Below are 72089 nucleotides of genomic sequence, written 5' to 3'. Positions count from 1 at the left end.
TTCTCCTAATACTACTGGTGAGGGGGGTGGGATCCAGGAATGTGATCGACCTTTATTGTGAGTCATCACAGCTGAATGTAATTGTGTGCTGAGATAGGGGAGCAGGGGGCTCTCCATCGTTCCCACCACCTGGAAAACATTGGTCTCAAGGGGCCCCTTCCAGTTTCAAAGAAGCAGCAAATGTCTTCATATGCACAGGAAAGTCCATTTCAACGGTCTCTAATCTACCCTATAAAGAGCCTTGCCAGGACATTTTTACAAGATGAAACCTTTTGTGAATATTACTCTTTAGTGCACATGTAAATTAACAAAATATGTATACAAGTAGTATAGAAATGATAAAGAAGACAAAGTGCTTGCTCGCACACGGCTGGCCCAGATTCCAAGCCCCCATATGGATATGTTTAACTCCTGGTTATAGATCCCTGAGCTACGAGCCAATAGTAAGGCCTGAGTGTGCGGTGTGGCTCCCAAAACCTAACACAGAAAGGCCTTAAGAATAAAGGAATGACTGCTTTTCCACTTTCAAGGATTCACTGCAGCATTGTGGTTCATCTCTGCCACACTGATTCCCTCAAACCAGGGCCTCTGGGCCAAGCCAGAGTGAGAGTGAACAATGACACAGTGATGAGCCGAGATAGTCTCACAGAGGCCCTGTTTTTGTACCTGTTTTTATTTAGTCACCTTCCTCCTGGCCTCCATCACCAACATCCATTATTTACAAGATAACCTACATGTGGTAGACAAATGTCAGGACACGGCCATGGCTGCGGTCCTGGGGATAATCAGCAAGAAACTTTCCTTATAGAAATGACATCATAGGGAGGCAGTCTAGTGAGAAACACGGTCGGAGAAATGCTCCGGACCCGAATCCGGGCCAACAACACCAGGGATCCAGACGGAGGAGGTACAGCTGGCACACCTTCTCCGGATGGGGCCCTGGCGACACTGAACAGCAACTAACACGGCTCCGGGTTGCGGGACTGGAACACATCCGACCTTTTCTAAAAACTGAAAACATACAATCTTTTAATGACAAACCAATTATCGAATGCTTCCTTCGTAGGGTTGTCTTCCTTGGGGGGAAACTCCAACAATAGTGAGTTTTGTTTTGCAATATGGAATGTAATCAAGGTAGAGAGAAAATGAAGTGAAATTCATCAATTATACAGTTTGGGGGGGGCTGTGGTGGGGGGTATACTGGGGATTTTGGTGGTGGAATATGGGCACTGGTGAAAGGGATGGTGTTTGAATATTGTATAACTGAGACATAAACCTGAAAACTTTGTAACTTTCCACATGGTGATATAATAAAAATTAAAAAGAAGAAGAAGTGACATCATAGGAAGCTCATCATATGCTACCAGGATTATTTCCTTCTTGGATGCAATTTTGTACCACCTCTGACCCCCTTGTCCAAAGCAAACTTGCTTTACTGAGGGGGCCTCTTCTGACCTTACAGATGATTATTAGGGGATCAACTCATCCAGAATGAGTTTGACAATGTTTACTAAGGCTTTAGGGGAACATGAAGCCCTGTTCACATTCATTACATACATATTTCCCTCCACTATGCATTCTCATACACCTAGTAACTCCTGAGGATTCAATAAAGACCTTTCCACATTCCTTACCTATGTAAGCCTTCTCTCCATTATGAAATTTCAGATGCCTAGTGAGACGTGAGCAGAGTGAAGGCCTTCCCACATATCTGCTACGTATGAGGTTTCTCTCCACTACGACTTTTCCTGTGCGTAGTAAGGTACCCAGATAGAGAGAAGGCCTTCCCACATTCCTTACTGATATACAGTCTCTCTCCAGTGTGAATTCTCCAATGAATACAAAGACTTGAGGGATTATAATATGCCTTCCCACATTCCTCACATACAAAAGGTTTCACTCCAGTATGTAATCTACTATGGTGACAAGGCTGCAGGTGCTAACAAATGCATTCCTTACATATCTATGGTTTCTCTCCAGTGTGAATTCTCCTAGATACTTAAGACTTGATGATCCACAAAAGGCCTTTCCACATTCCTGACATACATGCAGCTTCTCTCTACTGTTAGTTTTCAAATGCTCAGTAATGTCTGACCAAAGATGAAGGCCTTTCCACAAACCTTATGTTTATGAGACTTCTTTCAAGTGTGACTTCTATGTATAGTAAGTCTTGAGATTTTGCTAAAGGCCTTCCCACACTCCTGACATACATAAGGCTACTCTCCAGTCTGAGTACTACTATGATTCAAAAGGCTTCAGGGATAATCAAAGGCCTTCCCACATTCATTACAGATACACAGTTTCCCTCCTGTAATTTTTCTTGTGCTTAGAAATGCTGGAGGGTAAGCAAAGACCTTCCCACAGTCTTGACATGAATAGTTTCTTTCCATAATGACTTTTCCCATAACAAGAAAGGTCTGAGTAGCAAGTGAAGGCCTTCCCACAGTAATGACACTAGTAAGTTTTCATTCCTGTATGAAGTTACCTGAGGACACTAAATTACGCGGACAGAGTAAAGGCCAGTTCACATTCCTCACACGCATGAGGTTTCTCTGCAGTATGAACTCTCCTGTGTATAGTAAGGGCTGAGGGGAAGTGAAAGCCTTCTCACAGTCCATAGACATATAAGTTTCTCTCTGGTGTGGTTGTTTGGACTGTCACCCTGGGATGACTCCTGAGTCAAAGTTTCTCCTAGCTGCAGAGAATCCTGGGGATTCTGTCCACGGTGGATTTAGAAGGGAACATCACGGTGCTTAGAACACGCGAGGCTCCCCCACAATGGATACATATGGATGAGTTCAGTCCATCATGAGTATACTTTTGGAACCACAGGCATGAGGAATTCATTATAATCAGTGCTCCTCTCCCACAGTTCAGGAAATGCCCCACTGTTGGGGGAGGGGGGCCTGTCCAAAAACTGAGGACAGCAGACTGTGAGGAGCTTTTCTCAGGGGATGGCTTCTTCAGGGTGAGGTCTCTCTTTCCAAAGAATTGGAGGACATATCAGAGCTCTGAGCATCAGAGAGGAGAACCGCCACAGGGCCCTGAGCGGAAGTCCCTGCTCTGGCACAAGAAATGTCCTGACTGGCCTCACTCTTCGGCACATGCTCACAGACCCACCAAGGGGAGACTGTCGTATGCTTCTTCCTCTCCAGGGCATGCAGGTGTGGGTTGACATCCGGGCTACCCATGGTGAAGACCAGGGAAGCAGCGGGCTGATGTCCTATCTCTCAGGCGACTTGGGTCCATTCTAGCTGAAAATACTATATAATCTAAACAGGAATCCCGTGTTAGGATGAAAATTAGGTCTGTGAGCAGGGCCGGAGGCTAGTACACTGAGAGGACATCTGCCTTGTATGCTGCTGTGACTGCAGCCAGCAGCCCCTGGGATCCTCTGAGCATCCCCAGGACAGATCCGTGAGTGCAGAGCCAGGAGTTAGCCCTGAACAAATACGTTTTAAAGGAAAAGAAAAAAAAAAACTCCTCCACTCACCCTTTTGAAAAGGGTGTCTGTGACCCTTAGGTCGGACTCCGGATTCAGTCTCAGGAATGAAATGCGGCCAGCAACAACTGGCCTCGGACACTCCCCACAAGACCCCTGCCCCCACCCTGTGACCATCCTGACAAAGGAGCTAACACACGCCTAAGGCAGCCGCACACGCCACTGCAAACGGAGGCTCCATCTGGCGCTGACACTTTCTCTTTGGTTGTGAGCCTGAGCGACAGGTGAGCGGGGAGGGCGAGGCTTTGTCCGACACCCCACGGGGTCCCCCGACCCCCGGAGGATCCCGAACTGAGCCCGGAGTCACCCCGAACATGCAGGGCACGGCCAGGCTTCCCAGGGACCCGTGCCCCGCAGGCAGCCCTGAGGTAAGTTCCCTCAGAAAACCCCTCATATCCCTAAAGGGCAGGAACGAAGGAGAGGAACCTCGACAGGACACTGGGGCCACCCGGGTGGGGCCGCCGTCCCCGGCCATACCACAGAGCGACCACCCCGGGACCCACTGTCTGCCCTGGGCACACCCTTCCCGCTAGACTTGCTTCTCTCACGATGGTGGCTGAAGGGAAATGCAGCCAACCTCAAAGACCTGGACTCTGTGACGTCACCCACACTTCCGGCCAGAGTTTTAAAGGCCCAGACTCCAAATATTTCTGACCAGGTACTTTCTGGTCAGGAGAGTTAATTTTTTCCCCTTTTCTGATCTTGGATCAGGGCAACAGGACATCTGGCGGGTCCTCAGGTACCGGATAGATGGAGAGTGAACACATGGCATATGGGGCCAAAGGTTTTTGTTGTGTGTGTGTGTCACTAGCACTGTACCACTGTTGTCCCGTTGTTCATTGATTTTCTGGAGTGGGCACCAGTAATGTCACCATTGTGAGACTTGTTATTACTTTTTTTGGCATATCAAATATGCCACGGGTACTGGTGTACGGGCGGGATACTCTGAGTAGCTTGCCGGTCACTCCGAGAGGGATTTTTTCATTAAGGGAATAAAATTCACAAAGATTGCCTTGCAAACAACTACCAATACAGTGCCATAAGCCTCACCCCCCAACCAACACCTCCAAAAAGCAACGCTCAGAAATCACTGGGCATTAATATCTAGATATCATAATGTTTTGTATTGATTCATCAATTTTTGGGAGGCACGTTCTCTAGTGCTGATCACTTATGCCTGACTGCTCAGGGGTTATTCCACACTGGGCTCAGTGAACCCTCTGGTGTTCTAACCATGGATCCTGGGTCATTCTCCCAGATGGACTGTCCTAGCCTGATTTTTATTTACATTGCACTGAACTTCCAACTGCTGGAGTAGCTCCAACTGTTCATGTATTCTGTTACAGGAATGAGCTAGAAACTAAGTGAATCACATGGCCAGAATAGGGTTCTGGGGTGACACAGATGGAAATACATTATATGTGAAATCAGTATCCCTGTGTTTTTTGTGTGTTCAGAGCCATTGGTGTTCTCAAACTACTCCTTAGCTCAGTGCTTGGCAACTCTTCAAACAGTGCTCAATTTTGACAATGTCATGAATTCAACTGGGATCTAAAATGGATCAGCCACATGAACGGAAAGTCCCTTCCCTGCTCTGTAGCTGAGTAGTCATTTAGTAGTTTAGTAGTGGATGAATTATGCCTCAAAAATTAAATTCTTCAAAATTTGAACCAGTGGTCAAGAAGAATTGTACAGTTGGTGTGCAAGAGAAAGTCTCTTTTTCAGACATGTTGACCTACTGTTCAGCTATGATTTTTTGTTTGTTATAGTAAAATATGAAATTTAGTTAGGTTAGAAGTTTACTTTTCAGTTAGCAGAGTTATTTGGAAACTGTACCAATATACTTAATTTCTTGAAACCCCTCCACAAGGGCGCCTGCCAGTCATGAAGAGTAGAATAGGAACAATGGCTTAGGGTCAACAAGAGTGATGTGGTTAATTAACAATAGTTGATTGCTCTGAGTAATCACTTTTTCTCTCTTCTATATCAATGCTTGCTTCACTATGCCTATATAAATTAACTGGGTGCCAGAACATGGCCCAGTGAGTAAAACTAATTTTGTGGGTGCTTATGAAAATGACAAGTGTGTCATGATGAGGTTTTTCCTAATCAAAAGCCTGTAGGGGCTTGAGCGATAGCACAGTGGGTAGGGCCACCCGGGTTCGATTCCCAGCATCTCACATGGTGCCCTGAACACTGCCAGGAGTAATTGCTGAGTGTAGAGCCAGGAGTAACCCTTGAGCATTGCCAGGTGTGACCCCCCCCAAAAAAGTCTGTGCTTCTTCTGGGAGGCTGCTGCTCTTGCCTAGCAGGACAGCCCACCAGCTGGTGTGAATACATCCTCCATATTTTATTTGTCAATGTCTGAATGTCTCCTTTGATCATGACCCTCATGTGTGATTTGATGGTGGACCCCAGCACAACAGGTCCCTGAGGACAGCCTCATAGATTCTTCAAAGGACCACTTTTCCTTTGCTTTCTTTAAACCTTTGCCCAGTTGCCAAGGGTGTCAGCCAAACTGATGCATCCATTCTCTTAGATTTGGCTCTCAGATGTCCTCTGTTCCTCACTGGGGAGTCATTGATGATCTTCTCTCTGGGCACATCAGGAGAAAAACACCTTGCATGCCTAAAATAATAATAATAAATATGATATTTTTTGTTGTTTTGGGGTAGATCCAGCAGTACTCCGGATGACTCCTGGCTCTGTGCTCAGGGATCACTGTTGGTGGTGCTCTCGGGATCCTGTAAGCTGCCAGACTGACACCTCCAGAAACCTTCTAGTATAGCATCCTCACATTTTATAGATCCGACTGCCTTAGAGTGATGTCTAGAGTGATTTCTCCATGTCAGCCAGGAGGGCACATGGAGAGAAATTGAGGCTGGTCACTCCCTAGAGAAAGTCCCTGAGCCCCATTAGCGCTCTGAGGGGTCCCATCCTCACAGCCTGGGAATGGGGAGGAGATGGGCCCTGACTCCCACTCCCCTGTGTGTTGGCTCAGGGCGCAGTTTCCTTCTCCGACGTGGCCGTGAGATTGTCCCTGGAGGAGTGGGCATGTCTGAACGCTGATCAGAGAAAGCTCTACAGGGACTTGATGCTGGAGACTTACCAGGAACTGCTGGTGTCAATGAGAGCAGTGTGGGGCTGACTGTGCCTGGCCAAACCCGCATGGGCACCCAGCGACTGTGCTGGGCTGTGTGTTATACAGACTTGGTGATTCTGACAGGCCAGGATCATTGACAGTGATGCGAATCACAGTTTCTCAAGTTTTTTTTCTGTTTTTGTTGATTGGCCACACTTGGCAATTGTCAGGTCTTACTCCTGAGATGCAGGGGATCTTCAGGTCAGCCATGTGCCTGGTAAAGTGCCCCACATACTGCTCCACTCAGGTTCCTCTAAATAATTCCTTTCATTGCTAAATTAAATTACTTCTTGTACTACCCTTCACTTCAGTATGTTTGTTTTGGTTTTCTTTTGTTTTTTTTTAACAAATTATTTAGCTTTTGGGGTCACACCCTGCAATGTTCAGGGGTTGCTTCTGGCTTTGCTCTCAGAAATTCCTCCTGGCAGTGCATGGGGGAACAATATAGGATGCCAGGGATTGAACCCGTGTTGACCATGTGCAAAGCAAATGCCCTACCCGCTTACTATCAATCTGGCCCATCTTTGGGTTTTGATTCTGGGCCACAGTCCACACTCCTCTTGGATCTGTGCTAAAGGATCTCTCCTGATGGTGCTTAGGAGCCCATGGGGGTTCTGTGGACTAAATCAGGTCAGCATCTACAGTTCTGGTGCCTTACCTACTGTACTCCTTTATCAAGCCTGCAATTTCATTTATTATTAATTTTTGTTCAGTTGATTTGATTAAGGGACTACAACCAGTAAGGCTCAGGAATTTCTCCTTGAAGTGCTATATAGTTTCCTGGGATCAAACCCGGATGTGTGTGTACCAGGTGCCCACCCTGCTGGAGTATCACTCTGAACATGAATTCATTTCTTTTTTAGGGCCTCACCCCCTCACATGCTATTTTAGAACTTAGAATCACTTCCAGTGCTTTTTGTGGGGCTACAGCATGACTCAATTTCAGACTGAAATTAAAACCTAGGACTTATATCACTGACAATTACCAGTTTAGGGCATATCAGAATTGGAGATAATATTCAATCATTTTCAGGAATTTGCCTGATTTTTTAGGGACACATGGGGTGGGCTTGTCATGGTTTCTTTATCACTAATTAGTACCCTGTATCTGTGGCGACAGGGCTTTCCAGGTTGAAGCCTAGAGTGATGTCCTGGCTGGAAGGAGGATCCCTGAGCCCTGGAAGAAGAGGTGTGAGTGAAGGTGAGTGTCTGAGGGCCCTCCCTGGCTTGTGCCCTGGGCAGTGTGTGGGTCCTTGAACACGTGTGTGGGCCCCGCCCTGTCCAGCAGGTAGGACCCTTTGTGTGGCTGAGGAGGGGACGCAGCCGAATGAACAGACGCAGAGACAGAGGAAGGAGAAGAAAAGGAGAGAAGGCTTTATTCACTGGCAGCTACAGCATTTTATACTTGCCTGCTAGGAGGCAGGTAGTGGTATGCGTGCCCGGACCCCGTACAAACAGTAGTCAATCACAGATTGTGACATGTTCATCTATCATGTCAGGCACGGGTATCGGCTAGTGGAATGGTAAGGTCAGTAAGGTCAGTAACGGCGACCTTGTTAGAGAAGTTTTAATTAGGCCCCTGTTTGAGAAGTGCCAGGCTCTGTCTTACTTGAAGTTAAGAGCCAGGATTGAAATATGGCTTCCTACATCTCCCCCTGTTTTGTTTTAAATTAACTGTGGTCAGGGGAGGCATTGTCCGGTATCTCTTGTGACAAAAAAACTCCATTTTTGCAGGGAGAGGAGGGAAGGGATGATCGGGTCTATGCAGGGGGCTCCTCACAGGCCCCATCAGTCCCTAGTCTTGGAGTAACCTCTATGCTATACCGGAATACCTCACAGGGAGCCGGGCCCGGGTATCAGCCCTCCCTTGCAGTGCTTTGCCTGGCAACCTGATCCACTAGAAGAAATCCTTGGGAGCCCGGCATCCTCAAGGCAAAGAACTGGGGGAAGTTGAGGTATGAATCTGAACAGAGGCGTCAGTGTTCTGCAAATCAAAGCCAATGATAATGAACCTGTATAGTCTTGGCTTCTAGTTGCTGAATTTGTTGTCTAATAAAAGCCAAGATTTGATTAAAAACGCAAGGGCCAACAGTAACTAACAATGATACAGCTGACAGTGGACCCAACAAAGGGTAAGTAATCTTAAATCCTACTCTGAGCTTAGTCGTGGACCACTCCTGTGTGAACAGCATTAGAAACAGCATTAAAACAGCATTTCTCCCCTAGGGCAGCACGTAATCCTCCCCTGTTGCAACAATAATAAGTCCAGTCCTCTCCTGTTCTGCAACACCACTTTAGACAGGTTTCGATCCTCTCCAGGTCCTCATCAGTAGCTGCTTGAAGGGATGAGAATCTGCTCCGTTGGGTTGTGAGTGAATTGATACCAGTCCCAGCTCCTGCCAGTCCAGGTCCAAACAGCGTGGCTATGGTTAGAGTGGATATCACCTCCCTCTTCTGAGTGGGATGATGGGTTACCTGTGGGGATAAAGAATCTCCTTCATAGTATAAGATTCAGGGAAGTACAGTGACCATCACATAAAATTTATATAGTTCCATGTTGAAAACATTGATTTTTCCATGATCTAAGAGCACTGTAACAGGAGTCTGGATACTAGAACAATTCTGCAGATATATTTAGAGTTTTTACAACAATATAGATTGATTAGTTTCTTTTGCTCAAAACACAACCTCAAACTTCCTTTACATCCATTACATCCTGTAACTTTTCCATTTCAAAAACAATTACACTTTGCTTTTCTACTTTTCACTGATGATATCTCCATACATTATCTTTCTGACTTAAGACATACATCTATAGTCATCCCACAAGTTTAAACTCACTGAAATTGGTACAACATGATCTCACAAGTTTGGACACAAGTTGACAATCATCTTATTTAACATGGCAAAACTACTCTGCAGTCACAAACATTATATCGGTTCTTACAGATTTTCAAAAAGTTTTAAAGATACTCACAACTAAAGTTCTTACAACATATATTAACCTGGAGACATCTTTAGAATTCTGATTTCTAGGAACACTTTTTAAGATTAAAACACTCATAGATTACCATGAAACAGTAAGGATTCTACACTGGTGTACAAAATTCTCTGAAGTTCAGGATTAGGTTGGTACCGTAAATCCCAGACTAAGTCCTCATGCCAATTCAGCCTGTGCTTCCCCATTTGGGTTCTGTTTTGCTGAGTCTTCTTTAGATTTTCTTGTGACTTCCAGCTGAAATCTGCTCTGGGCTGAAGTTCGGAGTGTTGGAGTCTCAGGTGGTCTGGAGACTGAGCCAGGAGGATGAATTTTACTCCAGATGAGGCCGTAGCAGGATCCAGAATGGATTAGTAGGTCTGTCATCTGTTAAAATATAAGCAGAGACCTTTCCTCCTACAAGGAGGTTTCCCACCATTTCTTTTTTGTGTGTTCGTCAGATTTTAATGCAAATATAAGGATCAGTTTTTTCCCAAGCCCTTTCTCATTTACAAAGTTGCAATAGCCAGATACCTAGAAGAGTTAACAAACTAAATTAGCAAGTCTTATCTGCTGAGCAAAAGTGTGATTAGAATTCACTGTTGAGATTAGGGAGGGTCTGCATATCCAGTCTGACTGAGGCAGAGCTTGCTGAGCTGGGAATGCAGGGGGATGGGTGGATCCAGGGAAAATCTTTAAAAACTCCCAAAGTGACAACTGAGATTAACCCCTTATAATCCTGAGTTAAGTAGCTTTAAAAATTTTAGTTACCAGAAGTCTCAGAGATCAAATAAAACACAGGTACAATAAGTTTTTCAACCAATTTTGCAACTCTAGAAAATAATATTTCAAACTGAAGCATTATTCTTTGAACCTGTTTTCATAGATCACAATTATTTCAACTCACAAGATTCTCTAGGTCAAATAATTCTAACCCAGTGCAGATATAAATATATACATTGGTATAATAGCATAAGACTTTTGGACCATCAATTTTTGTGAAACACGGTAAAAACTTCTTTGACTTAATTTTGATAGTTTTTGTACTTTAGTTCAAATCATGAGCTTTCTAACTTTAACAATTCTACAATACAAACATGCTTTCAAACACAGAAAGAGCCCTTTGGGTATATATATATATATATATATATATTTTTTTTTTTAAACCAAACTTTGATAATAGCATAGAAAAAAAACATTTGGACTGTCAATGTTTATGGAAACATAAGAAAACTTTATTTATTTTGAGGGTTTCTGTACCTCTGTTGCTTGAAAAACAGCTAAATTCCTCATTAAAATTGACTGAGGCTTGTAAGATAAAGCCTTGCACTCTCTGAATTCTTATTTCACTTTTTAGTTTTCTGGCTCTAGTTCTGTAGCTTTTTCTAGATAGTACAGATACTGGAATTCAAAAGAATTTCAACTGTTAATAACTATTAATGTTCTTCCAATAAGAAATTTAGACTAAAAATTTCAATTTCGTTGTAGGCGCCACATTCTAATTAGAAATCTTTGTTTAACCTGATCTAACAAGTTCCAAAGATACCTAGATCTTTTAAATTGCTGGGCTTCATATCACTCTGATCTCCCTTGATTTTATCTGCCCAGGTCTAATAATTACTGGCTTCAAACTAGCTCTAACACTCGAGTGTTCCACAGACAGACAAACAGACAGACAGTAAGTTCACTAAAAACACCACATGTACCTGTGCACACGTCTGCAGTTGATCAATCGATCTGACCCTTCAGAAATGGCAGGGAGAAAACTGACAGACTGAGAAAGGAAGGAGCAGTCCCCAGGGCAAAGTTAAGCCCTGTCGGCCGATTGGGAACATTGCTCCCCGTTTCCCTGCCTGACCAGCCAGTTCCCTGCCTGTTAAAAATGGGTCTAGAAAGTGCTTTTGTTTATATAAGCCGGCAAAACCTTTTCAAAATTGTTGAAACCTAAGGTGGTCAGATGCTAGCATTTTTCTTTCTTGGTCAAGATTAGTTCTGAGGCGGGGAACTAGTATCTTCTTATCAAACTTGGGGATAGGCTACCTTAGTGATATACTTTTTCATTCCTGATATTATTAAACACTTAACCACATAATCTTACATTTTCCTACCTTCTCTGCTGATAATAATAAGCAGAACTAAGAGAAAGATAATGAGACAAATACAAGCATTAAAGGCACACGCACAAAGCACACTCCTGCACTTGCTCGGACCGGTCCTTCTTTCACGCGGGAGCACACCCCACTCACCACATTCACACTGAGATTCCTGAAACTGCCCTACAGATGTCCACATTATCTTTGGTCTTATCCCCTGACAATGGGGTTGCTGGTAATCTAGAGAGCAAAAAAAAATGATTTTCAATCGCCTTTTCTATGAGAACTAGGGATTCTCGGGCTGCTGGTGTCAGACTCCGAGGGGAAGAAGGGTCAGCATCACCGCGCAAGAGGTCATAAAGGGGCATAAGATCTCCTTTTGTAAGTTTGAGATAAGGACTGAGCCATGTTATATGCCCAAGCAGTTGTTGAAAGTCATGTAGTGTCTTTAACGAAGTAAGCTTTAATTGCGTTTTTTGCAAAAGTACACGGGACCCCTGGAGGCGGAATCCAAGAAAGGTATAGGGGTCAGCAGTCTGAATTTTATTGGGGGCAATTTGAAAGCCAGACTAAGTAAACGCACAAATTACTTGATTGCAGCAGAGCATAGTGACCTGTGGGTCAGATCCAGCAAGCAGTATATCATCCATATAATGGATCATATAGATGTCGGGCCATTGTGCCCTGATGGGAGCAAGAATTTGAGCCACAAATTTTTGACACAGTGTGGGACTATTTGCCATTCCCTGGGGTAAAACTTTCCATTGAAAACGTTGCATGGGTTCTTTATAATTAGTAGCTGGCAAACTAAAGGCAAAACGGGGGCAATCATCAGGATGCAAAGGAATTGAGAAAAAGCAGTCTTTTAAGTCAAGTACTATCTTATGCATTTCTGAAGGAATGGCTGCTGGGGACGGCAATCCAGGTTGAAGTGCCCCGAAAATGACCATGGTTTTATTTACTGCTCTTAGATCCTGTAGCAGTCACCAGTTGCCGTTTTTCTTTTTTATAACGAAGATGGGTGTGTTCCAGGGGGAGGAGGTGGGCTCTATGTGCCCTGCCGCGAGTTGTTCCTGCAGTAACAGCTTGGCGGCCTTTAATTTTTCAATAGGGAGGGGCCACTGGTCCACCCATACAGGTTCATTGGATTTCCACATGATCTTATCAGTATGGGGTGCAGGAGGAGCAGTGGCAGTTACTGAAAAAAACCTAAGCCTGCGCGGTCATTTTTCACTGGGGCGAGGGCTAGCGGCGCAGGCATGCCTTGGAGGCTTTTACCTAAACCTTTTCCAGGAGAATAACCAGCTGAGAGGAGCATGTCCAGGCCCTTGGTGTCAATTAGTAAAAGATCCATTTGTGAGAGAATATCCCGGCCCCAGAGATTGACAGGGAGCCCGGGCAGAACATAAGGGCGTACAGTCCCGGATTTGCCCTCCTTGGTGCACCAGTCAAGCGGGGATGAACTTAACATAGGGTTTTGGGATTGGCCTATACCCTGAAGGTGAGTCAGCGAGGGGGTAAGGGGCCACCCTTTTGGCCAGTCTTTTTTGGCAATGATTGTTACATCTGCACCAGTGTCAATCAGACCCGAAAGCTCCTTCCCATTGATTTCTAAAGTCATCATGGCTTTGCAACCAAGAATGCGCTGGGCAAAAAATGCAAAAGTATCTGGCACTGGGGTTGGTTCTTCTTCTGCTGTTATAGGAATGAGTAATAGCTGTGCTAGCCGCGCGCCAGCGTCCAAGACTGAAAATGGGGAGGTTGATTCAACTACTACTCCAATCTGCCCTTGAAAATCAGCATCTACAATCCCGGGGAGTACTTGCACACCCTGAGCAAGCATATTGCCTCGTCCAATAATTAGGCCAAAAGTTCCAGATGGTTCTGCCAACTCGACAGAAATGAGAACACAGGAGAAAGGGATTCAACCTTCCACCAGTCACTGTCTTCACTGGGAGGCTGTTGCTGACAACTAGACAGAAATGAGTACACAGGAGAAAGGGATTAAAGCTTCCACCAGTTACCGTCTTCACTGGAAGGCTGTTTCTGCCAACTAGACAGAAATGAGAACACAGGAGAAAGGGATTCAAGCTTCCATCAGTTACTGTCTTCACTGGGAGGCTGTTTCTGCCAACTAGACAGAAATGAGAACACAGGAGAAAGGGATTCAAGCTTCCACCAGTGACTGTCTTCACTGGGAGGCTGTTTCTGCCAACTAGACAGAAATGAAAGCATAGGACAAAGAGATTCAAGCCTTCCACCAGTGGCTATCTTCACTGGTAGGCTGTTTCTGAGCTAACTCAACGGAAATTAAAGTAGAGAAAGAAATGGTCACTGGCAGGCTGTTTCTCTAACTCGGCGGAAATGAAAGCACAAAAGGCACAAGAAGGGTGGGGGGGACGGGGACACTCATAACAAACCACTCAGATGCATGTCTGGCCAGTGAGGAACTTAGCCGTAGTAGATCAGCCTGAGAGGTGACTTGCGGCCGGTGTCTAAGCCAGCACCACCCTAGACCATATGTTCCTCGTGGAATCGCAGACAGCCCACTCGGACTCCGTAACCTTAAAGGGATCTTAAGGATGCCAAGTCGTGGAGCCACAGACTCAGTACAAGGACGAGGACGTCCAAGACTGCACAATCACTCACACATACACACACACACACACACACATAAGACAAAGGAATTCAAGACTTTCTGCAAGTGACCGTCTCGTCCTTGACACTATACTGTCAAGTCTGGTCTCATGCCAGTGTGTGACGAGACTGTATTCGAGCCCGGTCCCAAACCAGGGTGTGCGCCAAGAGAGAGGCGACCCTCAGAGATACTCACTTCTTCGTGAGTCCGTCGGCCGACGTGAACTTGACCGGGCGTTCGGTGGTCCCCTATTGCCCCGCGCTGGGCGCCAGGTGTGTGGGCCCCGCCCTGTCCAGCAGGTAGGACCCTTTGTGGGGCTGAGGAGGGGACGCAGCCGAATGAACAGACGCAGAGACAGAGGAAGGAGAAGAAAAAGAGAGAAGGCTTTATTCACTGGCAGCTACAGCATTTTATACTTGCCTGCTAGTAGGCAGGTAGTGGTATGCGTACCCGGACCCCGTACAAACAGTAGTCAATCACAGATTGTGACATGTTCATCTATCATGTCAGGCACGGGTATCGGCTAATGGAATGGTAAGGTCAGTAAGGTCAGTAACGGCGACCTTGTTAGAGAAGTTTTAATTAGGCCCCTGTTTGAGAAGTGCCAGGCTCTGTCTTACTTGAAGTTAAGAGCCAGGATTGAAATATGGCTTCCTACAAACACGTGGGAAATGCGCTGCTGACCCTGGGGGCCTTGGGCTCCTGAATGCAGCGTCTGTGCTGAGCTCATGCTGCCCTTCACTGCATGAATTGCCTGTCATGGAATGATCCTGATGTTTTCTCTCTTGGCTTTGTCTTCATTATTCCTTATCTGTTAGCCATGTACAATAGTTGTGGGATTCACAGCCCTTGGCCACTCATCTGTGCTACACCATCCTGTCTATCCAGCCTCCAGTGGTGTTGGTCCCTTTCAGGAGCAGCTAGAGTCCCCTCTGCCCTGTTTTTAATGCTTATTTTGCCCTCAGATAATTAGCATGTTCTCTTAGTATATTGCAATTTTTTATTTTGTTGTTTGGGCCTGGGAATTTTCAATATTTATTTCTGGCAGTTCTCAGAGGTAACTTTTGGTGGTACTCAGGAATCAGTCCATCAGCTTCATGCAAGGGAAATGCCCTATCTGCACTTCTCTCTAACCCAGAAGGAATATGTTTTGTTTTGCATTTAAAAAGTGAATGAGTGAGCCCATAACCAAGGTAATTCAACCTGGAGAGATAGTACAGCAGGGAGGGTACTTCTCTTTCATAAGCCTCACCCAGGTTGAATTCCTTGAATTGCATATTGTTCCCCTGGTATCACCAGGTCTGTTTAAAAAAGAAAACCCAAAAAGCTATTTTGTGGATTCCCAAGCTACTCCCAGCATTCTGCACAATTGACCTCATTCAACTACATTCCATCGCTAATTCTTCCATTGTGTGTTGTGTTTGATTTCAGAACTTCAATCGCAGCTTCAGGGTTTTTCATTGAAGCAGTTTGATTTGGGAACAGGGTCACTGAATATGAGTGAGATGGTAAAAATTGCACATTGAATATAAATACTATGCCGTCAGGAAAGTTCATTGGAACAAGAATGTGACTTGAAAGAAGGAACTTCAGGGAGGAATTTTGCAGTCTAATTCTGGTTTAGAGGGTCTGTAGTTTCATTGGGTGCTAAAATCAGTCATTTAAAATCTAAAGATATTCCTATTGTTATTATGTTTATTATTTCTTTCTTTTTCATTCATACGCAGTGATGCTGATCGGGTACTTCAAGCTCAGCACTCAGGCATTACTCCTGGAAGTGCACAGGGTATCATTTGCGATGCCAAGGGTCAAACTGCATCCACCACATGCAGTGGAAGTGCTCTCCCCTCTGTCCTAGCATTCCAACACCAATTCCTATATCTTTAAGTTAGAAGAAATACTGTTCTTTTTTTATTGGGTCAAAAGTAAGCACAAGATGGGCTGGGGGGATATCACAGTGGGTAGGGCGTTTGCCTTGCACTCAGTCGACCCAGTTCGAATCCCAACATCACATATGGTCCCCCGAGCACTGCCAGGAGTAATTCCTGAGTGCAGAGCAAGGAGTACCATAACCTGTGTATCGCTGGGTGTGTCCCAAAAGGCAAAAAAAAATAAGCACAAGAGGTCATTGTTTAAAGAACTGGTTTGTTGTCACTAGTGATAGTGCTTTGGGAGTAGACTTGCCTTCCACCAGGGTGGAAACGTGGGCTCCATCCCCAGCATTTTGGCTGGTCCCTTGGAACCACCATCCTTGATCCCTGGTACCGCTTGGTGTGGCCCACCTCAAAATAAATACAATCTATAAACCTAAAAAGAACAAAACAACTCATTGATCCTGGAGAGGATTTGTTTGTGGTGAGGTGTTTTCAGTGGCCTTCATGGTCCATCCTCCTTGATAGGGTTGTAACCTTGGCTTAACACATTATGGGCTTACCCCTGTGCTATAGATTATCACATGCATCATGGGCTCCATCCTGTGCTATACCAAACCCAGACTTGGGTGTATTTTTTTTGCTGGAAACTATTTCTTTAACGTCCATTTTATTTATATGTTTCTTGAGTTGGAAAAAATTAAAACAAATTAGTGATTGCGCAGCCTTCAATTTTGTGCATCCACCATGTAGAAACATTGGGTTCTTCCGTGGAACATCCATCCACCCGTCAGGAATTGCATTCCTCATGGTGGAAATGTTAGAAACCAACCTGTAGGCCTCAGTTTCTTTTGACAGAGAGACTCTTAAGGAATGGAGCAATAATTGGAATCTTCCTTTGCATTTGTCTTGTGTAATCAAGAACCTTCCCACTGTGTCAGCTCTGCACTCCTTCTATTCAGATTTTTATCAGTTTTACCTAAGCATTGAGGATAAATATTTCTGAAAAGTTTAGGATAATGGCCCTGTCAATGTTCCTTGATAGGGTGGATTGGAGATAGTTGAAATGGACTTGACTATGCATAGAAAGATTTCTGATTGTATTTGAAAGGGTGGAGTGGGCGTCTTGAGCAAAATGTGTTACAGATGGTGGGAACCTGGAAGAGCGCCCAAACTCCCATCTCCGCAGGCAGTAGCTGCAGCTGTTATGACTGACAGTAAAGGGTGGTCACGGTCCAGGATTCCACTCTCCTCATTTCAGTTATATTAGGAGAAAATATGACAAAAAGTTGCTTTTGGAATTGGCTTAATTAATTGGCTTAATTAATTAAAAATAATAATTTATTATTTTTTAATTGTAGATTTTGGTTCACAGCACTCAGTGCTCAGTGTTTAGTCTAGGATCTGAGCTCAACATTGTTCCTGGCACTGCTCGGGGACCCTATCTGCTTTGCAGAATTGAATGTGGTTTCTCAGCTAGAAAGAAAAACAACCTATCAGCTGTACTGTCTGTGCTAACACTATGTAATTTTTTCTACAGAAAAAAAGATTTGTTGCTTCATCTGTCAAGTGTCTCAGCATAGCCCTCCCCACTGTCCATCTCTCCCAGACCAGGTGTGGTAGGCGATGGTACAGCTAGTAGGGGACCTGGCTTACATGTAGCTTGCCTCATTACTTCATAGTGTCCGATTAACGCTGTCAGGTGTGGCGCAAAACTCCCCCAGAGAAAAGACTCACTCCAGAATTTTCTTTTTTTTTGACAGTGCTCTTTATTTTTATTTTATTTATTTATTATTATTTATTATATTATTATTATTATTATTATTATTATTATTATTATTATTATTATTTATATTTAGTTTTTTTAGACCTAACTGGTATTTTATTTTATTTTTTTTGAGGTTTATTTTTTTAAATTTTTATTTTTTTTTTACAGTTACAGATTTATACATTTTTTTTTTGCTTTTTGGGTCACACCCAGCGATGCTCAGGGGTTACTCCTGGCTTTGCACTCAGGAATTACTCCTGGCGGTGCTTGGGGGACCATATGGGATGCCGGGGATCGAACCCGGGTCGGCCGCGTGCAAGGCAAACGCCCTACCCGCTGTGCTATCGCTCCGGCCCCAGATTTATACATTTTTGTGCTCATGTTTCTCCCTTACAAAGTTTGATAACCCATTCCTTCACCAGTGCCCATTCTCCACCACCAGTAAACCCAACATCCCTCCCCCCCTCCCCAGTCCCGTCTCCCCCCACCCCACACTGCCACTATGGCAGGGTATACCCTTTTGTTCTCTCTCTCTCATTAGGTGTTGTGGTTTGCAATAAAGGAGTTGAGTGGCCATTGTGTTCAGTCTCTAGTCTATATTCGGCCCGCATCATCTTTCCCCCACATGACCTCCAACCACATTTTACTTGGTGTTCCCTTCTCTGACACTCCAGAATGTTCATGACAATGAGCATTCTTTGAACATCTTTGTTGGGCATTGGGAATATCTCTCCTGTTTGTTCTTTTCCTTGATTTTATTTTTTTTGGATCAGACCTGGTGATGCACAGTGGTTACTCCTGGCTCTGCACTCAGGAATTACTCCTACTGGTGCTTGGAGACCATAGGGGGGAATGCTGGTAATTGAACACGGGTTGTCCATATGCAAGGCAAAAACGCTACCTGCTGTACTATCGCTCCAGGTCCCTGCCTGTTCTCCTCTGGTTTTTCTTTTTGCTACTGACTTGGAGATGGACAGGGACTCTGCACCTCTGTCCAGGTGTCTCTGAAGTTCCAGTCCAGCTCCTTTAAGCAAGTGCTCTGCCCTTTGAGCTCCTCTTCCTGGTTCTACCTCACTACTGGGGCAGAACATGAGGTGTGGCTTTGGGCCACACCTGCCAGTCCTTGAGGGCTGCTCGCTGCTCTCTGCTCACAGTACCAGTGGAGAGTGGGTACCAGAGGAGCCCCCTCTCACTCCCCTTGCCAGGCTTCCAGTTGGCCAGCAACAGCTCCCAGCTGGTGTGCTCTCCCCTGCCCTGTGTTGATACATTTGTTTTAAGTTCTTGGATGTGAACATTCTGGAATATTTCAATGGTTAAACCCAGAACTATGGGTTTCCAAACAGCGAGAAGGACAGACACTAACTTGATAATGCAAAAGCAGTAGGAGTTGTATTCCAGTATACTGGGGTCAACTATCTCACCCACAGAGTGCTTTCTTAACAGCGAACCTGACTTCAGGCAGCAAGCAGTTTATATAGGGTTTGATTACATAAGCAGTACATGTCTTACTATTTCAGAAAAAACTTATCTAGTTATTCAACAAAGGTATTTTGACAAGTGTATAGCATAACAGTGGTCAGGCAATAGGTAAACATAAGTTTCCAGTAATAGTTCTGGTTACATAAGCTACTCATTCTTTTAGGGTTAACAAAAGAAATTTCTGGGGCATTTTGACTAGGGGCATAGTGATTGTTTGAGCCCACGTGCTGGGCCTAGGAGCTTTCCCAGGTGGGTTTAGGTTGGCTAGTTTCATTGCTGGGTATGCGAGACTGATTTTGCTGATTTCTGCATTAACAGGGGTCAGTTTTGCCCTTCCACAAAAAAACACTGTTAGGAAGAAAAGAAGGAGTTGGAGGCTCTGAGAAAAATTACAGACTTTCACCATTAAGATTTCTTTTGGGGTAAGTGTAATCTTTCTCCTCCATTTTCTTACGCAAAATTATCTATCAAGGGAGTAAAATCATATAGTCCATTAAAGCCTGGCCTGTTAGCTCTGAGCCCTGTTAGGTGTGGCCCCCAAACAAAGACAAAGTAAAGAACTGATTCTTAAGAATATAAGGCTGGATTCCAAACCTTTGCTGTTGGCAGACGATTTCCTCATTGCTTTTATTTATGTGTGTAGGGAGGGGATGGGATTTGGGATTGCTGCCAGACCCAGCAGTGCTCCGGGATCACTCATTGGGGATTCAGGGTGTGAAGTTAAGTCTGCCACATGCATGGCAAGTGCCATGCCCACTGGTTTTCTTTCTGGAGCCTGAAATCTTTGAAACTGCTTTGAAACTGCAGGCTGTGCTGCATACTGGCATCATGCTGGGAGCCCCAGGTACCAGTAGCCCTGTCATGGCCTCTAACAGCTGGACCTCATCTCTGTGCACCCCCACACCCATTGTGCCAGTCTGTGTTCCTCCCACAAGGCTCATAGGATTTACATAGAATTTGAATTCCTGGGGTCAGAGATAGACCAGGAGTGTAGTCCCTGGCCTTGCAAGCAGCCTGCCATGGGGCAATCTGTGGCACAATGCAGGGTCCCACAAGCACTATCATGAATAATCTCAAAGTTCTGCCACTTGTGGCCCTAAAACTCAAAACTTTGTCCTATAAAACTGGTTGTGGGTGGGGGTGTTGACACAATACAATTTTTTTTCCATTTGCTTTTTCTGTTTGATGCTTATGGTATTCAGTGGGGTTCGGAGAACTGAACCCAGGTCAGCTGTATGTAAGGTCAACACCCTAGCAGTCTGTAGGTCCAGCCCATAAATTCATTCTTTTTTGGATGGAGGGTCTGCTGGGCAATGCTCAGCAATTACTCCTGGCTCTGTGTTCATTGATACCCTCATGTACAGCTTGGGAACCTCTGGGCGATGGGGAATGAACCTGGGTTGGTTGCGTGCCAGCAAGCACCCTGTGCTCTGTGCTATCTTTGTGGCAATCATAAAAATGCTTTTACTCTGGGTAAATTTTAAAAAGTTGTGAAATTAGATCTTTTTTTCCACATTAGAAAGCAACTTACTCTTTAATTTGCGTGGTTTTGTTTGGGGGCCAGTCAGCAGTGCTACGGGCTCACTCCTGAATATGAGCTCAGGAATCACTGTTGCTGAGCTTGGGGAGACCCTATCAGGTGGCGGGAGATCAAACTGGAGTCAGCCACGTGCATGACAAATGCCCTCCCTGATATGTTGTCACTCTGCTCCCAGACCTAATTTTCATCTGTAGTACAAGATTTCTGTTTAGATATTATAGTATTTTCAGTTAGAATGGACCCACAGCACCTGAGGGATGGGACAGCAGCTCAGCTGCTCCTGTCTTCACCATGGGTAGCCCAGAAGCCAACCCATTTCTGCATCCCCTGGATATGAAGGAGCATCTGACAATGTCTCCTATGGGTGGATCTGTGAGCATGTGCTGAAGGGTGAGGCCAGTCAGGACATTCTTGTGCCAGGGCACGGAGTTCTGGTTAGGGCCCTGTGGTGGTTCCCTCTCTGAAGCTCACAGCTCTGACTTGTTGTCCAGTTCTTAGGGCAGAGCTTCGTGCTATTCCTCAGGAATTACATGTTGGAGACAGTGTCACCCTGCTGACCGTCCCAAGGTAGAAGAGTGACAGATGAAGGAATGCAGTGCCATCGGTCTCTGATTTTATTCTAGAAGGAGCCCTGGGATGTGTCTCCTGGTCGGAGTGCCCCATGCTCTGGTGTTTGATGACATCTTTGTCCCTGTTTGTTTTGTTGAATTTGTATTTGGGGTCTGGAGCGATAGCACAGTAGTTGGGCGTTCACCATTCACATGCTGACACAAGATTGATTCTTCCACCCCTCTCAGAGAGCCCGGCAAGCTACTGAGAGTATTGAGCCTGAGTGGAAGAGACTGGTAAGCTACCCGTGCATATCGGATATGCCAAAAACAAACAATAAGTCTCTCAATGAGAGATGTTACTGGTGCCCGCTCGAACAAATCGATGATCAACGGGATGACATTTACAGTGACAGTGACAGTGTTTGGGGGCCATACCCAGGGATGCTCAATGAGGACTTGCAGCTCAGTGCTCAAGCATCCCCCATGCCAGGTCTTGGGAATCTTTTGATGTACCAGAAAAATAGGCTGATTTGTTCAGGTTTGTTTTCTGAGGTAAGGTGAGGTTAGGTGTGGTGAGTTGATGGGAGGGTCACACCCTATGATTCTCAGGGTAAATTCTGGCTTAATATTCAACATTGGACCGGCAGTGCTTGGGGGACAAGATGGGAAAGTGGGGATTGCCCGCTCTACCCACTCTCCCTGGACCTGCTGTCCTGTTTCTCCAGCCTGCTGCTCTGCTTCTTTTCTTATTTTTTGTCCCACAGGGGAGGTGCTCACAAGTTCTTCATGGCTCTGTGCTACCGATTCTCCCTGATCAGTGGTAGGGGCTTCTAGATGTGCTGATTCCATATGCACCCTGGAAACTACAGTGACTCGGGTCCCAGTACCTGTGTTTCCCCTATTTTGTCCTTCCCACTCTGGAGAGCCTCTGCCTGTGCAGTCACACAGTCTCACGTTCCCTTGCTGCTGTGTGCGCAGTTCTGGGCATGTGCTGGTTCCAGGGAGCTGGAGCAAAGGTTCTCTCCGGCCTGCAGAGGGCTTCGGGACCAAGACGCTTCCCTGCTTTGAGAGGGATTGAGGGCGGCCCTGAACCCTTAGTTCAGAATCCTATGGTACACATGTCCTTGTACAGCTTTGAGTCACTCACTGGACATTGAGTGTCCTGTTCTCTTCCTAGTGATCAGGGGCTGTGGCATGCATGGTGTGTGTACTTAGTGTTTTTGGTTTCAACCCAGCATCACATTTGGGGTCCTGCTTGGTCTGTGCTCAGATGTTCCTCTCTACAGTGCTCACTGGAACAGTGGTGCTGGGACTGTGCCTGGGGTTTTAATGTGCAACTCTCGCTTGAAACCTTCTAGTATAGCGCCCTCACATTTCACCCAATCCAGCTACCTTAGCGTGATCTCTGGGCCCATCCACCGGAGTTGCACATGTAATATCGTTTCTCCTGAGACTGTTGGCCCTGAGTCCCTCTATGGCCCTGGGGGTCCCATTCTCACTACCTAGAGCGGGTTGGAACAGGCCCTTACTAATGCCCACTTGTGTACCAGACAGAGAATGTTCCTTGATGTGGCCGTAAGCTTCACCCCCAAAGAAAATTGTGCCTGCATGCTGCCTTCAGAGGAAGCTCTACGGGGACTTGATGCTGTAGACCTGCCAGCACCTGCAGGCTGTCGCTGGGAGCCATGTGTGGCCGACTTTCCTGGAAGATCCACTGGGACTCCTGTGAGTTCAGAAAGGACTGGGATTCTGATGGACAGGATGTTTGACAGCTGTACAGACCACTATTTCTTGTGTTCCTCTCTTTTCTTTCTGTTTTTCTTATTGGGCCAAACCTGTAGGTACTCAGGGGTTACTCCTGGCTCTGTACTCAGGGAACCCTTTTGCTGGACTCTGTGGTCCAAATGGGATTCAGGTGGGGCTAGAGTGATAGCACAGTGGATAGGGCTTTTGCCTTGCAAGCAGCCAACCAGGGTTTAATTCCCAGAATCCTATATGGTCCCAGAAGCACTGCCAGGATTAATTCCTGGTTGTACAGTCAGGAACAACCCCTGAGCATCGCTTAATGTGACCAAAAAAGCAAAAAACATAAATCAAATGGGATTTAGGGGATTGACTCGAGTTGGACACATGCAAAGCAAGCACCCTATGTCCCATACTGTCATTCAAGTTCCTCTAAGTAACTCCCTCCTATTCCTGAATTAGTATAGTTCTTGTGCTACCCTTCACTTGAGTGTGTTCATTTTAGTTTTTCCTTTTGGTTTTGATTCAGCGCTCACATCCACATTTCTCCTAGCTCTGTGCTGAAGGATCACTTCTGGCAGTGCTCAGGGATCCATGGGGGTCCGGTGGATTAACCTGGTCTGCATCTTACGAGGCTGGTGCCTTGCCCACTATACCACTGGACCAGGCTTGCAACTTCATTTATTAGTTTGTCGTTTTTTTTTTCTATTTGGTTTGGGGGCTACACCTGGAAATATGCAGATTACTCTTGAGTACATGTATGGGAATTTCTCTGTGCAGTGCTCCAGAGCCATACTGATGCCAAGGATGAAATCCATGTTTGTATATCAAGTATGTGCCTGCCCCATTGTACTATCATTCCAGTGAAATGTTCATTTTCTTTTCTATTTTTCTTTTTTGGTATTTTGGGTCATACCTGGCTATGCTCAGTATTGTTCCTGGCTCTGTACTTAGGAATTACATCTGGCGTTGCTCAGTGGCCCATATGGAATACCTGGGTTTGAACCTGTGTCAGCTACATGCAAGGCAAACACACTACCTGCTGTACTATTGCTCTGGGTCCAAGAAGTTCTTTGTTTTTGATCTCACCCCATCAGATACCATGCTACTTCACTGCGCGGGTTCACTTCTAATGATTCTTGGGAGTCTTCAGCATGACTCAGTAGATCTCTGGGTATTGTGTCTCTGATAGGCGCCAATCTGGGCATATAGAAAATGGAGATTTTTATATTCCCATTTTTTTGCTTTTTGGGTCACACCTGGCGATGCACACGGGTCACTCCTGGCTCTGAACTCAGGAATTACCTGTGGAGGTGCTCAGGGGACCATGTGCGATGCAGGGAATCGAACCTGGGTAAGCTGTGTGCAAGGCAAAAGCCCTACCTACTGTACTATCTCTCTAGGCCTGTTCATTCCTTTCCTGTATTTTCTAGGGTTTTGTCATGGACACAAGGTGTTTACCTGTAGCCTTTTCCTTATAACTAAACTGAGCATTCATTTCTGTGGGGTCAGGGCATTCTGGGATGAAACCTTTTCCAGTTTATCAGTCCTTTTGAATCATAGGGAAACTTATCCTTTAAAAAAACCTTATATATGTGAGAATACTCTGTCCTCCGCCTTACTGTGCATATGAAAACTCATTCTGGAGGGAAGCCTTATATATGTCAGGAGTATGGGAAGGCCTTCATTTGCACCTCCAGCCTTTGTCAGGATAGGACATTTCATACTGGAGTGAAACTTTTTGTATATTAGGAATGTGAGAAGGTGTTTAGTCTTTCCTCAAGTCTTTCTAGTCATAGTAAAACACATACTGGAGAGAAACCTTATGTTTGTACACAATGTGGAAATGTCTTCTATTAATCTGGGGATCTTACTAAACAGTGGAGAGAAACTTGATCAGTGTCTGCTATGTGGGAAGGCTTTCACTCTACCCTTAGGCCTTTCTGTGCTTAAGAGGATTTGTACTGGAGAGAGCCCTTATCTATGTGAGGAGTGTGGGACAGCCTTCCTTCATTCTTTAGTCTTCTCTAGGCAGAAGAAAATGCATACTGGAGAGAAACCTTTTGTTTTTAAGGAATGTCGGAAGGCCTTTTCTCAGTCTCTAAAGATTGCTAAGCACTGGAAAATTCATTGTGGTGAGAATCCTCTTGCTGTCAGTCAGGTGGGAAATTCATTGTGGGGAGAATCTGCAGGCTATCAGACAGGTGGGAAAACCTTCAGTCTCTCCTCATAATTTACTCGGCATATTCAGTGTGGATAGAAACCTCATCAATGTCAGTCATGTGGGAAGGCCTTCACTCTGTACTCAGACTTTACTCTACATCTGAGAACTTATAATGGAGAGAAGCTTTATATATGTAAGGAACTTGAAAAGACAATTTTTCAGTCTTCATCCCTTACTAGACATGAAAATGCATACCAGTGTGAAATCTTATGAATGTTAAGAATGGGGGAAGTCCTTTTTGTTCCACTCAGGCCTTAGGAGACAATGTTAAATTCATACTGGATGATGGCTGCACTAATCCCAAGTAATAACAGGCCCCTTCAATAATACATGGTTTGTTTGTATAAGGAGGTGGGGTGACGCAATGTGGAGATAAGGAGGAAATAATCTGAGTAATGTGGGACACCCTTCCCATGACGTCAGCACATAAGGGAAAGGTACTTCTTTGTTATCACTCAGGTGCAGCAATGTCAGTGTCCCAGCATTTGGACTTGATGAGTCTGTTAGCTTGTAATTAATGGGCCCTAGTGATAGAAGCCAGGAAAATGGTGATTAAATTAGAATTAAATAAACAGGTACCAAATCCTCCCTCACTTCAGGCTGTCAAGGCTCACCTCTGTCTCATTCTTTGCTCAGACTCTGCCTTGGTTCACAGGCCCTGGTTTCATTTGTGGGGATTAATGACAGAGACTAACCGTGATGCAAACCCTTTGAAATTAGAAAAACGGCAAATCTCCATTCTTCAGGCCCTCTAGTAATATGCTCTTGGGAGATTCACTGAGGTGTGCTCAGGACATCATCCTGCCTCTGAGGTTAGCAGTCCACGTTTGGGGTGGACTCAGGGAAACTTATGAGTCCCTGGGGTTGGTGTCACGTTAGCTGTGTGCAGGGAAGCACCTTACCTGCTGCAGCATCTCTGCACTCTCTATATTCAGGTTTCCTTAGATTTAGAAAACCATTAAGGAAAAAATTTCATAAAGTAAGCAGAATGGCCTTGACAAGTTTCTTTAATAGGGTGGATAAAGACACTTTACATGGACTTTACTGTGCATAGAAAGACATTTGCCGGTTTTTAATATGATCCAGAGGCCCCTGAATCAGATGTTGTCCTGTTACTCTGTCCTGCTGCTGTGTTTTCTTTCGTATTTATTTTTGTGCGGCAGTGGAGGTGCTCAGGCCTTCTTGGCTCTGTGCTCTTGATTCTGACCTGATACTCATCATGGGTCCCCCGGGTGTGCTGGCCCCATTTGCTCCCTGGTAGCTAGAGTGACTCAGGTCCCAGGTTAGGTGCGTCTCCCATTTTGTCCTTCCCCCTGTGGAGAGCCTCACCTGCTCTCTCACACAGTCCCGCATTCACTCGCTGCTGTTTACAGTTCTGAGCCTGCCCCAGTTCCAGAGAGACAGAGCAAAGGCTCTCGGGCTTTTGGGCTCAAGAAACTTTTACCTGCTTTGAGAGGCATGTGCAGTGACCCTAAACTTTGCTCAGAGTCCTAAAGGCTCATATGTGCACACACAGCTTTCAGTCGATGCTGGACATGGAGTGTCCCCTTCTCCCTAGAACATGGGCTGTTGGGTGCAGGGGGTGTATGTTTAGTGTTTTGGCCTAAAAGCAGGGTCACTCCTTTGGGTCCCACTGGTTCTGTGCTCAGTTGTTACTCCCTACAATGCTCATAGGAGCAGTGACTGGGATGTCCCTGGGATGACTGTGAGCAAGGCCGCCACCTTCATGAACCTTCCAGTAGAGCATCCTCACATTTCAGCAGATGCAGCTCTCTTAGAGCAATGATGGGACCTGAAGTGAGCGGAGTCCTGTGAGCACACTGCGTCTCCCCGTCTCTGCACTGTGAGCAGGGGCCTGCGCCAACTTGGGGGGTACTTTAGCAATTGTTATTCACCTGTTTCTGATAACCAGGTTGTTCCTGAGGCGTGGCGGGGGCTTTGAGGGACCCACAGGCTTTGGGGCTGTCGTGGGGGCTGTGCCCGGATGCAGGGGTCTCGTGCATGAGTGGGTGATTGTGGGGGTACCCTTAGCCACGATCGCTTCCAATTCTATAAAGGTTCAGTGGCCTGTGGGTGCATGGCTGAGATTGGTGGCTTTGGGCCTGGGGGCTGCAGGACCTGTAGAGGGCAGGGCTTGGCCACCCCGAACCTCCCAGCATGGGACTGAGCTGGCCCTGTCCCAGAGCCTTTGGTCCTGGTGCCACTAGTGTAGAACCTCCAGATTCACTTTGAAGGGCAGGGCCCCAGCCCCCCTGCAGCAGGAGACCCAATTGTCTTCTGTCCTGTGACTGTCATGATGGGTCTGGGTTACTCAGTCATTGGGTCCCTGCTGGCGGGTGGGGTTTGCAAATGACATGTTTTCAGTGTTGTTTGGGTTTGGCTTGTGTACCACACCCGGAGATACTCAGGGTTTACTCTCGGCTCTGCACTCAGGAATTCCTGCTGCTGTTGCTTTGGGGACCATATGGGATGCCGGTGATTGATCTGGTTTGGCTGTATATGCATGTAGGCAAGTTTCCTACCAGCTTTACTGTCTCTGTTCCAACTTTTGTGCGTTTTTTTTTTTAGGTCAAGAATTGCTGCTTCTTAAGGTCCAGTTGCATAATACCTCTCCTGACCAGATGACCCCTACATGTTAAGGTGAGTAGTGAGGTTAAAGTTTTGTTGTTGTTTTTTTTTAAAAAGAGAAATAGTTGTTTTCTGGGGTGGGTGGTGTTGTTTTGGAAGCTTTGCTCAGGGTCACTACTGATGTGGTGAAAATAATTTGATTATAAATGGCCAGAGCAATAGCAAAGCAAGTAGGGTGCTTTCCTTATAAGCGGCCAACTCAGCTTCGATCCACATCTGGCATTCCATATATTCTCTGAGCCCCACTAGGATGCAGGGGTCGTTTGTGTGAGTGTGTGATCCTTTCGCCACCATCGCCTCCAGCTCCAGGATTGGGCAGCAGCGGGTGGCTGTGGGGCTGAGCACTGCGCCTGCTGTGAGGGTGGGCGAGGCTTGGCCTTCCTGACCCTGACAGCACAGGACTTTGCTGGACCCTGTCCAGAACCTTTTATTTTGTTGTGGGGATTTGTGTTGCTGTAGGTTTTTCCTGGTGGTCCTCAGGCCTTCCTTTGGGCAGTCCTCAGGGAACAGCCCCTGTCACCCTACCTGCTGTTCTCTCTCTGACTTCCTAAGAGATTTCCTTCAGTGTTTGTGTTTAAAAGTGAAGGAGTGAACCCATAACAAAGCTAGTTGGGTGGAGTGACAGTACTGCAGGGAGGGTGTTGGTCTTACCCATGACCGACTGGGTTTTGATCCCCAGTATCCTATATGCTCCCCCAAATGTCACAGGTTCTAGTCAAATACATAAGCCCAAGAATTAGTTTGAGGATTGTCAGGCTCCTCACGGGGATCCTCCGAAAGGACCTTCCCTCTGCTGTTGGCCTGTTTGGACTGTGAGAACGACAGAGATGTCCTCCACATGCCCGGCCTATCCACCCAGGGATTATTCGACTAATTCTTACCTTGATTGCTGTGATTGATTTCAGAACTCAAACCACAGCATGAGGATTTGTTGTTGCTACAATTTCACTTGAGAATGTTTTCACCAAATAGGAGTGAATGGCAAGATTCACATGTGGAATAGACATATTTCTATGCTGGCGGGATAGCTCTGTGGAACGGGCATGTGACTTGAAAAGTGGGGTCCAGGCTCCATCCCTGCACCACATCTGTGGTCCCGCAACAGCTCAGGAGGAAATCCAGAGTCTAATGCTGAGAGTGGAGGGCCTTATTCTCACTGGTACTGACATTAGTCAAAGTAAAACCTAAATACATTGTATTATTCTTCATACTAATGGAATACTGTATTTGCCTCTGTAGAAAGTTCGTGCAAGTGTTAATGTTTCAAAGAAGTGGTTGGTGGGCCCTAGTGATAGCACAGTGGGGAGGATGCTTGGCTTTGTATGAAGTAGAAAGCTGGATCCATCCCTAATACCCAAAAGGCCCCCAGCACCCCACTAGGACCCATCCCTCAGCACTTCTTGATGTGCCCTCTCACAAAATTAATACATTGCTGGAGCAATAGCATAGCAGGCAGTGCATTTGCCTTGCACACAGCCGACCTGGGTTCGATTCCTCCATCCCACACGGTAGAGCCTGGCAAGCTACTCGTGGCGTATTCGATATACCCAAAACAGTAAGAACAAGTCTCACAATAGAGACGTTACTAGGCCAACTCGAACAATTGGATGAACAATCTGATGACAGTGCTACTATAAGAAACATCAAATTATAGCTGAATAATACGTCAGCATATCTCAAAAAAAGAGACTTTCTCTGCACAACCACTGTACAATTCTTCTTGACTACTAGTTCAAATTTTGAAGAATTTCATTTTTGTGTCATAATAGCACAGTGGGTAGAGCGTTTGCCTTACATGCGGCCTTCCTGGGTTCGATTCCTCTGTCTTTCTCAGAGAGCCTGGTAGGCTACCGAGAGTGTCCTGCCAGTACGGCAGAGTCTGGCAAGCTCCACGTGGCATATTTGATATGCCAAAAACAGTAGCAAGAAGTCTCACAATGGAGACATTACTGGTGCCCGCTCAAGCAAATTGATGAGCAACTGAACGACAGTGCTACAGTGCAATTCATCCACTACCAAACTACTAAATGACTACTCATTACAGAGCAGAGAAGGGACCTACTGTTCATGTGGCTGATCCATTTTAGATCCCAGTTAAATTCAGTACATAGTCGAACTTGAGCACTTTTTGAAGAGTTGCTGAGCACAGAGCTAAGAGCAGCTTGAGAACACCAATGGCTATGGGCACACACAGATACATATAAAGGAATATTGATTATACATGTAATACTTTTCCATTCACCCATTCCTAAGCCTGATTCTGGGTCACCCACAAAATTAGTTTAACTAATTCTGGGTATGTGATTCACTTAGTTTCTAGCCCACTCCTGTAAACTGAATACATGAACAGTTGGAGCTACTCCAGCAATTGGAAGTTCAGTGCTATATAAACAACAATCAGGACAGTTCAGTTGGGAGGTGCTGACCCAGGATTCACGTTTAAAACCCCAGAGGGTTCCCCGAGTCCAGTGTGGAGTGATCCCTGAGCAGTCAGGGAAAAGTGCTCGGCACTACAGAACGTGCACCCCTAAAACGGATAATGAACACAAAATATTATGATATCTGGATATTATCTCTCAGTGATTTATGAGCGTTGTTTTTTTGTGGTGTTGGTTGGGGGTCAGGGTTGTGGTGCTTACTGGTGGGTATTTGCAAGGAAATCCTTGTGGATTTTATCCCCTTTGTGAAAACATAAAATCTTTGGCTTTATACTCTGTCTGTCCGGTAATTAGCGACCCCACAGATTTCTTGCTGACTTGATCCAAGATCAGAAACGGGGAAAAAATCAAATTTCCTGACCAGAAAGTACCAGGTCAGGAATAGTTGGAGTCTGGCCCTTTAAAACTCTGACTGGAAGTGTGGGTGACTTCACAGAGTCCCAGTCTGAGGGTGGAGGCATTTCTCTTAGGCCGCCATTGTCAGGGCATGGGGACTGGGGTAGGAGGGGAAGGGGGATCCCGAGGCGGACAGGGGGTCCTGGCTGGGTGGCTTTGTGCCGTGGCGGTGGGGGGGGGGGCAGCCCCACCTGGGTGGCCCCCTCGCCCTGCCGAGGTTTGTCCATTTTCGTTCCTGTTCTTCAGGGAGACGAGGGGGTTTCTGAGGGAACTTACCTCAGGGCTGCTGGGGGGGCGCGAGTCCCAGGGAGGTCTGGCCGCGCCCCGCGGGGCTTGGGGCAACTCCGGGCTCTGCACTCGGGATCCTCCGGGGGTCGGGGGACCCCATGGGGTGTCGGACAATGTTCCGCCCTCCCTGCTGCCCTGTTGCTCGGGCCCGACCACAGAGAGAGACAAGAAGAGCCTCAGCTCCTCAGTTTCCTGGCAGGTTAGCAGGGAGTGCTCAGCCGCCTCCCCATTGGTTCCTGCAGGGACACTAGGAGCCCCCGGGGGTCACGGGCTGGGGTGGGGGGGTCACCCGGGAATGTTCCTGGGCTGGTCCTTTGCGGGTCACTTCCGTCATTGGGGAGATTATGGAGTCTGGGCCAAAGGGTCGGTTCCCCTGGAAAGGGGGATGTGAGTCTCCCGTTTAATTTAAACAAATGTTTTGTTTCATAATACTTGACCGACATCCCACAGGGTTCAGGGTCCCTCCTGGCTCTGCACCAGGCGACTCTCCTTGCGGGACTCAGGGTCCTGTGAATGTCAGGCTTAGTCCTGTCAGCCCCGTGCACGGCAGGTGCTCTCCCAGTGCACTGCCCTCTGCACTGGCCGGGGACTCAGGAGTGTGTGGCTGACCGTTTGATTTTCCCGGGTTCCCTGCACCTGTGGTGGGTTTTTGTGTCCTGAGAGATGCGGAGCTGAAGAGACTCTGGCAGAAGTGGGTCTAGCATCCGGGCTGTGGTGGAGCAGATGGGTCCGTGCAACCAAATGTAGCAGGTGGTAGGCTGGTCACTTCCACGATGTACCCCTAGATGTACCATAATGCAATCTAGGATTTCCATTGGTCACCACACCCTTATTTCTTTGTTTTACATAATTATAATTTTTAGATATTTTTTATGGTGAGGGAACATATGGCAATGTTCAGGGGTTATTCCTATCTCTGCACTCAGGGATAACTCATCTTGGTGCTCAGAGAAACATGGGATAACGGCAGTCAAACCTGGGTAGACACGTGTAAGACAAATAAGACCCACTATATTTCTGTTATTATTAAGTGTAGTTTTTGGTCCATCTGGCAAGTGATCAGGGCTCACTCTTGGATCTTAGCTCAGGCATGGCTCCTGGCAGTGCTAGGGTGTGGAAACCTATGTGCTGTTTCCCCACATAAGCTGTAGACAATGGTTATGTGCCACTGACACTGTTCCAGGTTGGAGGAGAACGATGTGGTGACATGATGCAGTAACAGGAACGTACCGGTTTCTAGGGTCTCTGTCTCTTGAGTTTCAGGAAGGAGTCCTGGGATGTAATTCCTGGTCTGTTTGCTCCGACTCTCTGCTATTTGAGGCTACTTTGTCCTTGTCTGTTGGTTTCCTTTTATTTGGATTTAGCCACAACCAGCAGTGCTCTGTGAGTACTTCTATCTCAGTGTTCAGTTATTCCTAGCAGATCTCATGGACCCTATCGGGTGGCATGGATGGAAGACTGTCTTAAGTTTCATTTTTATCTTTTGAGCAACATTTAGCGATCATTATATTTTAGGACAGGAATTATTGTGTACTTTATATCTGTTTCACTTATAGTAATTGTCTTTGCAAAGTAACTGTACTTTGATCTATGCAACATTTTCCTTTTTAATTTTTTTAAATTTTTTAATTAGTGAATCACCGTGAGGGTACAGTTAACAGATGTACATATTTTTGTACTTGTGTTTCAGTCATACAATGCTCGAGTACCCATCCCTCCACCAGTACCCCTTCTCCACCACCGATGATCCCAATATCCCTCCCACCCCCTCACTCCATAACCCACCACCCATCCCCGCCTCTGTGGCAGGGCATTCCCTTTTGTTTTGTGAGGTGATGCGAGGGTCACAAGGAGTGATTCTCCTGGGTTACTTCTGGGCCTTCACTCAATGTTGTAGCTGGCAGTGCTTGCCGGACCAGATGGGACAGTGGGGATTGACAGTCTTGCCCACTGTCCCCAGACCCACTGTAGTGTAATTCCATCTGCCGTTTTGTTTTTTTATTGTATTTGTTGTTATCCCACAGCGTATGTGCTCAGGGCCACTGGAGACCTGTTACCACCTGTGGGCCTTCGGTGAGAGCAGCCTGGGAGCAGGGCTGGGCTTTGTGTTCCCCAGGGACAGTGGTTCTGATGGCCCAGGATTATTGACAGCAATGTTGATAACTTTCATATGTTCATTTCTCTTTTTCTGTTTTTGTTATTTGGCCACACTTGGCAATTATCAGCCTTGCTGCTGGGATTCAGGGGATATACCCAGGTGAGTCAAGAGCATGGGAAAGCCCCCCACGTGCTGTACCATCCCTCAGCTTCCTGTGAATAGTTCGTTCCATTGCTAAATAAATCTAATTCTTGTACGACCACAGGGGCCCATGGGGGTACTGTGGACTAAACCGGCTCAGCAACTATATGGCAGGTGTTCTACTGTACCTGGCCTGCAACTTCATTTGTTATTTTTTTTCAGTTTTGATTATTTTAGGGGACTATACCCAGCAGTGCTCAGGGATAACTCTGGCTGTATATTCAGGAATTTCTCGTGGCATTGCTCCTGGCCCTTATGGCTGCTAGGGATCAAACCTATCTCTGTGCGTCATCAGGTGCCTGCCCTGCTGGACTATCGCTCGAGCATAAGTTCACTTTCTTTTTAGGGACTCATGCCATTAGTTTCTGTTGTATTTCAGTGCTTGGAGTCACTTCCTGTGCTTTTTGGGGGGCTTCAGCATAACAATTTCAGACTGAATTTAAAACTTAGGACTTCTGTGACTGATAACTACCAATTTGGGGATATCAGAGTTTCTGTTCAAGCTCTTTTAGGAATTAGCTTAATTTTGTTTGAGACATATGATGTTGGCTTGTCACCAATATCATTTCTCTATTGGGACAGGGATTTCTGGGGTGAAGCCTGCGGTGATCTCCTGGCTTGAAGGAGGAGCCCTAAGGTAGGGTAGAAGAGGCATGTGTGCAGGTGAGTGTCTGAGGACCCTTTGTGGCTTGGGCCCTGCAAAGTGTGTGGATGCCTGAGTTCATGTGAGTCATGCTGCTGACCATGGAGGCCCCGGGCTCTTGGATACAGGTGTCTGTTCACGCTCACGATTCCCTTTATTTCATGAACTGCTTGTCATAGAATGATCCTGTGCTTTCCTTTCTTGGATTTGTTGTCATTTTTCCTTATCTGTCAGGTAATGTAAAATATTCATGGGATTCACAGCCATTGACCCCCTGTTTGTGCATCAGTGGTCTCTTGTACAGGCGCACTGATGGTGTACCCTTTCAGGGGAATCTGGTTACCACTCTTCTCTCTGTGTCATGCTTATTTTTGCCCTCAGATCATTAGAATGTTTTGTCAGTATATTAAATTTATTTTTGGCTGTGGGGCTCAGAATCTTCAGTGTTTATTCCTGGCAGTTTTCAGAGGTTACTTTTGGTGGTATTCAGGGATCAGACCCTGTCAGCTTCATGTGAGGGAAGTGCCTTCCCTGCTGTTCTATATATTCCACTAAGATACAACTTTTGTGGGGCTGGAGCAATAATACAGCAGTTAGGACGCTTGCCTTGCATGTGGCCAACCTGGGTCCAATTCCCAACATCCCATATGATCCGCTGTGCAACGCCAGGAGCAGTTCCTAAGTGCAGAGCCTGGAGTAACCCCTGTGAATCGCCAGGTGTGACCCAAAAAGCAAAAAAAATAAAAAGTAAAAAATAAGTGTCTTTTGCTTTTCTGTTTACATAGTGAATGCATGAGGCTACGATAAAATACTGATTTGAGACAGAGAGCTGATACTTCAGGAAGGGTAGTTGCCTTGCACATGGCAGACACAGGTGAAAACCTGACATCTCATATGTTCCCAGGTATCACCAGGTCTGGTTAAAAAGCAAAACCAAAAAGGCTCCTTCGTGGATTTGCAAGCTGCTCCTAGCATTCCCCACAATGGACGATATTCAAATACTTTCCATTACTGATTCTTTTTTTTAATCTTGTTGGATAACACCAAGCAATGCTCAGGGGTTACTACTGGATCATTCACTCAGGAATTACCACTGGCAGTGCTTGGGGAACTATATGGGATTCTGAGAATCGAACCTGGGTTTGTCTTATGCAAGGCAAATGCCCTATCCACAGTGCTATCACTCCTGTCCCAACATTACTAACCCTTCCATTGTGTTTTATGTTTGATTTCAGAAAGGAAATCACAGCTTCAGGGGTTTTCACTCTAACAATTTGATTTGGGAATTGAGTCACCAAAAACGAGTGAGTCGGTAAGATTTGCATGTTGAATATAATATTATGTTGGCAGGATAGTTCCTTGAAGAAGAATATGACTTGAAAGTGGAGGTCTGGCCACTGCAGGGTGGAACTTTGTAGCCTAATGTTTGACTAGAGGGTCCAGAGTCTTACTGGATGCTAAAATCAGTCCTTTTAAAATCGAAGGATATTATTGTGGTAATTATTATTCATATTTTTGCTTTTTCATTCACTCATGGTGATGCTGATTAGTTACTTCAGGCTCAGCACTCAGGAATATCTTTGGGAAGTGCTTAGAGCACCATCTGCGATGCCAGAATTCAAACTGGGTCCACCAAATGCAGTGGGAATGCCCTCCCCACTCTTCTAGCATTTGTAACCTGTCCTAGCATTCTTAATGCTGTTCTAGCATTCTTAACCGAATTCCTACTAGTATTTAGAAAAAATACTGTGATTTTTCACTGGATTGAAAGTAGGCATGAGAGTTAATTGTTTAAAAGAATTGGTTTGTTGCCACGAGTGATAGAGTATTGGGGCAGACTTGCCTTCCACAGGCTGGAAACCTGGGCTCTATTCCCAGCACTGTTCCCTGGGACTCACCATCAGTGATCCTTGTCACTTCTTGGTGTGGTCAATCTCAAAATAAATACAAACTACAAACCAAAAAAGAACAAAAAACCTCGATCCTAGAGAGGATTTGTTTGTTGTGAAATGTTTTCAGTGGCCCCCATGTTCCATCTTGCTGTGTAGGATTGTAGCCATGCCTTAACACATGGATAGGGGCTCCACACTGTGCTACAAACAACCCAGACTCGGGTGTATTTTATTTTGTTGGAAACTTCTTCTTTGGCATTCTGCAGACAGTCTTATGTCCATTTTATCTATATGTTTATCGAGTTGAAATATTTGAACAATTTAATGATTGTGCAGCCTTCAATTAAGTGCATCCACTATGTGGAAACATTGGGTCATCCCATAGAACATCCATCCACCTGTCAGAAATTGCATTCCTAGTGGTGGAAATGTTGGCTGCAGTTTCTTTTCACAGGGAGACTATGAAGGAATGGAGCAGTAATTGGAATCCTCCTGTGCATTGTACAAGGAAGCAGCCAACCCCAGTGGAATGTCTCTGATCCTGCACTCTGTGACAATGTCCCGGAGTCAGCATTCATACCCTCTGCCCCATGGGGATGCTGAGACAGGACTAATGTCTTCTGAGGGTAATCAGAGTGGAGAGAGTGACATCACTGTGAAGGAGCTTTCCCCTGGGAAAAGCTCCTCACAGTCTATTCTCCTCAGTTTCTGGACACAAACCCCCTCAAAGGCAGCAGCTCCAGGACTGTGGAAGAAGAGCACCATATATAGTGAGTCCCACATGCCGACATTGGCATAAGGAAAGTCACCATGTACTGAACCTGTCCAAGAATAACGTTCCCTTAGAAACCTACAGTAGACAGAATCCCTAGGATCGTTACCAGAGAGAACAAACTTTGAGGCAGGTATCATCGCAGTGTGTCAGTGCAAAGATTCCAAACTGGAGAGAAACTATTTATGTTTACGGACAGTGGGAACGCTTTCACTTCCCCCTAAAAACGTATTATACATTAGAGAGTTCACACTGCTGAGAAATTTCATGCATGTGAGCAATGTGGAGAGGCCTTTACCTTGTCCTCACAACTTGATGGCCTCAGGGAAATTCATACAGGAATGAAAACTTACTCGTGTCAGGACTGTGGGAAGGCCTAAACTTGCTCCTCTGATCTCGTTCATCACAGAAAGAGTCATTCTGGAGAGAAACCTTATTCACGTCAGGACTGTGGAAAGGTCTTTGCTTATCACTCAAGCCATTCTCTGCACAAGGATAATCACACAGGAGAGAAACAATGATTCTGTAAGATAGGTAGAAAGGCCTTCACTTGATGGGCAGCCCTTAAAGGGCACATGAATACTCATTCTGGAGAGAAGTCTTATATATGTCAGGAGTGGGGGAAAAACTTTAGCAGATCCTCAGTTCTTAGTATACATAGGAGAATTCATACTGGTGAGAAATCTCATAAACATAAGGCATGTGGAAAGGCCTTCAGTGATTTATGAGCCCTTAATAGACTGGGGATATCCCTCACAAATTTGCAAGGATGTGAATCGGATCAAGTAGAGTCATTGCTGTGAAATTATTTTGTTAAGTTATAAAGTGAGAGCCTGGCAAGCTACCCGTGGCATACTTGATAGTACAGCGGGTAGGGAATTTGCCTTGCGCGCAAATGACCTGGGTTTGATCCCTGGCATCCCATATGGTCCCCTGAGTAGCACCAGAAGTGATTTCTGAGTGTAAAGCCAGGAGTAACTCCTGAGCAACACCAGGTGACCCCCAAAAGAGAAGATAGGCAACAAAGCATAACAACAGTATTAGCATTATCTCTGCCTTGACTTTAAATCATATCACAATATTTTTAATCTGATATGCACTAAATTGGCAATTAACAGTTACTTAAGTCTCTTTAAAGAAACCCCAAAACTTTAGCCCCATTACTCATCACAATAGCTGGAGGTTGTCTGGTGAGGGAGGGAATACATGTGTGGGGTCCTTTGCAACTAAACCTTAGAAAGCAGAAATTATTGACCTAAGGGAAAAAACATAAAAGTTGGGAGGAGAGACAGTAAAGCGGGTAGGGAATTTGCCTCACAGCCTGGGAATGAGGTGGAGAATGGGCCCTGACTCCCACTCCCCTGTGTGTTGGCACAGGGCGCAGTTTCCTTCCCCGAAATGGCTGTGAGATTCTCCCCGGAGGAGTGGACATGCCTGGACACTGATCAGAGAAAGCTCTACAGGGACGTGATGCTGGAGACCTACCAGCACTTGCAGGGTGTGCTGAGAGCAGTGTGGGGCTGACTGTGCCTGGCCAGACCCGCAAGGGCACGCAGCGACCATGCTGGGCTGTGTGTTCTACAGAATTCGTGATTCTGACAGGCCAGGATCATTGACAGCGATGCGAATCAGTTTCTCAGGTTTTTTCTTTTCTCTGTTTTTGTTTATTGGCTACACTTGGAAATTGTCAGGCTTTACTCCTGAGATGCAGGGGATCTTCAGGCCAGCCATGAGCATGGTAAAGTGCCCACATACTGTACTGGTTTCAGGTTCGTCAAAAAAATTCCTTCCATTGTTAAATCAGTTTACTTCTTGTACTACCCTTCACTTCAGTTTGTTTGTTTTGGTTTTCCTTATTTGTTTTTAACATCTTATTTATTTAGCTTTTGGGGTCACACTCAGCAATGTACAGGGGTTGCTTCTGGCTCAGCACTCAGGAATTACTCCTGGCAGTGCCTAGGGAAAAATATAGGATGCCGGGGATCGAATCCGGTTTGGCTATGTGCAAAGAACATTCCCTACTAGCTGACTATCACTCTGACCCTTTTGGATTTGATTTGGGGCCATAGTCCACGTTCCTCTTGGCTATGTGCTGACTGATCACTCCTGCAGTGCTCCAGAGCCCATGGGGGTGCTTTGTACTAAACCAGGTCAGCATTTATAGTTCAGTTGCCTTACCCGATATACTCCTTTACTAGGTCTGCAACTTCATTTTTTACTGTTTTTTTTTCAGTTGATTTGATTAAGGGAGTACACCTAGTAAAGCTCGGGAATTTCTCTTGACAGTGCTATATGGTTGCGAGGGATCAAACCGGGATGTGTGTGTCACCAAGCGCCCACACTGCTGGAGTATCACTATGAACATGAATTCATTTTTTTTAGGGCCTCACTTCATCGCATGCTATTTAGAGCTTAGAGTCACTTCCAGGGCTTTTTTGGGGGGCTACAGTATGATGCAATTTCAGACTGGAATTAAAACCTAGGACTTAAGTAACTGTTAATTGCCAATTTAGTGCATATCAGATGTGGGATTCTATTCAAGCCTTTTGAGGAATGTGCCCGATTTTGTTAGGGACACACGGGGTTGGCTTGTCATGTTTTCCTTGTCACTAATTATTACCCTGTTCCTGTGGTTACAGGGCTTTTTAGGGTGAAAGCTGCGCTGATATCCTGTCTGCAATGAGGACCCATAAGCACAGGAAGAAGAGGTGTGTGTGGGGGTGAGTGTCTGAGGACCCTCCCTGGCTTGTGCCCTGGGCGTGCTTGCCTTTGGAAGTGGTATAGTCTCAACCCTACTAGCCTCCAGAATGATTAAAACCGTTTTTGGTCTGTCCAAAAGACCAAGTCTACAAAATGATCCTGCAAGGTTTGGTGCTCATTAGCTCCTATGCACCGCCGTTCTTTTTTTTTTTAATTTTTTATTGTGGAAAGTTACAAAGTTACAAAGTTTTCAGGTTTAAATCTCAGTTATACAATGCTCGAATACCCATCCCTTCACCAGTGCTCATATTCCACCACCAAGTATCCCAGTATAGCTCCACCCCGCCCCCTCACACCCCAAACCCCCCCTCGCCCCTAGGCCCCCCACCCTAAGCCCCCCCCGCCTGTGTAACTAATAAATTTCACTTTACTTTCACTTTGATTGCATACAATATTTCAACAAAACTCACTATTATTGTTTGGAGAGTCTCTCCCCTAAAGTCAGACCTGCTGAAAAGGAAGCATTAGATAATTTGTTTTCCATTGCTGAGGATGAAGAAGTATGAGGTCGAGTGACCACACTTAGCGGCCTCTCAGTTTGGGGTTTCTGTAATTTAGTATTTTAGTAACTAAGTCCAGAGAGATATCTGCCAGAAGCTGCATCGTTGCCAACTTGTACTTCTCAGTTACATTATATTCCACATATGAGTGCAATCTTTCTATGTCTGTCTCTTTCTTTCTGACTCATTTCACTCAACATGATACTTTCCATGTTGATCCACTTGTATGCAAATTTCATGACTTCATGTTTCCTGACAGCTACATAGTATTCCATTGTGTAAATATACCAGAGTTTCTTTAGCCAATCATCTGTTTTCGGGCACTCTGGTTTTTTCCATATTGTGGCTATTGTGAACAGAGCGGCAATGAACATGGAAATGCAGATGTCATCTCTACTATACCTTTTTGCCTCTCCGGGATATATTCCCAGGAGTGGTATTGCTGGGTCAAATGGGAGCTCAATTTCTAACTTTTTGAGAATCGTCCATATTGTTTTCCAAAAGGGCTGAACCAGTCGGCATTCCCACCAGCAGTGAAGGAGAGTCCCTTTCTCCCCACATCCACGCCAACACCGGTTGCTTTTGTTTTTGGGGATGTTGCACCGCCGTTCTTATGGTTGGTCCACACGTGGGATTTATTTATTGAAGTACGTTTTATGTAATTTATGCCATACTTGGCAGTTCTTAGGAGTTTGTCCTGGTTTTGTTCTGGATGCTGGAATGAACTCAGATAAACCATGTTCAGCACAAGCATTAAGCCAAAGTACTATTCTCCAGCCCCAGACTCTTGGTTGAAAACATGTTTCTAAAGCTGTGTCCTGGGGGTTTCCTTGTAGGTGAGAATTGTCTGCTCGCGTGTTTTCAAGGGGTAGATTGCTCACTGTACAGTGCTCTCTGATGTTTTTGCCAGACTTCGGTCCTGTCTGTTGTCTCTCCAGCTCTCAGGGTTGCTGCTTGGCCAGTATCTCTGCATTTTCAGGGCTGGCTTCAGAATCACTGCTTTTACCTCATCTTGATGGATCACTTCTGGAGAAACTCGTTGACTCATGAGCCATTTGTCTGTTTTGCCTTGAATAGCCTGCTTCTGTTTTTATGATGGAAGCTTATGTGGGAGCACTGGTTCTATGTTTGACCAGTACAAGATAAGGAACTCCGCCTTAACGGACTGCCCTGAAGTCTATGACCGGCCCCTCCAGCACTTGCCTCTCCTCTCCTTTATCCGAGCCCATCCCCCTGGCACCGATTCACCTAGGCTGGCATAATGGTCTGTCTCCACTTGGAACCTGGCACTTTAAGGCTCCTTGCTGAAATTGATGATGTCACAGATGGGAGTCTTCCATGTGCACATTTATATCCTAATGATGTCAGGTGGATCAGGCATCCTTCGGGCATGGGTTTAACGGACAACATGATATATCACCATCGAAGGGGGACACTGAAGGCCAATTAGTGGAAGGACGTGAGTGCCTCTCCCTTCCAGTCCCTGTACCCGCGACCCACGGGGCCGCGCCAGCTTTGGGGGCACTTTGTGGTTTTTTTTCACTCCCCCTCAACCATATCTAATTTGTTCCTGGGGTCTGCTGGGCTCCCGAGGCTTTAGGAGGATGTGGAGCTTTGGTGAATGTAGTGGGGGTAATTTTGCGCAGCACAGGGGTCTCAGGTATGAGCGTGTGATCTTTGGGGGCATCTCCTCCAGATCTGTGATGGGGCAGTGAGTCCTGGTTGCAGAGCAGAGCATGGTGGGCTGCGGGTCTTGGGGTGCCAGACCTGCTATTGGCAGAGGTCTTGAGCATCCCAACCCTCTCAACCAGGGGTTGAGACGGACACTCTTCTGACACTTTTGGTTTAGACATGCGTATGTAAACTGCCAGATCTCTTTGAGGGGCAGCTCCTCAGCTCCCATTGGTGAAGGACCTTGTTGAAGTTCGTTTTTTTCATTGGCATCTGCCATTAGGAATCCTGGGGGCCTGGTCCTAGCATGTGGCTGGGGGTTTTAAATAAAATTTATTTTTCTGACAATTTTAGTTGGTTTTTTTTGAGTGGGTGGCACACCTGTAATTCCCCAGAGGATACTCTAGGCTCTACTCTCAGAAATTTTTTCCATCAGTGATCATGTTTTCACATAGGATGCCTAGGATTGATCATTTTCACTAAGGGAAGCACCATATTCTCTTAACTGTCTCTCCGGCCCCACTTTAGTGTCTTTTTCCTGATAAAGAATTTCTGCTCTCTCAAGTTAAGTTGAAAAGTATTTCAATTTGTCACCAGCTCTCTGACCCTGACCAGGCAACCTCGGCTGTTGGGGTGAATATTGCATGTAAAGGGGTTATTTTTAAAGCAAGGGGTTATTTTTTTATTTTTTATTTGATAAGGTAGTTTACTATATTTGATTACATTTAATATTAAAACAGTAATCCCGGGTAGTTGGGTTTTTTGATGAGGAGGGGATAGTTCTTTAGGGATCACTCGTACTGTGTTGGACAGAAATTTATTTAGACAGAGCCTGAGTGCTAGTACTTTGGGGAGGGCTCTTACCTTGCACGAGGCCAACCCAGGTTCAATCCCTGGTATTCCAAATGGTCCCCCAAGCCACAACAGCAGTGTTCCCTGATTGCCAAGTTCAAATAGCCCTGAACACTTCCTGTTGTGACCCAAACATTGAAACACACTCACACACAGACATACATACTCATGATAATTTTGTGAGCATAACAAGAATAAAGTTTTGTTCATGCTGATTCCCTGTGGCAACACCCACGCAGAGCCACTTAGGGGGATGTGGTTGCTGTGGGCAGCCCTGAAGCTCAGGGATGCTTAATCATAGGGGCTCCTGGCCTAGGAGGTAGCCCCAGGCTGGGCCCATAAAGACCTTCCTTAGGACCCAGGGAGGAGTCCCGGATCTCAGGGCTGCAATATCCTCAACTGTCCACCGAGCCCGTCACTCCTCTCCTGACAGACAGCCCAAATTCCAGCCTACTTTGCATCCCCAAGAGAGGAAGGAGCTTCTGGCAGTGTCTCTCCGAAGTGGGCTTAACCTGGTACCCCAGAGTGCCTGCCATCAGGACATCTCTTGGGCCAAGCAGGAGCATTTCAAGTCAGGGCTAGAGGTCTGTCCTCTCTCTGCTCACCACTCTGATTTCTCCTCCAGGTCTCTGTTTTGGAGCCTAATGCTGATCCTTGGGAATAACAGGCAGGATAAGACCATGCTGAGGCATGGTCCTGGAGGTAGTTTGCATGGAATCTTAGTGATCTTTCTTCTTTTCATAAAACATAAAGGCTTTGCTGCATATGCCATCTGTTCAGTCCCTCACTAGTAAGGAATGTAATTTTCTATTTGTCTTGTACCTGGTGATCCCCAGACATCCGGGTCACCTGACAAAAGGCAATAAACAGAAAAAAATTACATTCCTTACTAGAAACGGCCTGGTCGGGAGTCCTTGGAGCCTGGCCCTTTAAGGCCATGAGCGGCGATGCAGTGACGTCACAGAACCCGGAGCTTCCCTTCCTGGAATTTCCAGTCTGGTCATTGCTGCCTGCTGAGGAGCTGGGAAGGTGCAGGCATTGGGGTGCTAGGGGACAGGAGGCGTCCCCAAGGGCCTTTTGTCTCGCCAGCCAAGTGTCACCAAGTGGGCCACGGGTCGCTCCGTGGTGGGGTGGGGGGGCTGCGGCCCTTCAGCTGGCACCGCTGCACTGTGGGGGAGTTCATCTTGTTTATTCACTGATTTCAAGGAGCAGCAGGGGTTTTCCTGAGGAGACTCTTGAGAGAGGTGGAGGGGGTGTCAGTCTCCGAAGGGCGCTGGCCTGTTCCTCGCGACCACGTAGGGTCCCCCAGCATGGCCGGGTGTGATCACCCCGGAATCTCCAAAGAAACCTGGGTGTGAGACACGGCGCTGAGTTGGGAGGAATAAGAGCTTGGGGAGTGATGCCTCGGAAAGTTCCAGAACAACGAAAATAACTGGACAAACAAGTGAGAGTCAATTCTTTTAAAATTACTGTTATATGTGTTTCGGGCCACAACCATGGTGCTCAGGGTGACTCCCGTCTTTGTGCTTCGGGATTCCTCCTGTGGGACTCGGGAAGCCAGGACTGCGCCCTCCCTGCTGACCTGTCACTCGGCCCCCATCCAAAGAGAAAGTGTCAGAGCCAGAAGAAGTCTCAGTTTCCCCGGGGCATGTGTGGCTGCATTAGGCGTGTGTTAGCTCCCTCACAAGGATGGTCACAGGGGTGGGGGCAGGGGTCATGTGGGGAGTGTCCCAGGCCAGCCTGTTGCTGGCCGCCTTTCATTCCTGAGACTGAATCCAGAGTCATCCTAAGGGTCATAGATACCCTTTTCAAAGGTATCTGAGGAGGCTTTTTTTTCTTTACCTTAAAAAATATTTGTTTAGGGGTAACTCCTGACTCTGCACTCAGGCTTCTGTCTTGGGGGTGCTCAGGGGATCCTAGGGGCTGCTGGCTGCCGTCACAGTAGCATACAAGGCAGATGTCCTCTCAGTGTACTAGCCTCCTGCCCTGTGAAGTTAGGGGGTACATTCCTCACTTTTTGGGACTCAGTAGTATCTGGTGGAGCTTTTTGACTTTCACATGCTCCCCACTTATTGGTATGTTCTGGGGGTCCCGCAGGAAGCTGTAAGAGGGTGCAGAGCCTGGTGGCAGAGGGGGTGATGCATCAGGGCTGTTTTGGATATCAGGGGTATTGCAACCTAGTGTGAAATCTTAGCAGGAGTAACATGCAAACTTCAGTGGGTGCCCTGAGCTCTCCCATAGCACAATATGTGGTCACCATTGGCTCCCTCGCCTTTATTGATTTATTTCAGTTAATTTATTTTTAGTAGTTGTTTTTGGTGTGGCGCACACGTGACAATACGTGGTTACTCCTGATGGTGCTCAGGGAAACATATTAGATGCCAGTAGTCAAATCTGGTTTTTCTGCTGCAAGATAAGCATGTCTCCTGCTGTACTATGTCTCCAGCCCTTTTGCACAGAAAAAAAATTGATTTATCATTATTTTTTGAATTGTAGTTTTTATTTCACAGCACACAGTGCTCAGTGCTTAATCTAGGACCTGAGCTCAACATTGTTCCTGGCACTGCTCGGGGACCCTATCTGCTTTGGAGAATTGAATGTGGTGTCTCAGCCTTAAAGAAAAACAACCTATCAGCTGTACTGTCTCTGCTAATCCTATGTAATTTTTTCTACAAAAAAAAGAATTTTTTGCTTCATCTGTCAAGTGTCTCAGCACAGCCCTCCCCACTGTCCATCTCTCCCAGACCAGGCACACTAGGCAATGGTACAGCTAGTTGGGCACCTGACTTGCATGTAGCTTGCCTCATAATTTCATAGGGTCCGATGAACACTGCCATGTGTGGCGCAAAACTCCCCCAGAGAAAAGTCTCACTCCAGAATTTGTCATGACAATGAGCATTCTTTGAGCATCTGTTTTGGGCTTTGTGAATATCTCTCCTGCTTGTTCTTTTCCTTTTCCCTTGTTCTTTCCTTTTCTGGTGCTTGGGGACCATATGGGTGGGATGCTGGGATTGGAACACGGGTTGGCCATGTGCAAGGCAAACACCCTACCTGCTGTACTATCGCTCCAGCCCCCTGCCTGTTCTCCTCAGGTTTTTCTTTTTGCTACTGACTTGGAGATGGTCAGGGCCTCTGCCCCTCTGTCCAGGTGTGTCTGAGATTCCATGTCCCGCATCTTCAAGCACGTGCTCTGCCCTTTGAGCTCTTCTCCCTTGTTTTGTCTCACGACTAGGGCAGCACATGAAGTGGGATTTGGGGCCACACCTGCCATTGCTTATGGCTGCTTCCTGCTCTGTGCTCACAGTACCAGTGGACAGTGGGTACCAGTAAAGCCCCCTTCCCGGCCCCCTGCCGGGCTTCCATCTGGCCAGCAACAGCTCCAACCTGGTGTGCTCTCACCTGCCCTCTGTTGATATATTTGTTGTAAGTTCTTGGATGTGAACACTCTGGAATCTCTCGATGGTTAAGCCCAGAACTATGGGTTCACAAGCAGCGAGAAGGACAAACACTAACTTGATAATGCGATAGCCTCGCAGCTCATTGCTCACGTATTCCTCATGCCAGGTCTTGGGAACATTTTGATGTGCTGGAATTGTTGGCTGATTTATTCAGGTTTGTTTTCCGAGGTGAGGTGTGGTGACGTGATGGGAGGGTCACACCCTGTGATACTCAGGGGTCACTTTTGGCTTAGTTCTCGGCACTGCACCTGCAATGCATGGGGGACGAGATGGGAAAGTGGGGATCGCCCGCCCTACCCACCATTCTTAAGCCTGCTGTCCTGTTACTCCAGCCTGCTGCTGTGCTTCTGTACTTATTTTTTGTCCCACAGGGGAGGTGCTTACAACGTCGTGGTTCTGTGCTCCCCATTCACCCTGACCAGCTTTAGGGGCATATGGGATGTGCTGACTCCATATGCAATCTGGAAACTACAGTGACTGGGGTCCAAGTACCTGTGTTTCCCCTGCTTTTTCCTTCACACTCTGGAGAGCCCCGCCTGCTCACTCACAGTCTCACGGTTCCCTTGCTGCTGTTTGAATACTTCTGGGCATGTGCTGATTCCAGGGAGCTGGAGCAAAGGGTCTCTTGGACCTGCAGAGGTCTTCAGGACCAAGATGCCTACCTGCTCTGAGAGAGATTGAGGGCGGCCCTGAACCCTTAGTTCAGAGTCCTTTTGCACACATGTCCTTGCACAGCTTTGAGTCACTGTCTGGACATTGAGTGTCCTGTTCTCGTCCCTAATGATCATGGGCTGTGACATGCAGGGTGTGTGTGTTTAGTGTTTTTGGCTTCAACTCAGCATCAAATTTGGGGTCCTGCTTGGTTTGTTCTCAGACGTTCCTCTTTACAGTGCTCACTGGAACAGTGGTGCTGGGACTGAGCCTGGGTTTTTATGTGCAAGACTTACTTGAATCCTCTAGTATAGCGCCCTCACATTTTTTCCAGTTCAGCTGCCATAGCGTGATCTCTGCACCCATACACCGGAGTTGCACATGTAATATGGTTTCTCCTGAGACTGTTGGCCCTGAGTCCCTCTATGGTCCAGGGGATCCCGTTCTCACTACCTAGAGCTGGGTTGAAAAGGCCCTTACTAATGCCCCCCTGTGTATTTGACTCAGAACTTTCTCTGACATGGCCATAAGCTTTACCCCCAAAGAAGGACGTGCCTGCACACCCCCCTCAGAGGAAGCTCTGCAGGGACATGATGCTATAGACCTGCCAACACCTGCAGGTTGTCGCTGGGAGCCATGTGGGGCCGACTTGCCAGGACAGATCCATGGGGCCTCCTGTGAGTTCAGAAAGGACCGGGATTTTGATGGCCAGGATGTTAGACAGCTGTAGGGATCACTATTTCTTGTGGTACTCTCTTTTCTTTCTGTTTTTGTTATTGGGCCACACCTGTAGGTACTCAAGTATTTCTCCTGGCTCTGTCCTCAGGGAACACTTTTGCTGGACTCTGTGGTTCAAATGGTATTCAGGTGGGGGGCTTTTGCCTTGAATGCAGCCAACCCAGGTTTGATTCCCAGCATCCCATGTGGTACCCCAAGCACTGCCAGGATTATTTCCTGGATGTAGAGTCAGGAACAACCCCTGAGCATCGCTGAATGTGACCCAAAAAAGCAAACAACATAAACCAAATGGGATTCAGGCGATTGACTCATGTTGGACACAAGCAAGGCAAGGCACTATGCTCCATACCGTCGCTCAGGCTACTCTAAGTAGTTCACTCCTATTGCTGAATTACTATAGTTCTTGTTCTACCCTTCACTCTAGTGTGTTCATTTTTGTTTTTGCTTTGGGTTATGATTCAGCGCTCACATCCATATTTCTCCTTACTCTGTGCTGAAGGATTACTTCAGGCAGTGCTCAGGTGTCCATGGGTTGCTGTGGATTAACCCGGTCTGAACCTTACTTTGTTGTTTTGTTTCTATTTGGTTTGAGGGCTAACCCTGGCAATACACAGATTACTCTTGAGTACATGTTTGGGAATTTCTTCCTGCAGTGCTCCAGAACCATACGGATGCCAAGGATGAAATCCATATTTGTATATCAGGTATGTGCCTGCCCCATCGTACTGTCATTCCGTTGACAAGTTCGTTTTCTTTTCTATTTTTCTTTTTTGGCATTTTGGATCATACCTGGCAATGCTCAGTGATTGTTCCTGGCTATGTACTTAGGAATTACATCTGGCGTTGCTCAGTGGCCCATATGGAATACCTGGGATTAAACCCGGGTCTGCCACATGCAAGGGAAACACCCTCCTGGCTGTATTATTGCTCTGGGTCCAAGAAGTTCTTCAATTTCGGTCTCACCCCATCAGATACCAAGCTACTGCACTCCGTGGGTTCACTTCTAATGATTCCTGGGAGTCTTCAACATGACTCAGTAGATCTCAGGATATTGTATCTCTAATAGGTGCTAATATGGGCATATAGAAAATGGAGATTTTTATATTCCCATTTTTTTTTGCCTTTTGGGTCATACCTGGCGATGCACAGGGATCACTCCTGGCTCGTTACTCTGAATTAACCAAGGAGGTGCTCAGGGGACCATATGGGATGGTGGGAATCGAAACCAGGTAGGCTGTGTGCAAGGCAAAAGCCCTACCACTGTATTATCACTCTAGCCATGTTCATTCCTTTTCTGTATTTTCTAGGGTTTTATCATGGACACTTGGTGTTCACCTGTAGCCTTTTTCTTGTAACTAAACTGAGCATTCATTTCTGTGGGGTCAGGGCATTCTGGGATGAAACTTTCTCCAGTTTCCCTGACCTTTTGAATCACAGGGAAAATCATCCTGTAATAAACCTTATATATGTGAGAATACTCTACCCTCATCCTTACTGTGCATATGAAAATTCATTCTGGAGAGCAGCCTTATATATGTCAGGAGTGTGGGAAGGCCTTCATCCGCACCTCCAGCCTTCATCAGGATGAGATTTCATACTGGAGTGAAAACTTTTGTATAGTAGGAATGTGGGAAGGTGTTTGGTCTTTCCTCAAGTCTTTCGAGTCATAGTAAAATACATACTGGAGAGAAACCTTATGTTTGTACGGAATGTGGAAATGTCTTCTATCAATCTGGGGATCTTACCAAACAGTGGAGAGAAACTTGATCAGTGGGAAACTTGATATGTGGGAAGGCTTTCACTCTACCTGAGTCCTTTCTGTGTTTAAGAGGATTTGTACTGGAGAGAACCCTTAACTATGTGAGGAGTGTGGGGCAGCCTTCCTTCATTTTTAGCCTTCACTAGGCACAAGAAAATGCATACTGGAGAGAAACCTTTTGTTTTTAAGGAATGTCGGGAGGCCTTTTCTCAGTCTCTAAAGGTTGCTAAGCATTGGGAAATTCATTGTGGGGAGATTCCTCAGGCTGTCAGACAGGTGGGAAATTCATTGTGGGGAGAATCCTCAGGCTGTCAGACAGGTGGGAAGACCTTCAGTCTGTCCTCATAACCTACTCAGCATATGAAAGTTCAGTGTGGAGAGAAACCTCATCAATGTCAATCATGTGGGAAGGAAAGAATCCTAGTAGTGTGGGACACCCTTCCCATGACGTTAGCACATAAGGGAAAGGTACTTCCTTGTTATCACTCATGTTCCAAGATGACAGTGTACCAGCATTTGGACTTGATGAGTCTGTGAACTTGTAAATAATGGGTCTTGTTGATAGAAGCCAGGGAGAAGGTGATTAAATGAGAACTAAATAAGCAGGTACCAAATCTTCCCCTCACGTCAAGCTGTCAAGGCTCACCACTGTCCATTCTTTGTTCACACTGGCTTGGTTCACAGGTCCTGGTTTGGTTTTGGGGGCTTAATGACACAGATTAACCATGATGCTGCAGCAAAACCTTTGAAATTAGAAAAATGGCAAACTTCCATTTTTCAGACCCTCCTGTACTATGCTCTGGAGAGACTCACTGAGCTGTGCTCAGGACATCATCCTGCCCCTGAGGTCAGCAGTCCATGATTTTGGGGGATTCATGGAAACTTATGGGGCCCTGGGGTTGGTGTCACATCAGCTGTGTGCAGGGAAGCACCTTACCTGTTGCAACATCTCTGAACTGTCTATATTCAGGTTTCCATTAGATTTAAAAAACCGTTAAGGAAAAAATTTCAGAAAGTATCAAGTTATCAGAATGTCCTTGGCTAGTTTCTTTAATTGGGTGGATACAGACACCTTACATGGAGTTTTCTGAGTATAGAAAGACATTTGCCGGGTTTTGATATGATCCAGAGGCCCCTGAATCAGATGTTTTACAAAGGGTGGGAACATGAGAGATTCGCCAACATCCACCCCCATCTCAGTAGGAAATTCCACGTAACTGTGATTTCTAGTAATTAAGGATATACCTGGATTCCACTGACCTCAATTCAGCAGTAGTGAGGGGAGAAAAAGAAAGGTCAGACTTTTGCTTGGAAGCAGTAAAGTTCCAGCAATCTAATATTCACCAAAATGGAAAACACCATTGAGATCTGTCCAAAATGCCAGGCAAGGACACAAAATTACAAGTATGTTTTACTGACTGTTAGTTTCACATATGCATACATTCTGGGTTTGGTCAACATGCCACGTTTTATATGCTTAATTACATATTTTTGTTTGGTGGCACACCTGTCATTTCTTAAGGGTCACTCCTGGTGGTGCTCGGACCCCATTCGGGATGCCAGGAATGGAACTCAGGTCAACCAAGTTCACAGCAGAAGGCAGCACACTGAATTCTCTCTCTGTGTTTAAAATTTTTTTCTAGAACTGCCTCCTGGGTTTTCCTTGTAGAAAAGAGTCCACTACTCGTGTGTTATCAAGTGGTAGAGTGTTGACTGGACAGTGCTTTCTGATGTCTTACCAGCCTTTGCTCCTGTTCCAGTGTCTCTCCAACTCTCTGGGCTACTGCGTGGCCAGTTCCTCTCTGCGTCTTCAGCGCTGGCTTGGGGGGTCACTGCTTTCACCCGACCTTGATAGATGACTTCCCCCCAAACTCATTGTCCCGTGCCCCACATGCTCCCTATCTGCCTATTTTCCTTTGAATGAGCCCCCTTTCTGTTTCTCCTAATGGCCTGTGTGAGATCATTTGTTCGTTGTTTGCCCATCACAAGACTAGGGGATTATTACTCCCCACTTGCTCCCACTGTGTGACAGGCCTCTCCAGCAGCTGCCTCTCCACTCCTTTATGCAAGCCCACCCCCTCGAGTCACAGATTCAGCTGGGTGGGGACAATGGTTCTCTGCACATTTGAAGTCTGGCTGCTTTAAGGCTGCTTGTTGAAAGGGAAGTAACATCACAGTGGGGCCTTGCTGGTGATTCTATTCCTGTTAACGGGTAAGAGAGTCATTGTTCACTTGGGTAAAGGACAAAGTGGGCCCCCTGTGAGCACGTGGAGCTCTGAAGCCATATTTTGTTGCAGGATGGGGATTGACTCCCATGAGTGCCCGGTGCCTCCCCATTTCCATACTGAGTTTCGGGTCCGCACCAGCTTGGGGGGCACTTTTGCACTTGTTTTTCATTGTTCCCTGATATCCAGGCGGTTTCTCAGGTGCGGCAGACCTTTCGGGGATGCAGGGGTTGAGGATGTGAGTGCATGATCCTGGGGTGCTCCTGCGGCCACGATCACCTCCAGCTCTGACATGGGGCAGTGGTGGGTGGGTGCAGGGCTGAGGGCAGGGGCTGCGGGACTGAGGGGTGAGGGACCTGCCGAGGGTGGGGCTTAGCCATCAAACCCCACCAGCTTACTGTGTTGGAGCCTTGGCCCCAGTCTTGCTGCTGTAGAATCTCTAGATTCACTCTGAGGGGCAGAGTCACATCCCACCCAATGGCAAGAAATCCTGTTCCTGTCCTACTTTTTTATTGGCTGCCCTGGTGGGATGAGGCATCCTGAGAAGTGGATCTGTAGGTGACTGGGGTTTGCTAATGACAGTTTCCTTTTGGGGCTATTTTTGGTGTGGGGAATGGGGCGCTGTTATGCCCTGTGATATCCCGAGGGCTTACTCTGGCCCCCGACTCATATATTATTCCTGGAGTGCTCTGGGGGCTGTGGGGATGCAGAGGATTGTCTGGTGTCAGCAAGGCAAGTATCATAACAGCTTTACGGTCTGTTGAAACAGGAATTTCTGCTTTTTCACATCAAGTTGCAAGCTCTGCTGAGACCCCTGGCTATGAGGTGAGTACTGCACGTAAAGGGTATGTGTGTATGTGTAGAAACTATAGCACGTAAAGGGTGTGTGTGTGTGTGTGTGTGTGTGTGTGTGTGTGTGAGAGAGAGAGAGAGAGAGAGAGATAGAGAGTACTACATGTATAGGGTGTGTGTGTATGTGTAGAAAGTATAGCGCGTAAAGGGTGTGTGTGTATGTGTGTGTTTGTATGTGTGCGCGTGACAGGCATTAGCATACATTACTCTATCACATTTACCCTCCCAACATACTGTTAACAGCTGCTCTTTACATATAATTTTGGGTATGGTTACTTAAAATTTTGTTGAACAAAACTTTTTCTTTTTCCTTGTCATTATACTTCTATGTGCCATGTCTTTGTGACATTTATTTAATGCTCTATCAGTTTGCAACTGTTTCTATCACATGGAGCTAATTCTACAGCTTTTATAAGTCATACATTTTTGTTGATGTCATATTAACTCTTTTCTGTTCTAAGATGAGTCATTGGGAGAATTTTAAGGAGCTGTCAGTTTTGGCAAAAGATAGCTGCTTCTTATATGTAACAGACATTCTATTGTGTAGGAAGGAATTATAACTTCTGCTTTCCATTGAGCTCTCAAGGACAAAAGATCATAATAGTGAATGTAATTTAAACAACTGGCAAAAACATGTAAATGTTATTTCTATGCTCAAAAACCATCCAAATGATCTGAGAACAAAGGTGACATAGTGACAGAGGGCTGATTCTGGTCAAACACGAACCCCCAGAAGTTAGTCTGTGGACTATCAGGCTCTTTTTCACAGCAAACCTCCCAAAGGACCTTCCCTTTGCTGTGGGCCTGTTTGGACTGTGAGAACCACAGAGATGTCCAAGAGCTGTTGGGTTGTAGGTCCTAGTGATAGGGCACTGGGAAGGGCACTTACTTTGTATGAAGTGGACAGCTGGGCTCCATCCCCAACACCCCACATGGTCTCCAGAACCCCACCAGGAGACAGCTCTTAGAACTGCTTGGTGTGTCCTCTCCCCAAATAAATACAATACAAAGAAAGAATGAAAAGAACAAAAAACCCATTGGTCCTGAGTGTAATGCACTTTTTCTGAGATGTTTTAAATGGCTCCTGTGGTCCATCTTGACGAGTTGTGCCCAGGCCTGCTCGTAGCAGTAGCGCTGCATCCAGCCTTCACACAGTCCCAGACAATGACTTACAGGCCCAGAGAGAAGATCATCAGCAGACTCCCCAGTGAGGAACAGGGGACTCATGAGAGCCAAATCTAAAAGGTTTGCAGTCATCTGTTCTGCCGACACCCTGGGCAACTGGGCAAAGTTTTGACAAAAGCAAAGGCAAAGTGGTCCTTTGAAGAATCCTTTGAAGAAACGCAGGCACGTTTTGGCTGGGGTCCACCATCAAATCCCAAATGTGTCCCAGATTTTGTGGAGTCATGATGAAAAGAGACATGGCTACATCAAGAAATAAAATTTGCAGGTTGAGCCTTGCATGTGGCCAGCCTGGGTTCGATTCCCGGCATCCCATATGGTCCCCCAAGCACCTCCAGGAGTGATTCCTGAGTGCAGAGCCAGGAGTAGACCCTGAGTATCACTGGGTGTGACCCAAAAAGCAAAAAGAAACACAGAAATAAAATTTGGAGGATGTATTCACAACAGCTGGCAGGCTGTCCTGCTAGGCAAGAGCAGCAGCCACAGAAGAAGCGCAGGGTTTGTTTAGGAAAAACCACATAGTGGCCCACCTGTTATTTTAATAAGCACCCATAAAATTAGTTTAACTTAACAGGCCCATATCCTGGGACACAGTAAATTTCTGTAAGCACAGTAAAGCAAGCATTATAGAGATGTGAGAAAAGTGATTACACAAAGCAGTCATCTCTTGATCTCTAACCACCTCTCTTTTGTGGATGCAAAGCCATTGTTCCTATTTTACTCTGTGACTGGCAGGTGCCCTTGTGGAGGGGTTACAAGAAATGCAGTATACTAGGATGCTTATTGAACAAATCCAATAAATCAAAATAAACTTCTTAACAAATTAAATTTTATATTTTAATGTAGCAAAGGGACTGGAGTGACACCACAGTGGGTAGGGTATTTGCCTTTCACAGGGCTGACCTGGGTTCAAATCCTCCATCCCTCTCGGAGAGCCAAGCTAGGTACCGAAAGTATCCCTCCTGCACGGCAGAGCCTGGCAAGCTACCTATGCCATATTTGATATGCCAAAAACAGTAACAAGTCTCAATCAGTAAGCAATTTGATGACAGTGATACAGTGATACAATGTAACAAATATCAAATCATCATAGACAAGCAATAGGCCAACATTTCTGAAAAAGAACTTTCTCCTGCACACCCAGTGTACAATTGTTCCTCACCATTGGTTCAAATTTTGAAGAATTTAAATTTTGCTGCATAATTCATCTACTGCTAAACTACTAAGTGACGACTCAGCTACACAACAGTGAAGGAACTTTTTTGCTTTTTGGGTCACACTTGGTGATGCGCAGGGTTTACTCCTGCTCTGCACTCAGGATTTACTCCTGTCGGTGCTCAGAGGACCATGTAGGATGTTGGGAATGGAATCCAACATGCAAGGCTAATGCCCTACCCGCTGTGCTGTCACTCCAGTTCCTGAAGGCCCTTTTTGTTTGTGCAGCTGATCCACTTTAGATTTCGGTTGAATTCAGTGCATTGCTGAACTTGAGCAAAGTTTGAAGAGTTGCTGAGCACAGAGAGGAATAGCTTGAGAACACCAATGGCTATGAACACACACAAATGCACACAGGATTATTGCTTACACATGTAATACTTTCTCAGTCATCACCAATTCCTGAGTCCTCTTCTGGGTCATCCCAGAACCCCTTTAGGGCCAGATTATTCACTTAGTTTCTAGCTCGCTACTGTAATGGAGATCATGAAGTTACTCCAGCAACTGGAAGTTCAGTTCAGAACAAAAATCAGGGCTCAGACAGTCAAGCAGGGAAGTAGCTGATCCAGTTTCCATCCTTAGCACCCTAGAGGGTCCCTGAGCCCAGTGTGGAGTGATCCCCGAGCAGTCAGGCCTCAGTACTACAAAACGTGCTTCCCAAAATGAATCAGTAAACACAAAGCAGCGTGATAGCTGAATATTAACGCCCTGTGATTTCTGAGCAATATTTTAGGGGGGTGGTATTTGGTAGGTCAGGTCTGGGGTATAGTCCTGGTGGCTGTTTGCAAAGGAATCTTTGTGTATTTGTGGGCTGTGGTTTCCTCCCCTGTAGGCTGAGCTGAGCGTTCCTGTCCCAGTATGCTTCTGAGTCACAACCCACTTCTCTGTCCCCAGGACAGGCAGGAGCATCTGTCTGTGTCTCCCCGAGGATGGGTCTGTGAGCCGGTGTTGAGTCTCTGTCTGGTCACTACATTTCTGGCTCCAGTGCATGGACTTCTCGTCAGGTGGGCGCGGGGCTGGCTGTGCTCGTCTCTAGTGCTCACAGCTCAATTCTTTCCACGGAGCCTCCTCTGATCCACAGGAAAAACAAAGGCAGGAGATGGTGACGTGCCCTCTGCCACTCCATCCACAGGCAGGAGAGTGACAAGAGGATGCTGTGCAGTGACAGGTCACACTGGTCCAAGAGTCTCGGGTAGTTTCAGGAAGGAGAGATGGGATGTGGCTCCTGGCCTCAGTGACCGGCTCTCTGTTTGAGGCCACTTTTTTGTTGTATATTTTGTTGATTTGAATGGGCCACAGTAGTGGTGCTCAAGGATCACTCCTGTCAGGACAGGGGACTATATGGGGTGCAAGGGGCCCAACGATGATTACGCTCATTTGGGTGTTTTTATTTTGGAAGTGGCTGAAGGGGAGGGGCTGTGGAGAGCCTCCATGGAACCGTGCTTCGTGAACACGGTTCCATGGAGGCTGTTTCTTGTTGGATGCACCGTGCTTCGTGAACAACACCTGATGGGGAATCAGGATGTCTTGTCACGCTCACAAGTTATGGCTAGTTTATCAGCTGCAGACACTTGAGGGCAAACAGGCAGGAGAAGTATATAAGGGGGTAAGTCACCTAGCTAGTCGGTTCTCCCTCATGCGTCCCCATTTCCTCCTTCCTCCTCGTCCCCGTTCCCATTTTCTTCTCTAATGCATGAGAAAGTTCCTGAATAAATCACAGCCAAAAGGATCTCCGAGTTGTGTGTTTCTTTGCTGGACGAAGCGGCGCGCAACAAGGGGCCATACCCCATGGTTCTCAGAGGTTACTTCTGGCTCAGTACGCAGATTTCCCGCTGGCAGTGTTAGAGGGGCCATATGGGAGGGCGGTATCACACTGTCCATGGACCCACTGTCATGTTACCCCATCCTGGTGCTCTGCTTTCTGTCATGTTTATTTTTGTGCCACAGTGGAGCTGCTCAGGACTTCCTCTTGGCTCTCTACTCCAGATTCACCCCTTAGAGACATCCGGGGACCCCAGGTGTGTGGGGTATGTATGTGCCCTGATGGCTACAAATGTCTCAGGCCCTGGGACTGGCATTTGCCCTGTTTTGTCCTTCCAGCTCTGAGAGACTCACCTGCTCAGTCACACAGTCTCATGTTCACACTGCTGGGTGTGCAGTTCTGGGCATATGCCTGTCCCAGGGAGTTGGTGCAAAGGGCCTCAGGGTCGAGTCATTTTTACCTACTTTGAGATGAATTAGGGGAGGCCCTTATATTTATAAGGACTGTGGGAACACATTCACTCACTCCTCCTTATTACACATAGCAATATTCATACTGGAAAGAAAACTTACATATGTGAGCAATCCGGAAAGGCCTACATTATGCCCTCAAGCCTTAGAGTCACAGGAAAATTGATCTTGGAGACAGACTCTACATATGTAAGGACTGTGGGAAGGCCTTCACTCAAACTTGGCATCTTATTAAATAGAAAAAAATCATACCGAAATGAAACCACAAAATTGACTTGTGGGAAGGCCTTCACTCTGCCCTCTAGCCGTACTATGCATTTGAAACATCATAGTGGAGAGAAATCTTATATATGTAAGGAATGTGCAAGGCCTTCATTCAACCGGTAACCCTTACTTGCCATATGAAAACATATACTGGAGAGAAATCTTGTGTTTGTAAATGTCGTAAGACCTATGTATACCTCTCAGGCCTTTTAGACATCATAAAATGCACACTGCATGAGTTGATCCCTTCAGAATAGCCCCCCAGGGAAGAGAAGTTTTGTTTGGACCAGGAGTGTTAGGGGGCTGGAAGAGTTCAGCCGAGACGCAAATAATCCAGGTAGCGTGTGACAAGCTTCCAGTAACATCATTATTATATGGGAAAGGTACTTGCTGATTATCACCTGGGCATCGGCCATAGCAGTAACCAGCATTTGGATTTCACGTGTATGTTAACTTGTAAATAATGGGTCTTGGTGATGGAAGTCAGGATTAAGGTGACTAAATAAAACTGCACTGTACTGCACTGTCATCCCATTGTTCATTGATTGGCTCGAGCTGCACAAGGAATGTCTCCATTGAGAGACTTGTGGTTACTGTTTTTGACATATCAAATACGCCACAGGTAGGTTGCCAGACTCTGCCATGCAGATTGGATACTCTCGGTGCTTGCCGGGCTTGCCGAGTGGGAGGGAGGAATCAAACCTCATTAGGTTGCATGCAAGGCAAACGCCTACCCGCGGTCCTATTGCTCCAAGAAATAAACATAAATAGGTAATAACTCTTGAAGCAACAAAAAGATTCAAAAATTCTTAAAGAGTCTTAAAAATCCTGTAACCAGATATAACAATCACTGTATCACTGTCATTCCATTTTTCATGGATTTGCTTGGGCGGGCGCCAGTAACGTCTCCATTAGTCCTAGCCCCAAGAGTTTAGCAGACTCTCTTTACCTGTTATTCCCAACGGTCCTGCATTGGAGGCTCTTTCAGGGTCAAGGGAAAGAGACCCACCAGTGTTACTGTTTTGGCATATTGAATACGCCACGAGGAGTTTGCCAGGCTCTGCCGTGCGGGCAGGATACTCTCAGCACTATCTGTCAGATATAACAATATTCACATAAATTAATTTTCCACACCTATTTGATATTGCAAGTTTATTTTCTCATCAATTTTAATCTTAGACATTTTAACAACAATTTGTGCTTTTTGTCTTTAGAAAATTCAATACATATATGCATAAATGCCCCTCACTCAGGACTGCCAAGGTTCACCATTCTCTTAATCTTTGCCCTGATTCTTTCTTGGCTCAGAGGCCCTGTTTTTTTTTCTTCCTTTCCCCCTCAGAGGCTCTGTTTTGAAGGGATATATGGTGGACATCAACCACAGTGTTGCCGAGAAGAATAAATCCAAAATGAGCCAAACCTTCATTGTTCAGGCCTTCCTGTTTTATGCCTGAGGGATTGTGGTAGGGCCTACAACTGGTTCTCAGCTCAGGGCTCCGTCCCTGGGAGAGTTCACAGACGTCATGGATGCTGGGGTTGGACTACAGATAGCCCATATTTACAAGCACCTTACCTGCTTTTTCATCTCTCTGCATACATAGCGTTCAAGATATTATTTTAGACTTTGAGATGGATTATGACTATATATTTTGAAAATCTATCATCTTAGGAGAATGGCCCTGGAAATGTTCTTTAATACGATAGATGGTTTGGGGGCTGGAGCGACAGCACAGCGGGTATGGCATTTGCCTTTCATGCAGCCAACTTGGGTTCGATTCCCAGCATCCCATATGGTCCCCTGAGCACCGCCCAGATGTGGCTCTCACAGGGGGTTGGGGTTTGCCAAAAAAATTTACGTTTTACCCTATTTTTGGTTTGCTCTTTATATTTTTTTCAAAGGCGTTCCACCCGGAGATGCTTAGGTTTTACTCCTGTCTCTGGGCTCAGGATTTATTCCCTCGGTGCTCATAGGGTCGTATCGGATGCGGAAGATTGGTTGGGGCCAGCAAGGCAAACATCTTACCTGATTATCTGTCTTACCCCAAAATTGATATTTTGTTTAGGTCAGGAATTTCTATTCTCACATGTCAGGAAGCGAAGCCCCCCTTACTTCAAATCTCCCTGATCTGGTGACTCCCGGAGACTACCCACTGGGTGAGTACATGGGTCATTTTGTTTTGCTGGGTTGTGTGTTTGGAGGCAGATAGTGTTTTGTGGAGAGGGGAGCTTTACTCGGGGATCACTTCTAGTGTGCTGGGGAAGATTCTACTCAGCAATGCCAGGAGCCGTAGTACAGAGATTAGGGCACTCGCCTCGCACCTGCCAAGCAAAAGCTGTGCCCTGCACCTCAGGATTCCTCATATCTGCTGAGACTGATCCCTGAGTGCAGAGCTAGGAAACACTCCTGAGCACTGCCGCTTCTGGCCAAAACACACACACATACACACACACACGAAATATGTGAGAACAAAGACAGAGAAAATGAGGATTCAGGAGAAACCATAGACATCTGCAGTATAGAAAAAGCCATTAGACAGGGTTTTAAGGACATGCTCTATGACTGTTTAAATGTTTCATGTGAGAATTTGTCTTTGCTTGTGAACTTTTCTTTTTTTCCCACTTCTTTGTTAATTTCCATTTAGTTGTTGCTATAATTTTGGGCCACACCCTAAAGTGCTCAGGCCTTACTCCTGACTCTGAACTCAGGGATCACTGCTGCCAGTCGCTCATAAGGTTTGCGTGGGTATTGGTCTTGGGTAAGCTGATAATACATGCTGTACTATCACTCTGTCCCCCAGAATAGAAGACTTATAGTTAAATAATTGAAAGAGTTAATATCATGGTCCATTGTAAACAGCCAGATATAGGATACTAATACTCAACAGCCGACCTTGGATTGGTTCCTCTCTCGCTCTCGGAGAGGCCGGCAAGCTACCGAGAGTATCCGCCTGCATGGCAGAGGCTGTCAGGCTGACTGTGGTGTATTTGTTATGCCAAAAACCAGTAACAAGTCTCACATTACTGGTGCCCGATTGAGAAAATAAATAAAAAAGGGAATGACAGTGCTACAATTCACCCACTAAGGGGTTACTCCTGGCTTTGCACTCAGGAATTATTCCTGGTGGTGCTTCTGGGACCATATGGGATGCTGGGGATTGAACCTGGTTTGGCCGCATGCAAGGCCAGCACTCTTCCCTCTGTACTATCCAGCAAATTGATGTACCACTGGACCACAGTGCTACAGTGTGATTCACCCACTGCTAAACTACTATATGACTACTCATTAGAGAGCAGGGAAGGGGCCTTCCGTTCATATGGCTGACCCATTTTAGATCCCAGTTTAATTCAGCGCATAGTCGAACTTGAACACTGTTTGAGGAGTTGCTGAGCACAGAGCTAGGAGCAGCATGAGAACACCAATGTCTATGAGCACACACAGACACATATAAAGGAATATTGATTATAGATATGATACTTAAACATTTACCAATTTCTAAGCCTGATTTTGGGTCACCCACAAAATTAGTTTAACTAATTCTGGGCATGGGATTCACTTAGTTTCTAGCTCACTCCTGTAAACTGAATACATGAACAGTTGAAGCTCCTGCAGCATTTGGAAGTTCAGAGCAATGTAAACAAAAATCAAGGTTAGGAGAGTCCAACTGGGAGGTGCTGACCCAGGATCCATGGTTAGAACTCCAGAGAATTCCTGGAGCCCAGTGTGGAGTGATCCTTGAGCAGTCAGGGAAAAGTGCTCAGGACTACAGAACGTGCCCCCCAAAACGGATCAATGAATGGAAGACATTGTGATTGTGATATTTGGATATTAATGCCCAGTGATTTCTGAGCATTATTTTTTTGTTGTGTTGGTTGGGGGTCAGGGTTGGGGCGCTTACTGGTATTTGCAAGGAAATCCTTGTGAATTTTATTCCCTTTGTGAAAATATAAAATCTTTGTATTCATACTCTGTCTATCCGGTAGTTGGCGACCCCACAGATTTCTTGCTGACATGATCCAAGATGAAAAACAGTTAAAAAATCAACTTTCCTGACCAGAAAGTACCAGGTCAGGAATAGTTGGAGTCTGGCCCTTTAAAACTCCGGCCACAGTGTGGTGACGTCACAGAGTCCCTTTCTGAAGTGGGCGGAATTTCCAGTAGGCCGCCATTGTTGGAGCTTGAGGAGCAGTTTGAAGGGAAGGTGGTGCCCAGAGAGGACAGGGGAACCCTGCGGGGTCGGTCACTGCCATGGCCTGGGGTGGCGGCCCCACCCGGGTGGCCCAGCTTTCTGCCGAGGTTCGTCCCGTTTGTTCGTGCCCTTCAGGGAGACGAGGGGGTTTCTGAGGGAACTTACCTCAGGGCTGCTGGAGGGGCGCGAGTCCCGGGGAGGCCTTTCCGCGCCAGGCGGGATTCAGGCGACTCCAGGCTCTGTACTCAGGATCATCTGGGGTTTGGGGGACCCCGTGGGGTGTCGGAAAAGGCCTCGCCCTCCCCGCTGTCCTTTGCTCATGCCCCAACTAAAGAGAAAGGGAGACAAGAGGGAGCCTCAGTTTCCCCAGTTTCCCGCAGGTCGGCGGGGCATGCGCGGCCGCCTCCCTATTGGTTTCTGCAGGGACACTCAGAGCCACCGGGGGGCACGGGCTGGGTCGGGGGTCACCCGGAAAAGTTCCCGGGCCGGTCTTTGGCGGGCTACTTCCGTCATTGGGGTGATTATGTTGTCAGGGCAGGTAGCATATCACTGTAATTCCATTTTTCATGGATTTGCTTGGGCAGGCGCCAGTAACGTCTCCATTAGTCCTAGCCCTGAGATCTCTCTTTACTTGTCGTTCTCAATGGTGCTGTATTGGAGTCTCTTTCAGAGTCAGGGGAAAGAGACCCATCAATGTTACTTTTTTGGCATATTGAATATGCCACGAGAGTTTCCTGCTCTGCCGTGCGAGCAGGATACTCTCAGCACTACCTTTTAGATATAACAATATTCACATAAATTTATTTTCTACACCTATTTGATATTGCAGCTTTGTTTTCTCATCAATTTTAATTCTAGACATTTTATTTTATTTTTATTTTTTTGCTTTTTGGGTAACACCCGGCGATGCACAGGGGTTACTCCTGGTTCTGCACTCAGGAGTTACTCCTGGCAGTGCTCAGGGGACCAAATGGGATGCTGGGATTCGAACCCAGGTCAGTTAAGTGCAAGGCAAACATCCTACCCGCTGTGCTATCGCTCCAGCCCCAATCCTAGATATTTTAACAACAGTTTGCGCTTTTTGTCTTTAGTAAATTAAATACGTACATGCATAAATGCCTCTCACTCAGGACTGGCAAGGTTCACCATTCTCTTAATCTTTGACCTGATTCTGTCTTGGCTAAGCGGCTGTGGTTTGAAGGGATTTACGGTGGACATCAACCACAATGTTCCTGAGAATCATAAATCCAAAATGAGCCAAACCTTCATTGTTCAGGCCTTCCTGCTTTATGCCTGAGGGACTGTGGTCAGTCCTACACCTGGCTCTCAGCTCAGGGCTCCGTCCCTGGGAGCGGTCACACACGTCATGGATGCTGCAGTTGGAATACAGGTCGCCCATATTTACAAGCACCTTACCCGCTTATCATCTCTTTGCATACATAGCATTCAAGATATTATTTTAGACTTTGATATGGATTAAGCTTTATATTTTTAAAAGATACCATCTTAAGAAAATGGCCCTGGAAATGTTCTTTAATAGGGTAAATGGGTCGGGGGCTGGAGCGATAGCACAGCGAGTATGGCATTTGCCTTCCATGCAGCCAACCTGGGTTCGATTCCCAGCATCTCATATGGTCCCCTGAGCACCGCCCAGATGTGGCTCTCAAAAAGGACTGGGGATTGTCAAAGAAAATTTATGTTTTATCCAATTAGTGGTTTGCTGTTTATATTTTTTTCAAAGGCGTTCCACCCAGAGATGCTTAGGTTTTACTCCTGTCTCTGGGCTCAGGAATTATTCCCTCGGTGCTCATGGGGTCGTATCAGATGTGGAAGATTGGTTGGGGCCAGCAAGGCAAACATCTTACCTGATTATCTGTCTTACCCCAAAATTGTTTTTTTGTTTAGGTCAGGAATTTGAATTTCTATTCTCACATGTCAAGAAGTGAAGCCCCCCTTACTTCAAATCTCCCTGATCTGGTGACTCCCAGAGACTGCCCACTGGGTGAGTACATGAGTACTTTTGTTTTTCTTGGTTGTGTGTTTGGAAGCAGATAGTGTTTTGTGGAGAGGGGAGCTTTACTCGGGGATCACTTCTAGTGTGCTGGGGAAGATTTTACTCAGCAATGCCAGAAGTTGTAGTGCAGAGATTAGGGTGCATGCCTTGCACCTGCCAAGGAAAGTCTGAGCCCTGCACCTCAGGATTCCTCATAACTGCCGTGAATGATCCCTGAGTGCAGAGCTAGGGATCACTCCTGAGCACTGCCTCTTCTGGCCCAACACACACACACACACGAAATATGTGAGAGAAGAGACAGAAAAATGAGGATTCAGGAGTAACCATAGGCTTCTGCAGAATAGAAAAAGCCGTTAAACAGGCTTTGAAGGACACGCTCTTTGACTGTTTAAATGTTCATGTGAGAATTTGTCTTTGCATGTGAAGTTTTTCTTTTTTTCCCCTCCTTTGTTAGTTCCCATTTTGTTGTTGCCATACTTCTGGGCCACACCCTACAGTGCTCAGGGTTACTCCTGACTCTGAACTCAGGAATCATTGCTGCCAGTCCCCCATAAGCTTTGCACGGGTATTTGTCTTGGGTAAGCTGATAGTATATGCTGTACTATCACTCTGTCCCCCAGAATAAAAGATTTGTAGTTAAATAATAGAAATAGTTCATATCATGGTTCTTAGTCAACACCCAGATATAGGATACTTATACTCTACAACACACTGTTTGTGCAGTTCCCAAATATATTGCTGCAAGACAGGAGCAAGTGCTGGGTGAGGCCCATGCAGTTGTGCTGATTCAGATTAGAGTAAATCAGGACCCAGAAGAGATGGGTACTAGCTGGACAGACCTGGGGCTGTACCTTGGGCTGACCTGGACGTAGAAGTGACCCTGGGCTCCAATACAAATGTCCCATGCATGTTTCCCTGTCCACCATACCAGAGGGTGACTGAATGTTCGTCCATGCTGAATTCCTTTAGCTGTCCTATGTCAGAGCCACTTTCAGGGCTGTGTTCACTGGGGGCGGGGCAAAGGGCAGCCCTGGTGCGGGTCTGTAGGGACCTTCTTGTAGGATTCAGGGAAGGTCCCAGGGCTCAGTTTCTTCTCCTGTAGCCCGAGTCCAACACTCTGGTCTGGTCAGACAGCCTGGATCCCAACCCACTTGTGTCTGCAGGAGAGGAAAGAGCTTCTGGCAGTGTCTTCCAGGTGGGTCAGAGATCTGCTGCCGGATTATTTTTGCTGGTCAGAGAGTTTCCAGTTCCAGTGCTGGGACTTCTGGGCAAGGTTGGTAGCTTGTGCTCCTCTCTGGTGCTAACGGCTCTGACTTCTCCTCCAGGTCTTCAACAGAGCTTATTTCAGATACTCAGGAATTAGAGATGGGAAGATGGTGACACACTTTCTGATTCACTGTCCACAGGTAGGAGGAGAGTGACAGGATGACACGAGAAGTTATGGGTGTGATCAGGCTTCCTGGCCTATCTGTATTGAGCTATTTTAGGAGGGGCCCTAGGACAGGGTTTCTGGCAGGGGTGACTGAGTGATCTCTGATGCCACTTTTGTCCCTGTTTGTTTTGTTATATTTAGACTTAATAGTGGTCAAGAAGTACTCCCAACTCTGTGCTCCTGAGTCACTGCTGTCAGACTTGGATCTTCTTGGGTACTAGTGGTATAAGGCTAACTACTTGATGGGGGTTGTTTTGTTGGGGAGGTGATGGGGGGCCACACCCTGTGATTCTTGGGAGTATTCCTGGCTCTGCACTCCAACATTGCACCTCAGGTTCTTGCTGGATCATATGGACAGCAGGAATCGCCAGCCCTACCCGGATTTCCTGGACTCACTGTCCTGTTACTCCATCCTGCTACTTTATGTTCTTTCATTTTTGTTTTTGTGCCACAGTGGAGATGCTCATGATTTCCTCTTAGTTCTTGCTCCGGATTCACCCCTGACCATCAGCAGGACCACAGGCACCGTCTGCACCGTGTCTGCTCCAGTGACTGGACCCGGGACATGCGTTTCCCCTGTTTTGTCCTTCCTTCTGAGAGAACCTCGCCTGCTTAGTCACAGTCTTATTCTTATTCACTAGGTGCTGTGTATGTGGAGTTCTGAGGGAGCAAAAGATCTCGGACCAGCAGAGGTATTGGGGGTCAAGTCACATATACCTGCATCAGGAAGGATTTGGGGTGGCCCTGAAACAGGACTTCCGAGTCCTACAGTCCTGTATGTCCTCACACAGCTTTGAGTCACTTGCTGGACATTGTGTGTCCCTTCTCATCCCTGGAACATAGAACAGGGACTATGGGATGTGTATTGGCGGAGGAGGTGTCTCTCGTGTGTTGCTCCAACTCAGTGTTGCTTTTTTTGGTCCTACTGGGTCTGTGATCAGGTGTTACTCTCTGCAGTGCTCATTTGATTTATTCCTGGGGTGGCTTCAGACAAGTCCAGAACCAGCAGGAACCTTCTGGTATGGTGTCATTGTAACACATCTGGCTTCCTGTGAGGGATTTCTGGGCTCATCTGCCTAAAATGTGGGTGGAGGCTGGTTCTTCCTGACCGCAGTGGTAGGAGGAGAGGCCCTGAGCTCCTGTAGCTTACTGAGGTGTTTCATACTCATGCCCCATAGAATCGGGTTGGATGTGTTTACGCTTGTCCCCTGTGAGTGATGATTCAAAATTAGTTTAACTAACTCTGGGCATGTGATTCACTTAGTTTCTAGCTCACTCCTGCAAACTGAATACATGGACAGTTGGAGCTCCTGCAACAATTGGAAGTTCAGTGCAATGTAAACAAAAATCAGGACAGTCCAGCTGGGAAGTGCTGAGTCAGAATCCATGGTTAGAACCCCAGAAGGTTCCCCGAGCCCAGTGCGGAGTGATCCCTGAGCAGTCAGGGAAAAGTGCTTGGCACTACAGAATGTGCCCCACCAAAATGGTTCAATGAACAGAAAACATTATGATATCTGCATATTCATGCCCAGTGATTTCTGAGCATTGTTTTTTGTGCTTTAGTTTGGGGGTTAGGGTTGGGGTGGTTACTGGTGGGTATTTGCAAGGAAATCCTTGTGGATTTTATTCCCTTTGTGAAAACATAAAATCTTTGGATTCATACTCTGTCTATCCTGTAGTTGGCGACCCCACAAATTTCCTGGTGACCTGATCCTAGACGAGAAACGGGAAACAGGAAGAACATAAACTTTCCTGACCAGAAAGTACCAGATCAGGAATAGTTGCAGTCTGGCCATTTAAAACTCATGCCAGAAATGTGGGTCACAGAGTCCCTGTCTGAGGGTGGTGGAATTTCAGTCGGTCACCATTGTCAGAGCACAAGGAGCAGGGTCAGATGGCAAGGGGGTACCTCGGGTGGAAAGGGGTTCCTGGCGGGGTCGCTCCACGCTAGGGCCCCACCCGGGCAGCCTCCGCATCCTGCTGAGGTTTGTCCTGTTCATTGCTGTCCTTCAGGGAGACGAGGGGGTTTCTGAGGGTACTTACCTCAGGACTGCTGGTGGGTGCGAGTCCCGGGGAGGCTTGGCCATGCCCGGTGAGGCTTGGGTTTACGTTGGCTTTGACATTGGGATCCTCTGGGGGTCGGAGGGACACCATTGGGTGTGGGGACAAGGCCCCTTCATCCCTGTTGCCCTGTCGCTCAGGCCCCAACCACAGAGAAAGAGAGAGAAGAGGGAGCCTCCGTTTCCCAAGTTTTCCCGCAGGTCAGCGGGGCATGCGTGGCCGCCTCTCCATTGGTTTCTGCAGGGACACTCAAAGCTTCCGGGTGTCAAGGGCTGGGGAGGAGGGTCACCCGGGAATGTTCCTGCGCCCATCCTTGGTGGACCACTTCCGTCATTGGGGTGATTATGGAGTCGGGGCCAAAGACTCGGTTCCCCTGGAAAGGGAGGGGGCAAGTCTCTCTTTTAAATAAAAACAATGTTTTTTTTTTGTAATTTTTGACCGACATCCCGCCATGTTCAGGGTCCCTCCTGGCGGGACTCAGGGTCCTGTGAATATCAGGCTCAGTCCTATCGGCCTCGTACACGGCAGGTGCTCTCCCAGTGCACTGCCCTCTCCACTGGCCGGGGACTAAGGAGTGTGTGGCTGACCTTTTGATTTTCCCGGGTTCCCTGTGCCTGCGGTAGGTTTTTGGGATCCTGAGAAATGCGGAGCTGTAAGACACCGTGGTGGATACGGGTGTAGCATCCGGGCTGTGTTGGACCAGAGGGGTCCGTGCAACCAAGTGTAGCAGGTAATAGGCTGGTCACTTCCAGGACGTACCCCAAGATGTACCATAATGGAATCTAGTATCACCGTAGGTCACCACACTTTTAATATTTAAAATAATTTTTAGAGTTTTTTTTTTTTTTCAGGGGGGAAGAACACTTAGCAATGTTCAGGGGTTATTCCTAACTCTGCAATCAGGGATCACTCCTGGTGGTGCTCAGGGAAACATGGCGTGCCAGTAATCAATCCTGCGGTAGTCACGGTCAAGACAAGAACCCCACGCGCTGTATTCTTATTCATTGTTATTATTAATAACACTCCATACCCCACCACCCCACCCCGCGTCTGTGGCAGGGCATTCCCCTTTGTTTTGTGAGTTGATGGGAGGGTCACAATGAGTGATTCTCCTGGGTTACTTCTGGCTCTGCACTCAGTGTTGCAGGTGTCAGTGCTTACCGGGCGAGCTGGGACAGTGGGGGTTGACAGTCCTGCCCACTGTCTCTGGACCCACTGTAGTGTAACTCCGTCTGCAACATTGTTTTCTATTGTATTTGTTGTTATCCCACTGCATTTGTGCTCAGGGCTGCTGGAGACCTATCAGCACCTTCGGGCCTTCCGTGAGAGCAGCCTGGGAGATGGGCTGGGCTTTGTGTTCCCCAGGGACAGTGGTTCTGATGGGCCAGGATTATTGACAGCAATGCTGAAAACTTTCACATATTCATTTCTCTTTTTCTGTTTTTGTTATTTGGCCACACTTGACAATCATCAGGCTAACTGCTGGGATGCAGGGATCTATCCAGGTCAGTCAAGAGCATGGGAAAGCCCCCCACATGCTGTACTATTGATAAGTTTCCTATGAATAGTTCCTTCCATTGCTAAATGAATCTACTTCTTGTACGACCATAGGGCCCATGGGGGTGCTGTGGACTAATCCGGGTCAGCACCTATATGGCAGGTGTTCTATTGTACCTGGCCTGCAACATAATTTGATATTATTTGTTTTCAGTTTTGATTGTGTTAGGGGCCTAAACCCAGCAGTGTTGAGGGATCAAGCTGGCTGTATATTCAGGAATTTCTCGTGGCAGTGCTCTTGGTCCATATGGTTGCTAGGGATCAAACCTCTCTCTGTGTGTCATCAGTTGCCCGCCCTGCTGGACTGTCGCTCTGAGTATGAGTTCATTTTGTTTTTAGGGACTCACACCATCAGTTGCTGTAGTATTTCAGTGCTTGAAGTCACTTCCTGTGCTTTTTGGGGGGCTTCAGCATAACTCAATTTCAGACTGAAATTAAAACTTGGGACTTCTGTGTCTGATAACTACCAATTTGGGGCATATCAGAAGTGGAGGCCAGCGTGCGCCAGGCGGGGCTCGGGGTGACTCCAGGCTCAGTGCTCGGGATCCTCCGGTGGTTGGGGGACCCCGTGGGGTGTTGGACAAGGTTCCTCCCTCCCCACTGCCCTGTCGCTCAGGCCTGCGTTGGTGTCCTGGCTTGAAAGAGGAGCCCTGAGGCCGGGGAGAAGAGGCATGTATGCAGGTGATTGTCTGAGGACCCTCTGTGGCTTGGTCCCTGGGAAGTGTGTGGATGCCTGAGTTCATGTGAATCACGCTGCTGACCCTGGAGGCCTTGGGCTCCTGGATACAGTTGTCTGTGCCACGCTCACGACGCCCTTAAATTCACGAAATGCTTGTCATAGAATCATCCTGTTATTTCCTTTCTTGGCTTTGTTGTCATTTTTTCTTATATGTCAGATATGTAGAATATTCATGGGATTCACAGCCATTGGCCCCTAGTCTGTGCTACACCGGTCTTATACAGCCTGCATTGATGGTGTGCCCTTGCAGGGCAATCTAGTTACCACTCTACTCTTTCTTTCATGCTTATTTTTGCCCTCAGATCATTAGCATGTTTTGTCAGTGTATTAAATTAATTTTTGGCTTTGAGCCTGAGAATTTTCAGTGTTTATTCCTGGCAGTTTTCAGAGGTTACTTTTGGTGGAACTCTGGGATCAGAACCTGTCAGCTTCATGTGAGGGAAGTGCCCTCCCTGCTATTGTATCTAATCCACTAAGAAATACCTTTTGTGGGGCTGGAGTGATAATACAGCAGGTAGGGCGCTTGCCTTGCACACGGCCAATCCGGGTTCAATTCCCAGCATGCTATATGGTCCCCTGAGTACCGAAGGAGCAATTCCTAAGTGCAAATCCTGCAGTAACTCCTGTAACTTGCCAGGTTTGACCCAAAAAGCTAAACAATAAGAAGTATAAAAGAAGTGTCTTTTGCTTTTCTGTTTACATAGTAATGCATGAGCCTATGAAAAAATGCTGATTTGAGACAAGAGCTGATACAGCAGGAAGGTTAGTTGCCTTGAACGTGGCAGACACAGGTTGAAACCCGGACATCTCATATATCCCAGGTATCACCAGGTCTGCTCTAAAAACCCAAAACGCTCCTTCGTGGATTCACAAGCTGCTCCCAGCATTCCCCACAATGGACGTCATTCAAATATTTTCCATTACTGATTCTTTTTTTTATTCTTCTGGGGTGATACCAACCAATGCTCAGGGGTTACTCCTGGATCATTCACTCAGGAATTACCGCTGGCAGTGCTTGGGGAACTATATGGGATTCTGAGAATCAAACCTGGGTCGGTCTTGTGCAAGGCAAATGCCCTAACCACAGTGCTATCACTCCAGTCCCGACATTACTAAATCTTCCATTGTGTTTTCTGCTATTTTCAGAAAGGAAATCGCAGCCTCAGGGGTTTTCACTGCAACAATTTGATTTGGGAATTGAGTCACCAAAAACGAGTGAGTTGGTAAGATTCGCATGTTGAATATAAATATTATGTTGGCATGTTTGCAGGATAGTTCCTTGGAACAAGAATGTGACTTGAAAGTGGTGGTCTGGCGACTACAGGGTGGAACTTTGTAGCCTACTGCTGCGAGTAGAGGGTCTGTAGTCTTATTGTGTGCTAACATCAGCCCGTTAATAATCTAAGGATAATATTATTGGTGCTGTTGTTATTATTATCATTATTGTGATTATTATTATTTTTATTATTATTATCATTTCTTGCTTTTTCATTTATTCCCGATGATGCTGATTTGTTACTTCAGGCTGAGCACTCAGGAATAACTCTGAGAAGTGCTTCGAGCACCATCTGGGATGCCAGAATTCAAACTGTGTCCACCACATGCAGTGTAAATGCCCTCCCCATTGTTCTAGCATTATTACTAGAATTCCTACTACCTTTAATTTTGAAGAAATACTGTGATTTTTCATTGGATTGAAAGTAGGCACGAGTGTTAATTGTTTAAAATAATTGGTTTGTTGCCACGAGTGATAGAGTATAGGGCGGACTTGCCTTCCACAGAATGGAAACCTGGGCTCCATTCCCAGCACTATACCCTTGGACCCACCATCCGTGATCTCTGGCACCGCTTGGTGTGTTCCACCTCGAAATAAATACAAACTACAAACCAAAAATAAAAAGCAACCGCATTGATCCTGGAGAGGATTCGTTTGTGGTAAAATGTTTTCAGTGGCCACCCTGGTCCATCTTGCTGTGTAGGGTGGCAGCCTTGCCTTAACACATGGGTCAGGGGCACCACACTGTGCTACAAACAAAACCAGACTCGGGTGTATTTTATTTTGTTGGAAACTACTTCTCTGACATTCTGTGGATAGTCTTATATCCATTTTATAAATATTATTATTGATTTGAAAAAATTTAAACAAATTAATGATTGTGCAGCCTTCAATTAAGTGCAACCACTATGTGGAAACATTGGTTAATACCGTAGCACATCCATCCATCTGTCAGAAATTGCAAGCCTAGAGGTGGAAATATTGGCCTCAGTTTCTTTGGACAGGGAGACTATGAAGGAATGGGGCAGTCACTGGAATCCTCCTCTGCATTGTACAGGGAAGCAGCCAGCTCCAGTGGAATGTCTATGATCCTTCACTATGTGCCAGTGTCTCGGAGTCAGCAATACCGCCCTCTGCCTCATGGGGATGCCGAGACAGGCCTAATGTCTTCTGAGGGTGATCAGAGTGGAGAGAGCAACCTCACTGTGAATAGTCTTTTCCGTGGGAAAAGCTCCTCACAGTCTGTTCTCCTCAGTTTCTGGAGACAAACCCCTCAAAGGCACCAGCCCCAGCACTGTAGGAGAGGAGCACTGTTTATAGTGAATCTCACATGCTGACATTCACATAAGGAAAGTCACCATGGACTGACCTCGTCCAAGAATAATGTTCCCTTAGAAACACACAGTGGACAGTATCCACAGGATTTTTACCTGGGAAAACAAACTTTCAGTGAGTTATCATTGCATTGTTTCAGTACAAAGATTCCAAACTGGAGAGAAACAGTTTAAGTATATGGACTGTGGGAAAGTTTTCACTTCCCCCTTAAAATGTATTATACATCAGAGAGTTCACACTGCAGA

The sequence above is a fragment of the Sorex araneus genome, chromosome X (assembly GCF_027595985.1).
Source record: "Sorex araneus isolate mSorAra2 chromosome X, mSorAra2.pri, whole genome shotgun sequence".
NCBI lineage: Eukaryota > Metazoa > Chordata > Mammalia > Eulipotyphla > Soricidae > Sorex > Sorex araneus.
The sequence above is the reverse complement of the archived record's forward strand: the minus strand, read 5'-3'. Positions refer to the sequence as shown.